At 38.5% G+C, this 72,089-nt stretch overlaps 1 long non-coding RNA gene across 1 annotated transcript; it reads left to right on the top strand.

The window, feature by feature from the left end:
- The first annotated feature begins 232 nt into the window (after positions 1-232).
- Positions 233-29,625, top strand: LOC144333563 (uncharacterized). Its single transcript, XR_013402317.1, has 2 exons — positions 233-380; positions 27,532-29,625. It is a non-coding gene; the product is annotated as an uncharacterized LOC144333563 (long non-coding RNA).
- The last annotated feature ends 42,464 nt before the right edge of the window (positions 29,626-72,089 follow it).

A 72,089-nucleotide genomic window follows, 5' to 3' on the forward strand; every position in this document is an offset into this window, starting at 1 on the left:
TACACCCGAACAGCCCCAAGTCTGTTTCCAGGCAGCTGGAGAGCAGGGCTTGAGAACTTGCCACAGGCCACCCACCTCCCAGCTGTGAAAGGAAAGTCTTGGTTCTTCCCCTGCCTATGGAGTCTGCACACCAGATTTACACCCTCCCTGGAGTTCTGGCCAAGAAGCCTCTTGCCCAGCTAGAACTGTTTCAAAGTTCAGCTAGAGACTTCCTTCTTCCTGTGGCATTTTCCCCTGCTCCTCTGGCCACCCTCCCAAAAGATCCCTGTGGTGCCAAGCAGGAATGGACTGCCTGGGAACCTAGCGAGCTCCCAGGGCCTTTCCTGCTGCTTCATTTCCCCCCGTACTTCACTGAACTCTCTAGATGGACTCAGCTCCAGGTAAGGTCAGAAACTTCTCCAGCAAGCAAACCTTCAGTTTCCCCAGTGGGAGGGCGTGTATTGGGGAGAGGATGATGTCATTTCCCCACTTCTGCAGTTGGGACACTCACAGTATTTGAGATGTCTCCTGGGTGCTGCAAAAGCAGTTTGCTTCCTTCAGAGGGTCTGTAGGTCCTCTCTGGATTTCTAGTTCATTCTTGCAATCAATCTGGAGCTAAAAGTCATGATGTGGGCCTCCGCCCATGTCTCCGTCCATCCGAGTTGGAGCTACAATCTATCCTGCCTCCCATCTGCCATGATCTCTTGTTATTTTTGAATGTTGTAAATACGTTATTTTGTTTGGGTAATAACTAGCATCTATTGGTAGTAGGTTCTTACATAATCCGGCTTTAGTCTCCTTCTCCTACCTCATTTTACGCTACTCGTCTTTCACTCATTTTAATCCTATCTTCATCGGCCTCTTCGTTATCAGCCATGATCTCTTGTTATTTTTGAATGCTGAAAATACCTTTACTTTGCTTGGGCAATGACTGGCATCTATTGGTAGCAGGTTCTTACATAATCTGGCTTTAGTCTCCTTCTCCTACCTCATTTTACACTACTCATCTTTCACTCATTTTAATTATATCTGTATCCGCCTCCTTGTTATCCTTATGAAGGTTGAGCTTATTACAGCTTTGGGCTTTTACAGAGGTACTGGAAGCGATTTCTGGTTTGCTCCTTCACCTCTTTAAGGTTTAGGCTCTGATATTATTTCCTCAGAGAGGCCTTCTACCAATAGCTCATCTAAAATACTTCCCACTATATTATCATTTTCTGTACCCAGGTTTCCCTTCATAGCACTTATCATTGAGTGTGTGTGTGTGTGTGTGTATATATATATATATACACTCAATTGTGTATAAGTACTCAATTATATATACACATATATATAATTGAGATAAATTTGTAAGTAACTTTAAAACATGTACTCTTTTAGACTCTATATTCCTATACTCCTCTTATTCACTAAAGACTAACCTCTGAATTTCTTGAATGTTATCACCTTGTTCAGCACCGTGTCTTTCATGAATAGAATCATGCTCATCAAATATAATGTGGACAACAAACATTTGGTGAATGATAGGGTAAAAGAAAGTCCTCCAAAATCTTTCTGTATAGTTCACCTATAGTTTCAATTTGGGGAAATTTCAGAAGCAGTGCTGACTTCTACTCTAATGGGAACCCACCTTTGACTCAGAAGGTGTGCTAGCAAAATTCTAAGAAAGACCCCATAATTCCTGGCACCTGCTCTACACACACCTTCTCCCAGTTCTTCAGTCAAACACTAATCTAGGTGGTGTTGTGAAGGGATTTTGAAGATATAATTAGACCACAAATGAGTTATTCTTTTTTAAAAACTTTTATTTTAGGTTCAGGGGTACATGTGAAGGTTTGTTATGGAGGTAAACTCATGTTACAGGCGTTTGTTTTACAGATTATTTAATCATCCAGGTATTAAGCCCAGTACCCAGTACTTATCTTTGCCGCTCCTCTCCATGCTCCTAGCCTCCACCCTCAAGTAGACCCTAGTATCTGTTGTTTCATTTTTGGATTCATAGGATCTTATAATTTAGCTCCCACTTGTAAGCGATAACGTGGTATTTGGTTTTCTGTTCTTGCATTAGATTGCTAAGAATAGGTCTTCAGCTCCATCCATGTTCCTGCAAGACATGATCTTGTTTTTTATGGCTGCCTACTTATTCTGTTGTGTATATGTACCACATTTTCTTTATCCAATCTGTCATTGATGGGCATAGGTTGATTTCATATCTTTTCTATCCTGAATAGTGCTGCAATGAACATTTGCATGCATATGTCTTTACAATAGAATAATTTATATTCTTCTGAGTATATATCCAGTAATGGGATTGCTGGGTCAAATGGTAGTTCTGCCTTTTAGCTTTTAGGAATCCATACTGCTTTCCACAATCATTGAACTAATTTATACTTCCATCAACAATGTAAAATGCATAATCTTATTGTTTTATATGTCTGCATAGTGTTCCATCATGTATATGTGTCGCATTTTTAAAATTCAGTCTACCATTGATGGGCATTTATGTTGATTCCGTGTCCTTGTTATTGTGAGTAGTACTGCAATAAACATATGTGTGCATGTGTTTTTATGATAGAAAAATGTATGTTCCTTTGGGTATGTACCCAGTAATGGGATTGCTGGGTCGAAAAGTATTTCTGTTTTTAGGTATTTGAGGAATTACCACACTGTTTTTCACAATGGTTGAACTAATTTATACTTCCACCAACAGTGTAAAAGTGTTCCTTTTTCTCTGCAACCTCGCCAGCATCTGTTGTTTTTGACTTTTTAATAATCACCATTCTGAATAGTGTGAGATGGCATCTCATTGTGGTTTTGATTTGCATTTCTCTAACAATCAGTAATACTGAACTTTTGTTCATATGTTTGCTGGCTGTGTGTATGTCTTCTTTTGAAGTGTCTGTTCATGTCCCTTGCCCACTTTTTAATGTTTTTTTCTTTCATAAATTTGTTTATGAACATTATAGATGCTGGATATTAGACCTTTGTCAGATGCATAGTTTGCAAATATTTTCTCTCATTCTGTAAATTATCTGTTTATATTGTTGATAGTTTCTTTTGCTGTGCAGAAGTTCTTAAGCTTAATTCGATCCCACTTGTCAATTTTTGCTTTTGTTGCAATTGCTTTTGGTGTCCTTGACATGAAATCTTTGCCCATTTCTATGTCCATGATGGTGTTGGCTAGGTTGTCTTTTAGGATTTTTACAGTTTGGAGTTTTACGTTTAAGTCTTTAATCCACCTTGAGTCGATTTTTGCATATGGTTTAAGGAAGGGGTTCAGCTTCAATCTTCTCTATATGTCTAGCCAGTTATCCCAGCACCATGTATTAAATAGGGAGTCTTTTCCCCATTCCTTATTTTTGTTAGCTGTGTCAAAGATCAGATCGCCATAGGTATGTGGCCTTAATTTTGAGGCTCTCTATTCTGTTCCCTTAGTCTATGTGCCTGTTTTTGTAACAGTATCATGCTGTTTTGGTTGTTGTACCCTTATAGCATAGATTGAATTTGGGTAACATTATGCCTCCAGCTTTTTTCTTTTTGCTCAGGATTGCTTGACTGTTTGAGCTGTTTTTAAGATCTGTGGATTTCAAAATAGTTTCTTCTAAGTCTGTGAAGAATGTCATTGGTAGTCTGATAGGAATACCATTTAATCTGTAAATTGCTTTGGGCAGTATGGGCATTTCAATGATATTATTACTTCCTATCCATGAGCATGGGATGTGCTTCTATTTGTTCATGTCTTCTGATTTATTTGGGCAGTGTTTGATAATTTTTATTGTAGAGATCTTTTATCTTCTTGGTTACCTGTATTCCTAGGTATTTTATTCTTTCAGTGGCATTTGTAAATGAGATTGCCTTTCTAATTTGGTTCTTGGCTTGGCTGTTGTTGGTGTATAGGAATGATAGTGATTTTTCGTCCATTGATTTTGCATCTTGAAAGTTTGCTGAGATTGTTTATCAGCTGAAGAAGATTTTGGGCCAAGACCATGTGGTTTTCTAGATATAGAATTATGTCATCTGCAGCCAGCTAGTTTGACTTCCTCTCTTCCTATTTGAATGTTCTTTATTTCTTTCTCTTGCCTGATTGCTCTGACTAGAATTTCCAGTAATATGTTGAATAGGAATAGTGAGAGAAGGTATGCTTGTCTTGTGCTGCTTTTCAATGGAATGCTTCCAGGATTTGCCAATTTATTAGAATGTTGGGTTTGTCATATATGGCTCTTATCATTTTGAGGTATATCATTCTGTAATGGTTAATATTGAATGTCAACTTGATTGGATTGAAGGGTGCAACGTATTGTTCCTGGGTGTGGCTGTGAAGATGTTGTCAAAGGAGATTAACATTTTGAGTCAGTGTACTGGTAGAGGAAGACCTACCCTCAATCTGGGTGGGTATCATCTAATCAGATGCTAGCATGGCTAGAATAAAAAGCAGGTGAAAGAACGTGAAAGGACTAGACTTGCTGAGTCTCCTGGTTTTCATCTTCGTCCTGCACTGGATGCTTCCTGCCTTCGAACATCAAACTCCAAGTTCTTCAGCTTTCGGACCCATGAACTTACACCAGTGATTTGCCAGGGGCTCTCAGGCCTTAAGCCACAGACTGAAGGCAGCACTGTTGGCTTCCCTACCTTTTACATTTTGGGACTCAGATTGGCTTCCTTGCTTGCAGTTTGCAGACGGCCTATTGTAAGCCTTCACCTTGTGATAATGTGAGTCAATGCTCTTTAATAAACTCCCCTTCATATGTACACCTCTCTTATTAGTTCTGTACCTCTAGAGAACCCTGACTAATGCACCTTCATTTCCTAGTTTATTGAGAGTTTTTAATATGAAAAGGTTTTGAATTTTATCCAAAGCCTTTTTTGCATCTATTGACATATCATGCGGTTTTTGTCTTTAGTTCTGTTTATATGATGAATCAAATTAATTGATTTTTGTACGTTGAACCAACTATGCATTCTGGGGATGAAGCCTACTTGATCGTAGTGGATTAGCTTTTTGATGTGCTGCTGGATTTGGTTTGCAGGTCTTTTGTCGAGAATTTTTGCATCAATGTTCATTGAACATATTGGCCTGAAGTTTTCTTTTTTTGTTGTGTCTCTGCCAGGTTTTGGTATCAGAATGATGCAGCTTCGTATAATTAGTTGGGGAGGAATCCCTCCTCCTCAAATTTTTAGAATAGTTTCTGTAGAAATGATATAGCTCTTCTTTGTATATCTGGTAGAATTTTGCTATGAATATGAGTCCATCAGATTTGGACGTTTTGTTTGTTTGTTTGTTTGTTTGTTTGGTAGGCTATTTATTACTGATTCAATTTTGGAGTTCATTATTGGTCTGTTCTCTGAATCAATTTCTTCCTGGTTCAGTCTTGTGAAGGTGTACGCCTCCAGAAATTCTTCCATCTCCTCTAGGTTTTCTAGTTTGTGTGCATAGAAGTGCATGCAGTAGTTTCTAAAGGTTATTTTTATTTCTGTGAGATCAGTGGTAATATTCCCTTCATTATTTCTAATTGTGTTTATTTGCATCCTCTCCCTTTTCTTCTTTTTTTCGTCTAGCTAGCAGTCTATCTATCTTATTAATTTTTTCCCAAAAACTAACTCCTGGATTTGTTTATCTTTTGAGTGGTTTTTCATGTCTCAATTTTCTTCAGTTCAGTTCTGATTTTCGTTATTTCTTGTCTTCTGCTAGCTTTGGGGTTGATTTGCTCTTGCTTCTGTAATTCTTTCAGTTGTGGTGTTAGGTTGCTAATTTGAGATTTTTCTAACTTTTTGATGTGGGAACTTAGTGCTATAAATTTTGCTCTTAACACCGCCTTCACTGTGCCCCCAAAATTCTAGTATATTGTACACTTGTTCTATTAGTTTCAAATAATTTCTTGATTTCTGCCTTAATTTCATTATTTACCCAAAGTCATTCAGGAGAATGTTGTTTAATTTGCATGTAATTGCATGGTTTTGAGAGATTTCTTAGTCTTGACTTCTATTTTTATTTTGTTGTGGTCCAGGAATGTGTTTGGTATGATTTTGATTATTTTTCTTTTGCTGAGGATTGTTTTGTTTTCATTTTTGTGGTCAATTTTAGAGTATGTACCATGTGGCAATGAGAAGAATGTACATTCTGTTGGTTTTGGGTGGAGTTCTGTAGATGTCAATCAGGTCCATTTGATCCAGTGCTATGTTTAGGTCCTGAATATCTTGTTAATTTTCTGTGTTGATGATTTAGTACTGTTAGTGGAGTGTTAAAGCATCCCACTATTATTGTATGGAGGTTTATGTCTCTTTGTATGTCTCTAAGAACTTGTTTCATTATGAATTTGGGTGTTCCTGTGTTGGGTGTATGTATATTTAGGATAGTTAGGTCTTCTCCTTGAGTTGAACCCTTTACCATTATGTAATGCCCTTCTTTTTTGTTTGTTTGTTTGTTTTTTGGTTTGAAATCTGTTCTGTCTGAAATTCGGAGTGCCACTGCTGCTTTTTTTCTGTTTTCCAGTTGCTTAGTAGATTTTTCTCCATTCCTTTCTTTTGAGCCGATGGGTGTCACTGCATGTGAGATGGGTCTCTTGAAGACAGTGTACCATTGGGTCTTGCTTTTTTATACAGCTTGTCACTCTGTGCCTTTTAAGTGAGGGCGTTAACTTGTTTAAATTTAAGGTTACTACTGATATGTGTGGGTTTAATTGTGTAATTATGTTGTTAGCTGGTTATTGTATTGGTTTGTTTGTGTCATTGCTTTATAGTGACACTGATCTGTATGTTTAAGTGTGTTTTTGTGTTAGTTGCTAGTGGTCTTTCCTTTCTATAGTTAGTGCTCCTTTCAAGATAAGGCAGGTCTGGGGGTAATGAACTTCCTCAACATTTGCTTATCTGAAAAAGATCTTATTTCTTTTTCACATAGAAAGCTTAGTTTAGCTGTTTATAAAATTTCTGGTTGAACTGTTTTTTTGATTTTGATTTTTTGGGGGATTTTTTTTGGCCTTTTTTTTTTTTTTTTTTTTTTTTTTTTTTAAGAACGTTTAACATAGGTTCCCAATCTCTTTTGGCTTACAAAGTTTCAGCTTATAGGTCTACGGTTAGGCTGATGGGTTTCTCTTTGTAGGTAAACTGACCTTTCTCTCTAGCTGCCTTTAACATTCTTTCTTTCATTTGACCTTGGAAAATCTGACAATTATGTATCTTGGGATGACCTTATGTAGAATCTTGCAGGCATTCTCCGTATTTCCTGAATTTGACTGTTGGACTCTCTAGCAATATTGGGGAAGTTTTCATGGATGATATCCTGAAATATGTTTTCCAAGTTGTTTACTTTCTCCCCATCCCTTTTAGGGATGCCAATGACTCATAGACTTGACCTCTTCACATAATGTCATACCTCTGAAAGGTTTTGTTTATCACATTTTATTAATTTTTTCTTTATTTTTGTCTGTTTTATTTCAGAGAGCGACTCTTCAAGTTCTGAGATTCTTTCCTCAGCTTGGTTTTTTCTGCCGTTAATACTTGATTGCATTGTAAAATTATCGTATTGTGTTATTTTCAGCTCTCACAGACCCGTTGGGTGTTGTGTTTGTTTGCTTGTTTGTTTTTCACCAGCTATTTCATCCTTTAGCTCCTGCATCACTTTATTGTGATGCTTAGTTTCCTTACATTGGCTTTTGCCATCCTTCTGAATCTCAATGAGCTTTGTTCCTATCCACATTCTGAATTCTATTTCTGTCATTTCAACCAGTTCAGCCTAGTTAAGGACTCTTGTTGGAGGAATGGTGTGGTCATTTGGAGGACATAGAACACTGGCCATTTGGGTGACCGGAGTTCTTGCATTGGTTCTTTCTCCTCTCTGCATGTGTGCATTCCTTTAACTGCAGTATAGATTGAGTACAGTCAGTAGACTTTGCCAGATACTCACCAGATAAAGGCTTTGTGTGAGGTCTTTATTTGAAGCTGACTCCTTCTCTCTGGTTTCAGAGGGGGGCATGTTAGCAAGGTATTTTTGGTGTTGAAGCTTTGGGGTGTGACTCAGTAGGTGTCATTCAGGCATACTTGTCAGTTGGTAGACTCTTACTCTGTTTTCTTCAGTTGTAGCCATGTTCCCTCTCAATGCCCTGAAAGTATGGGTTCCTCTCCCCCTTGGGTGCTGCCATAGATAAAAGCTTGGCACGCCCGGGCTGTCTACTGTCGTTCTGTGGCAATCTCAGTGTTTATGCTCCTTCCCAACTTAGAGGCAGTAGAGGAAGGGAACTTAGTACTGGTTGTGGCCACGAGTCTTTTGCTTTTCTCCTGGGAACTCCACCCCAGAGAGATTGCAGGTCAGCAATCACTCAGTGCAATCAGCCCAGGATGGAACGTCTGTGCTGTGGGTCCAAGCTGGGTGTTCCCAGTCTGGTAACGAGCAGTGGGATATGTGGGGGACCCATGGGTGACGAGCTGGAGGCTCAAGCCTGGAGGATCCACCTGGTGAGAAGGTATGGTAATGGGCACCCACGTAAGAGTCTGGCCACTTTCCTATAGGGCTGCTGCAGTATGCTACAGGACAGCTCCAATCCCTAGTTGCCTTGGATTTTCCATTACCTGGAGATTACCACCAGTGAAGGCTGCAAAATGGCAAAGATGATGGCCTGCCCCTCACTCTGGAAGCTCCTTCCCAGGAAGTTACAAGCCTGTTGCCAGCCCAAATGAACCTGTAGAAGGTGGCTGGAGACTACATTTGCAAGGTCGCACCCCGTGAGGAGTAACCGGATCTTGGACGTGCTTAAACAAGCAATGTGGCCACACTTTTAAGAGCCGTTGTGCTGTGTTGGGGTACCACTTCTGCCCCCTGTTGGCTTGGACTCTCCAAAGCCGAAAGGCTGGAACAGCTAAGTCTCCCAAACAGTAAAGATGGCAGCCCACTCCTGCCTCTGGGAGCTCTGTTCTAGGGAGGTATCAAATCTCTGTTGGACAGAGAACACTGGCAGAGGTTGCTGGAGGCCTCAGTTGAAAGGTCCTGCTCAGTGAGGAGGAACAAATTCAGGAACCCACTTAAAAAAGCCATCTGCTCATGTTTTGATAGAGCACCTGTGCTGTGCTGTGTGATCCCTTCCACCCCTAGTTGACTTGAACTCTCGAAAGCTTAAAGCCTGAAATGGCTAAGTCACCCAAATAGCAAACATGGTGGCCTGCCCCTCCTCCTGGAAGCTCTGTCTCAGGGAGGTGTAATGCTGTTACTGGTGGCTGGTTGGAATTCCAATTTAGTGGGTCTTATCCTGTGAGGTCCCGTGGAAGTGGAGCCTGCAGACTGTCCATGCTCAGCCTTCTGGATTCAGCCCCTTTCTTAAGGATATGTACAGGGGTCTACCCTCCTGCTTTGCAGCTACTTTTGCCCAGAAGCCCAGAAAGCCTGAGCATCTAAGGCTCCCTGATCTTTGCATGTGCCTGAATGGCTGCTTTGCCGAGACTCCACGGCAGCTCTGTGTGTCACACTGAAGGCCCTGGTGGAGTGGGTTCACAAGGGGATCTCCTGACTGGAGGGCTGCAAAGATTCACGGAAAAAGCATGCTTCCCAGGGTCACACATCCGCTCACTGCTTCTCTGGGCAGGGAGGGTTCTTCTTGCTCCATGTCACTCCCAGGTGGTCCATTGTCCTGCCTTGCTTTTCTCCCTTCTTTGTGGGTTGAGTTGTTCCCTTGATTACTCCCAATGCGAGAGACTGATGTTTCAGTTGAACTGCTGTATTTACTCGCCCCTTCCTGTCCTCTCTGTAAGAGCCACACACACTAACTGCTTTTAGTCAGCCATCTTGGCCTGACTTATTCTTTTTTTGTTTTTCCTTGAGACAGAGTCTCCCTCTGTCTCCCAGGCTAACATGCAGTGGCCCGATCTCAGTTCACTGCAATCTCCACCTCCCAGGTTCAAGCGATTCTCCTGCCTCAGCCTCCTCAGCCTTCCAAGTAATTCTTAAGATAGTGAAATCCTCCTCCAGCGACCCTGACCCAATCAGGTGAGTCCTCAATATGGACAAGTTTGTCCTGTTGAGAGAGACTTTAAGCATAAGAGGAAACTAAAGTAAGGAGCATTCTCTGTTGCTGGACTTGAAGAGGGAGAAGGTCATGTGACAAAAAGTAGTTCAAGGCCAGGTGCAGTGGCTCATGCCTGTAATCCAAGAAGTTTGGGAGGCTGAGGTGGGCAGATCACCTGAGATCAGGAGTTGGAGACCAACCTGGCTAACATGGTGAAACCCATCTCTATTGAAAAAACAAAAATCAGTCAGGCATGGTGGCATGTGCCTGTAATCCCAGCTACTCGGAAGGTTGAGGCAGGAGAATAACTTGAACCCAGGTGACAGAGGTTGCAGTGAGCCAAAATCGTATCACTGCACTCCAGCCTGGGTGACACAGTTAGATTAAAAAAAAAAAAAAAAGTAGTTCATATGCACATTAAATATTGAGAAACATTGATGTATTGAATGTATATGGGGTTAGAATTAAAGGATAAACGATGTCCTGGAAGGCTGGCCTTTCTCTGGTGATAAAAATGAGGGGGGAATGCTTGGTTGGTTGCAGGGCAGATAGTGGAGAAAACACAATCCTTTCAGGGCAGAAGAATTGGGAGGACAGAGCCCTGACAAGAACTGGAAGTTAGGGAGACCTGCCAAGAGTACAGAGATGAGGGTAGTTACTGAACTCCTCTTACGGCCTACAGGCGGACAGTCTGTCTCTGCACATGATGGCCCGTTCAACAGGTAAGAAGATTTGAATAGAGTCACATGTTCAACATGGATTTCTCTCAGAACATAAAGCTAATTTTTTAAGATGAGTAAGTTGGAAAATAATATATTGATGTAATTGCATATATATAACTTATTAAATGGAAATACAAAAAATTATGGTTATATATATATTTTTTAAAAATTAAATGTGTATAAGAAAGCAGTAGAATGCTGTGAGATCCGTTATGCATGAGGAAAGAGAGAATTAGTTGTAAGATATGAGGGAGATTTGCTCTAACTATACCTGGAATTATTTTCTTTTAAAAAAACTTATATATAAAATTATATATATATATATTTTTTAATGAAGCCCTTTATTCATATACATATAAATATATATAACCATAATTTTTTGTATTTCTATTTAATAAGTTATATACATGCAATTACATCAAATATATTATTTTCCAACTTGCTTATCTTTAAAAAATTAGCTTTATGTTCTGAGAGAAACAACAGCAAATTCATATATATATGAATAAAGGGCTTCATTAAAAAATTTGGGAAAAAATATAGCATTCATTAATTGTGGGTGGCAGGTGCATGTCTATATGTCATACATATATCATTATTTAAAAATAGAAGTACTGGATTAATTTTAAACAAAAGTTGACATGTACAAAAATATCTATGAAACTTGTATACCTAGCTTCACCCATTAGCATATAAAGAACCTCTCTGACTTCCCAATTTGAGATTACAACTCCAAATCCCATCTGTGCTGATCAGATATCTGTCCATCTGTCTACTGGTATGTCATATTCCAGTAGAATCAAAATTTAGAAGAACCTCCTTGAGATCAACAGAAGTCACAACCACTCTTAGGTCCTGCTGTTGTTCCCGCTGCTGCCCTCATATTCTAGTCAGTGTGGACATATTGTCTTTCCACTAAGCCTGATTTACCAATATAACCAGTTTCTAGCCATGTTCTGAGTCTGTATTCTTTACTGTGGACTCAAGATGGTATATACAATTCTGTAAGTCATTAGGAAGTTAGGTCTTCATTCTTAAGACTCCCACGTATACACGTTCAATGAATGTTTATGTCTCTTCTCCTATTAATCAATCTGCCTCATGCCAGTGATTTTTCAGTGAACCTTTCAGGGCCTATGTAGTCACGTAAGACCTCATGAAGATGTATTATTTGAGTTGAAAATAAAAATGTGAAGTGCAAGTCCTCCTTCAGTGTGCTGGGAAACGCACTCTTAGCAGAGGGAAAGGCAAGTGCAAATGCCCTGAGGTGAAAGGTGCTGTGTTTAAGAGGCAAACTATCCTATGACTGGAGACTTGTGCTAGAGGTAGATGATTGTGTATTATAAGGCCAAAAATCTAGTCAAGGTCAAAAATCATAAGAATTGTTAGCTTTAAATCAGAGATTCTGATTTTATTGGAAGGGCAATTGAAAGCCATTGAGAGATTTCTAGCAGAGGAATTAAATAATCTCATTTGTGTTTTAAAAAGCTCATATTGGCTGAGGAATAGATAATGGATTGGAAAAAAAAATAAACAGAAAAGTAAATCTATTACCAATCCTTGCATAATGGAATACAGAGATACTTTATCTAGATAGTATTTCTAAAAGAATATTGCGTTGGGCAGGTAGTAACTGTCAGGGGATGGATGTCAGAAAGTATTAATAGAAGCACCTTCAGGATCTAAAGGATATAAGCTGGTGGTCCCAACAAACACCATGATTTACCAGTTTGATTCCTGCAGAAACCAAACACATCCCAAAGGAAGATATTAAACTGCCACTACAAACTACAAAGTAATAGTAGCCACAATTGTAGCCACCATGCTAAATATGGAATCCTTGCAAAAGCACATTAGCACGGTCTAAGATACATATACTTGGCCATTGATTTATTGAATACACTCTTTTCTATTCTTAGCAGAAAAAGCAGTTCTGAAACAACTCACATTCACAAGGCACGAACAACAGCAAATGTTTCAAGTTTTGTCCCACAATTATGTTAACTGTCCCCAACCTCTGTTAAAATACAGTCCAAGGAAATCTAGATTATCTATGCAACTCACTCAACATCACATGATCCACTCCATCAGTGATCTCATGCTAACTGACGAATGAGTAAGAAGTAGCTAGTGTAATTGTGGCAGGCCAGGACTCCTTTAGCAACCAGGGCAGTCATCCTTCACCACCACCTTAGTGTAAATCTGATGAATGTATAACTTAAGCCTTAAAGAACTGGGGAAACTGGTGCCTTAGTACAAGAGCTAGAATGTGAAACAAGTCCATTAAGGCCCCACCTTGGCTTTCTCAGACATTAGAGTTTAATTAATACAGTGGAGGCATTCTTGCACACCTTGTATTAAGACCCACTTTAGATTAAGTAATTGTTCCTAGGCTCTGAAGTAATTTCCAGATCTGGACCCTAGTTAAAGATAAGACAGAGAGAAACATTTCAGTTTGTAGGTGCTTTCCCACACATAGACATATGGTTTGAATGTATTATAAGCACTGGAGAAAAACTTGTAACTTTGAGTTGGTCTGGTGAGTTATTCTGGCTTTCTCCCTGTAACTGGTTGCAGAAACTCCCTTCTTCCCCAGTCTGTTTGCATCTTATTATTGAACAATGAGAATAAGCAACTGGACCCCAGTTCTGTCTGGGAACATAACAGCCTGACAGGTTCTTCTTGCCCACTGTTCCAAAACAGCCAATGCATTGAGCATAGCAGGTGTTGCAGCCCAGAGTTCCATAATCACAGGGCCAGGCAAGTGAGGAGAATGGGAGATAATTCTCAAATCTGCCTCCCCAAGAACTTGGAGGTGAGGTTTTTTTAAGGACAGTTTGGTGGGCAAGGGGCTAGAGAATTTGATTTGCTGCTTGGTTAGGACAAAAATCATAGGGGCATCAAAATTGCCTTCATGCACTGAGTCAGTTTTTGGTTTGTCACAGGAGCAGTTGAGTCAGTTTTTTGATATGGATCATGAGTCTGGTTGGCCCAAAGAATGCAAACTCTAGAAAATATTTCAAACACCAGTCAGGTTTTTCAATAGCAATGCTGTCTCTAAGGGCAATTAGGGCAGTTACAAACCTTGTGACCTCTGGCTACATGACTCCTGAGCAGTAAATCTATTAGGAGACAATGACTAGTTATTATTTAACTATGCTTAGCATTAGCGGAATTCAGGATCTTACCATAATGCTAAAATTATTGCCTTTCATTAGCTTTACAGGGAGTGACTTCAGTACCTGAATAAGGAAGAGGTTAGTTTTGGGAAGAGACTACTATCATTCTTGCTTTAAAGTTAAACTATAAACTAAATTCTTCACATAGTTAGCTTGTCCTACAGGTAGGGATGGGCAAAGGCAGCTCACTTGCAAGGTTAGAAACAAGATAGAGTCAGCTATGTTAGATTTCTCTAACTGTTACAATTTTTGAAAGGCAGTTTCAATAACATGTCAGAAACCTTAGTGAACATGTGCATTTCTGAGTGAAGGAGATGAATTCTACTAAGATTCAATGGCCTCTCGTATCATTATAATGTTTAGGGTACATAGGTTAGGTACATGCTGAGACATCTTAGCCACCGTAAAAAGCAAATTATTGCATCTCTCACCTACCGCCACAGAAAAGGAATCATTCTACCTGGTAGACTTCTTCAGGATCTGGAAACAGCATTTTCCACACTTCAGAATATTGCTATGGCCTATAATTTAATCACACAGAAGGCTGACAGATTTGAGGGTGACCCAGAACAGAAAAGGGCTTTTCAGAGATCTAGACTATGATGTCAGCAGCCCTGCCATGAGTGGGTTCTGTCCAGATTGAGTCCTACGGTTAAGCATGGCTTATACGGCACATGGTGTCAGATGAATGTAGTACATCAATGGCTAAGCATGAGCAAGACAAGAAGGCACAAGCAAGCTGCATGAGCAAGCATCTCAGAGCCCTTTGAACTCCTCACTGCTGCACCAGTGCCAACTCTTCTGGGCTCACACCAACGGCCCTATGAGAGAGCCACAACCAAATGAAGGAGGAGAAAATACCCCTAGCTTAGCTCATGGATAATTTACTTAGATATGTGGATGCAAGGTAAAAATAGTCTGTAACTACATTACCTCCTCTCTCAGGAGTGACCTTAAAATAGAGTGGTAAAGAATTGCTCCCAATGGGCAGAGCTTCAAGCAGTATAACTGGTCATCTATTGTGTGTAGGAAACAAAACAGCCCAGGATTAGAATTATGTGTGAATTCGTGAGCCATGACCAATGGACTGGACAAAGGGCCAGGTGCCTGCATGGAGAAAGATTAGAGACTAGGGACAAGGAGATCTGAATGGAGACATAAATACGGGAGTGAGCGTAACGTTTGAAGATCTTTGAATCCCACATTATTTCCCAATAGCAATCACTCACCATGGAAGAAACAATAAACCATCAACCAACAAATGGTTTCATCCAGTTGATGTCAGCCAACCTCTGATATTGGGCATCCCATGCTGGCATGATGGCAACAGGAATAAAACAGCCAAGTTGGCAGAGATGGAGATTATGCATGGATCCCTCTGAATTAACTCCTAATCACAAATAATCCAGCTTCATTCTATCTTGCTCCCAGATATAATTTCCTCTTATAATCATTGACACTGAGAATATTCATTTCCTACTGATTGATTTTCCCCTCACCCAGAGGAAAGTAACCCAGCCCTGTGAACCATTACAAAATAAATCAGCATACGGGTTCACACCGGTATCTAAATAAACATCTTACAAGTGGACTAGGCAAATCCCATTGGGATTCAGGAATGAGAATCCTTTATTGTTAGAGAAGGCAGAATGAGAAATTAGCAATTTAATTAGGTGTTCAATAACTTGAAGGCATATTTTTTAAGTTCATGTGGATTTTATTGTTTAAAATTTGTGCCCTGATTCAGAGTAAGAGCATGATTGATGAATGTGTTTTAAAGTATTTCTGAGACCATAATTGTGTCTATTTTCAAAACATTCAAATCTTGACTAGGTCTCTTCCGAACTCTTTGACTTTCGGCAAAAGAAATAATCAATTTCTCAATATGAATAAGTAACCAACAAAAGCTCAGTGAGACCTTCCGACTGTCTCAAAATGGAAGAAATTGATTACTTTATACCTAATTTCCAATCTGGTTTGTTCCTAACTTAAGCCAATAACTCCTTCAGCTACTTAAAATCATGCTTCCAGTTGCCAAAGTAGTTATGGTTTTCTTTTTCATTTTTTAAAAATGATGGGTGTTCAAATGATTGCTACCTGAATGATAACAAACACTCTAAGAGTAGAGAAGGTGATTAATTCTGAGATGTTCTCTATATATGAGTTCATTTGAATCAGACCATTCAGTAAATCAATCAATATCCTTCCCCAGTGTCTTCATATGTTAATATCCCTCCAGGTCCACATGGCAATTTTTATTTCACAGCATGCTGTCAAAAAAAAAAAAAAAAAACAACTCCTGAGATGTGTATCAACAGTGAGTATACTTTAGAAGAATAACTTATGTTTCAGTAGGCAAACTTCCCCTTCACAGGCCAGGGCCATGACATGAAGTGAGTAGTGGTTATGAAGCTTATTAACTCAAATGGGATCCCTAAGTAAAAGAGGAACTAGCTTGAATGCAGACTTCCTAAAATGTATGAGCAGAAGACCCATAATTGGTTTTCCTATTTCCATCTGCCAACTGAACATCCCTGGATGACTCACAAGTGCCTTTCCAAAACTAAAAAATTTAGTCCTTATCGCTTATTTCTTCTACCTGCCTCCTCATAACCAAATAGCCATCAAATCTCACCATACTATACTACTTTTGTTCATAAATTCTCTCCTCCTATCCATCCACTTACCTTTACCTTTCCAGTCTCTTTTTTAAGGCCAAAATGTATTAGTCAGACTTGTCTTTGTATATTTAGTCTCTGTTCTTTTGAGAACTTCCTTTGCACAGCTGATTGGATTCTCTTTCCGAAACAGTAATTCCTTGTGTCATTTCCTGTTTGGAAACGCACCAGTGACCTCCTATCACCCCTAAAACTTGGAACAGTATGAAGGGTTCTTGGCAATAAGACCTCACCTGATTGTCAGCCTCAATTCTGTTGGTTCTTGGTTCTCACAAGGACTGTCTATGTTCCAGCAGGACAACATGGTTTCACTGAACAAATGTCCCTGGCCTTTAATACCTATGTGTCTTTGTATGCCGGCGGGGAGGGGGGGTATCTGCAGTTCTTTTCCACTCTTTCCATCTACGTCTTTCAACAACCCTCTGGAATGTGAGGGCTTCCTCAATACCCACAAATAGACTCTTTCTTCTATGGTTTGGTAGCACTTTGCATTTACTGTTATTAGAAGAATCATCACAATTCCTTGAGAGAGAATAAAGCTTTCATGAGAAAATTGATAACAGTTGGGACAGAGTATCTAACACTTTCTCAATAAGTATTTTTGAAGAGTAAATATATGAATAAAATAATTATTGCCACAGGCCTCCCCTCTTTTTCTTCTCCCTCTCCCAACTCAATGATGATATAAGATTAAGCTGAAATCTTAGTTGGTTTGTATCTGGGCTGTCTGTACTTTTGTTTCAGCAAGACATGTTATCTTTCCTTACCCAAGCCAGTAGTTGATTTTTTCATATGTTCTCTCCAAATAATCTCCTCAATGCTCACAGCTACCTAAATTTCCCTATTTATTTCAGAAAAAAAAATCCCTCCGATAATTATTAAATTAAATTATAATTAAAAACTACATTATCAAATGTTAAAATATGCCTTCAAGAACTATAGACATTTAAAATTCTTAAATATTTGCTTCATATTTTCAAATTAGAAAAAAATAAAACTAATTTAAGTTTTTATGTAGCATCATACTCTGTGTCATTCCTGTTTTATTCTTCTCCCTTGTTCCTTCCCACTGCTCAGCCCTGTCAGAAGCAACCTGCATCATGACTGCATTTCATAGCTTTACACACACAGACACACACACACACACACACACACACACAGAGTCATTACTGAGAAATATATATATATATATGTGTGTGTGCGTGCATGTGTGTGTGTATATATACACAGTTGGCCTTCTGTATCAATAGGTTCCACATTCCCAAAGTCAACCAATAGCAGATTGAAAATGTTTGGAAAAAATAATAAAAATAGCTTTACAACAATTAAAAGTACAAATTTTAAAAATACAGTATAGCAACACCACAATCACATTGTATAGGTATTACAAATAATCTAGAGATGATTTAAAGTATACAAGGCAGAGAATGGTGGCTCATGCCTGTAATCTCAGCACTTTGGGAAACCAAAGCAGGAGGGTCACTTGAGGCCAGGAGTTCAAGACCAACTTGGGCGACATAGCAAGACCTTGTCTTCACAAAAAATAAAGTATGCAGGAGGAGGATGTGCATAGGTTATATATAAACACTACACCATTTTATATAAGGAACTTGAGCATCCATAGATTTTGGTATAGGGTAGGGGTGTTCTGAAACCAACAGCTGACAGATTCCCAGGGATGGCTGTATAGCATTGGTTTAAATTTAGTACAACCTAGTTACAAATACAGATCCTCCTCTTCATAAAGTTGAAAAATTATAAGTGGAACCGTTTTAAGTCAGGAACCATCTATATAACTTTTTGAGTGTGATTATTTTTAATTTATGTAAATAAGATCACTATAGCCATATTACACCACATTCAAAAGGTACTCTAATGTCTATTACTATGCAACATTCTTCTTTTTACCTGATATGTAGGATAGTAAATTGTATTCAACATTGTATTAATTAGTAGTTTTTTTTTTTTTTTTTTTTTTTTGAGACGGAGTCTCGCTCTGTCGCCCAGGCTGGAGTGCAGTGGCGCGATCTCGGCTCACTGCAAGCTCCGCCTCCCGGATTCACGCCATTCTCCTGCCTCAGCCTCCCGAGTAGCTGGGACTACAGGCGCCCACAACCGCGCCCGGCTAATTTTTTGTATTTTTAGTAGAGACGGGGTTTCACCTTGGTCTCGATCTCCTGACCTTGTGATCCGCCCGCCTCGGCCTCCCAAAGCGCTGGGATTACAGGCGTGAGCCACCGCGCCCGGCCTGTATTAATTAGTAGTTTTGAAGACCATTTAGGCCATATGTATTTCTATGTTGAGAAGTATTGCTCCAATAAATATTCCATTGTACCTGTGTAGAGTATATTTAAAGATTATAAATATATATGCACATGAACACAAACACACACCCACAGATACATATGTATATATGTTATGTATATGCATATATATTACATATATGCACACATACATGCACATGCATATGCATAATGTATATTTTTGCTGGTCATTTTCTATTTTAATGGATATTTAAAATTTGTTCTTCAAATGTTATACTAATTTACATTTCTATCCAAAATTCTAATGTTATTATATACACTGTAAATATATTTTCCTAATTGATCCTGTTTGCTTTAAGTATGTTTATAGTATCTTGTTATTTAAAAAACCTGTGATTTTAATGAAGTTAGATTGCACGCTGTTTCTTCTATGGTTAGCAATTTTTTTTTTTTTGCTGCCTTCTTAAATAATATATTCTCTACTTTGATGCCGTATATATATATTCTTCTTTATTTCTTCTAATACTTTTGATGTTACCTCTTCTGTATTTTCCTTTTAAGTTCATCTTTTATTTTTTTGCTTATAATGTGGGGAGAATGTTATTTTTATTTGAAATTTTAATACATCCAACACATGTTAGAGGGGTTTCTTCAGTCCTTGGATTATTTATCTCATTAAGACACATTTACTTTATGAAAATGTTGAACATTTTATTGACATATATATTATGTATGTTTCAAAAGGTGCATAATATTAAACGTGTATCTTGATAAATTTTATTACCACTCCAATCAAGAAATATTATGTCAACGTAGAAGTTCTGCTCGAATTCTAAGTAATTGTCACAAAAGATAAATACTTTCTAACTTTTGATACAAAATATACCTATAATTATAATTGATATAAAAATGAGTTAAACTCGATGAGTTAAAAAATTATCAGATTGTATAAAATAAAACCAAACAAAAAATAATTAGTTTTATGCTGCCTAAATTAAATAGATCAATTTTAAATAAGATTATTTTAAAAAAGATAAGGTAGGCTTGTTCTAATAAAAATACAGGGTATTATAAATGTCAATATAAGAAAGAGAAAGAAACACATAAGTTATTAGAACTATAGATTAGTTATAATTTCATCTAAAATTGACATAAATGAGGCCAAGTGTGGTGGGTCACACCTGTAATCCCAGCACTTTGGGAGGCCAAGGTGGGCGGATTACCTGAAGTCAAAAGTTCGAGACCAGCCTGGCCAACATGGTGAAACCCCATCTCTACTAAAAGTACAAAAATTAACCGGGCATGGTGTCATGTGCCTGTAATCCCAGCTAGTCAGGAGTTTGAGGCCTGAGAATTGCTTGTACTGGAATGGCGGAGGTTGCAGTGAGCTGAGATTGCACTGCTGCACTCCGGCCTGGGCGGCAAAGTGAGACTGCATCTCAAAAATAAAAAATAAAAATAAAATTAAGTAAAAATAAATAAAGAAAATAGACATAAATGGGATCATGTTGTCTGTATTCATCTCTGCTTATGCTGCTGGATATGGCAATTCTTTGTCTATTTTTGTTGCTTTATAGTATTGCATTGTATGAATATACTAAAAAATTTTTATCTGTTCTAGTGTTTATAAACATTTGGATTGTTTACACTTTAGAGGCCCATGAACATTGCACCTATGAAGATTACTGTGTATATATTTTTGTGAACATATGCCTAACATTCTGTTGGGCATATACCTGACAGTGGAACTGCTGGGTTATACAGTATGTAAGTGTTTAGCTTTAGTGGATCTGTAAAAGAGATTTTTGAGGGACTGTACCAATTTCACTCCCACCAGTAAGATGTGAGAAATTTTGATAGTAAAAAGGATTTTTTTCTTTTATTTTTAATTGTATTCACTCTAATATGCAGGCATTAGCATCAGGTCATAGTTCTAGAATAATTAATGATGCCAAGCACATTGTCACATTTACCAGCAGTTTTGATAGACTTATTGTAAAGTGCCTTTTGCCCAGTTTTAAAATTGTTTTGTCTGCCTTTGCCTTGGCATCGCTAGAAATTCAGAAATCTTCTCTCTCCTATGCTTTGACTCTCACAGTCTTAATTGTATATTTTTATGAGCAGAATGTCATTTTAGCACAATTCAATATATCAATAATTTTCTTTATGGTTCGAACTTTTTATGTCCAGTTTAGTAACAAAATAACTTTGCTTACCCCAAGATTACAAAAATATGATCATATATTATCTTTTATAACTTTATTGCTCTGCTATTCATATTAGATTTACAATTCACCTAAAATTGATTTCTACATATGGTGCAAAATAGAAGATTCATTTTTCTATATGAATATTTAATTGATACAGCATAATTTGTCAAAAAGCCTATTTTTTCCTTTTATTGTTCTGTGTATTTTTACACTAATTCTACCCTGTCTTCCTTACCAGAGTATCATAATAAACACAACACCTTCACAAGTATAAGTTGTCCAGTTCTTCTTCAAGACTGTTTTGCTTGTCCTGGGGTCACTTGCATTTCCCTGTATAGTACAGATTCAGTTTGAAACTTTTCAGCCAAAAATGCAGCTTAGATTTTCATTATGATTGTAGTAAATCAATAGATCAATTTAGGGAAAACCGCAACTTCATTTCACTGAGTTGTTTATTGCTTAACATAGAATATGACTTTATATATTTAAGTCTTTTGTATATTCTGTCAGTAATATTTTGTAGTTCTTGTTAATACCTTTTAAATGTTTTTTAGATTTTTTTTCTAGAGTTATATTATGGTATTATAAATTGCATCCGATTTTGAAATTTTATCTTATAGTTATTTGTGGCATTATACATACAAAAATTATTTCCTTTCTCGATCTTGAGTACAATGATCTTACTAAATTCACTCAGTACTTCTCAAAATTTATCTATACATTTGTTTATACTTTCTAAGCACACATTCAAGTCATGAGTGGGTACTAAATTACAACAAGTGAACTTTTAGCAAATGTTGAAATGATCAGATGTATTCTCTCATTTATTTTGCTACTATGATAAGTTAAATTATTCGATTTTTTAATGTTGAGCCAACCTTGTGTTCCTGGAATAAAACCAATTTGCTTTTGGTGTATCATCCTATTAATATATCCCTGGAAATAAATTGCTAGTATGTCCAGGATTGTTTGCATCTACACTTATGAAAAAGACAGGTCAGCAATTCTCATTTCTTATAATGTCTTAATTGGTTTGGGCTTCAGGTTTGTTCTTATCTCACAAAAAGTGATTGAGTAATTTTTCTTCACTAATCAGGTATTCATTTTTTAACTAGATATAGGACTATTTAGAACTTCTATTTCTTCTGGTGTATTTTTTAGTAACTTGCACTTTTGGGAGATTTTATCCATCTCATCTAAGTTTCCAAATTGATTCATATACAATGATTCATAATCTCTTATTAACTTTTTATGTATGTGTATTGTGATATGGATGATTTGTGCATTATACATGCTTTGTCTGGTTATTCTTTCTAGCAGTTTATCAAATGTATTTGTTTTCTCAAAAGACCAACTCTTTGCTCTGCTGATTTTCTTAGTAGTGTATTTACTTTGTCTATGAATAATTTTAACATTTTTTCTTTACAGTTAGTTTGATGTTTATTTACTAACATTACTAATATAGTTCCTCTCTCCTGCTCTTTTTTAAAAGAAATATGATCATTGTTCTTTTATTTTTTTCTCTGTGTACTACGTTTTTTAGCTCTATCGATATGTGTGGTAGGCAGAATAAGTAGTCCCCGAAAGTTGGCCATGTCCTAATCTGTGGAAACTGTAAACATATTACCTTACATGGCAAAAAGACTTTGAAAATGTGATTAAATTGAGGATATTGGGATGGAGAGACCATCCTGAATTATATGCATGGACCCAAAGGCTCTTATAAGGAAAAGAAGGAGGCAAAAGAGTGAGACAAGGAGATGTGGCCATGAAAGCAGAAGTCACAGAGGTTAAAAGATGCACTGCTGGCTTTGAAGATGGAGATAGGAGCAAAAACCTAAGAAGTCCAAGTAGAATTGAGAGGCTGAAATGGGCAAGAAAAGGAATTCTACCCAAGCGTGTTCCCAAAATACCAGTCCTGCCAACACCTAGACTTTGGCCCAGTGAGAATGATTTTGGACTTCTGACCTCCAGAACTATAAGATAACAAATCTGGGTTATTTTTAAATTACTAAATTTGTGGTAATTTGTAACAGCAGTATGGAAAAACTAATAAAGCATGTTTCAACACTTTGCTGCTGTTAAGATTTTATTTTGAACCTTACTTTTTTAAACTACACTATTGTTTTCCTCAGCTACAACCTTAGTGGTCTTTCCAGATGGGTGGATAATACGTTTTTACAGTCTTTATATTTCTTAGATGCCTTCACTCTGACACCCACCATATAGTATAATGGTATAACTATCATAAAGGATTCTAAACTGAATACTTTAAAGGTAATAGTTTATTGACCTTATTTATTTTTAGTGATAAAAGTCTATTGTCAATGTAATTGCTATTACTTTGTGGAAAATATGCCTTCTTCCCCCTCTGGTAGACATTAAATTTATTTACTCTTTGTCTTTGGTATTAGCAGATATTTCCTCTCTCCTTTTTAAAGGCAATTGTATTTTTAACATAAAATATATTTTAATCTGTCTGCCATTTGTGTTTGGAACAGATAAAAAAAGTTTTGTTTGGTTGCTTTTTAAAATGTCCTCCCAGTTATATGTACCTAGAAGTGCCTTAGAGATACTTAAATAAGAAATGGAATAGCTGTATTAGCATGTCTTAAAATATGACAGTTATTTAAACACATCGCCTGTTAGTTTAATGCATTTGTGCATTCTTAGGTAACTGGCAAATTGCCTCATTTGCATTGTTTCAAACTTTTGTTAGTATATCTTATTTTGTACTAATGTTTTACCTCTCTTTATCATTTTTTCTAAAGACTAAATACTTCAATATCTAGGTAAAATACATGTCAATGTTTAAGTTTACAATTCTAATAAGTTTATTTAAGTTGTAGTGACAGAGACAGGACTCTTAAGATATATTATACCACAGTTGGTTATAAAGAAGATTATATCCTTTAAGAAGAAAAGTGGGGAAGGTGAAAGAAAGCAAACAAAATGTTGTATTTTCAACCCCAGTCATGGTAATCACATTTTCTAAATTTTTCTATAAAACGTAGATAATACCGACTTTGCAAAATTGTTTCAATATTTAAATAAAATAACTAAGTGAAGTAATTAAGGAAAAATAATTCTCTGCCATTAGCAAATATTCCACATATATGTTTGTATGCATACACACACATACACACACACACACACTTTAGCTCTCCTCTCCCTGTGAAAGTTTTAAAAATAAGATTAATATTCTTTAAGTTTCATAATATTAAAAGAACAATTCTGTTTTAAAATTATAAGTTTTTCACTTAACATAATGACCTCCAGTTTCATTTATCTTGTTTCAAATGGCAGGATCTCATTCTTTTTTTAATGACTGAATAGTACTCCATTGTGTGTAGCGGTTACACAGCATCAATTTATGTAAATAACATATAAGACTAATTCAAAAGTATCTTCAGTCAAAATGACCAGGACCGTTTACTGGGGCACATGCACAGACACATTGGTCAAGGAGAAGGGCTTGATCATTAGAACCTCCCTGAGTGAGGCTGCCCCCTTAAGCCCTAGAGGGTATCATTCAGCTGGACACAGCTTTGAAATGCTCCCCTTCCTCCTTGCTAGCCCTGCCAACAAAATCCTCATTCTGGCAATTGTCTGATGTTAGTAGTTGTAGAAAAATACTCTATACTAATCTACAGAAAAATCAATACTGATATCATGGACATCATGGACTGTAAAGTCATAAATGTGCAGTTAAAATCCTGTGTCACCTACAAACACTAAACTCCAGCTTCTAGGTCTGTTCCACCTTCAAAAAAAAAAAAAAAAAAAAGAAGAAGAAGAAGCAGTAGAAGAAGAAGATAAAAACAACAGCCTTTTGCAAACACTACGAGGACTAAATCAGCTGGTGTGTGTGAGAATGGACCGTATGTGAGATGTGACTCACAGATTCACCTTGCAGACCCTATCTTAAAAGAGATAAAACACTTAGAAAACTGAGCACTGAATCTGAAACTTAGTTTGAATTCAGTGCATGCACTGATCATTATTTTTAAGTTATAGAGCTCCATATTATGGTTGACTGTTATAACAATATCCTCAATAAGCGTAACTATCTAACATGTTTCATAAGATTTTTGACACTTTATACAATTCAGTTTTGATAGGATATATTGGCCACACACAATACATGGATACAGGCAACCTGTGGAAGCTAAAACTCAGACACGAAATATAGCATGGGGAGTCTGTGTGTGTGTGACTAAGACTTTAGAGAGTCGCTCAAATCATGTAGAGGACGAATCTTCTATTTTTTTTCCATCACGCTAATCCTTGTACTAACGCTAGCCATAACCTCCTTAACAAATTTGTTGTAATTCACATCTTAATGACATTCAGTGCAACATTCTACAGAAATTAACAGCTCTCTCGACAAGTGGCAGCCTGCAGTTTATGTGGCACTAATATGCAGTTAAGTAGTTTGGGCTACTCAGACACCTGGCCCACATGAAACAGCTGGAAAAGCACAGCTATTAACCTTTTGCTTACAAAGAGAAGCTTTCCTACAGATGCTAAAACATTATGGGAGACTTGAAAATGCCTTGTAATTGCTCAGACAACTTTTCTAATTGCAGGTGATGGCATTATGCCTCCCTTTCCTCAACGGTGGAGAGGAGAATCCTGTCTAGTTTCTCCTGTTTGATCTATGTCACTTTGTGAGCATGCTATTAAATTTAAGTGTATCAGAATCAGGGAGAGAAGGGCTTTACAGACAAAAACGTTATGCTGTATGTGAAGCCAAAGAAGCACTGCCTTAACCGGTAAGAATACTTGAGAATGAGAAATTATATCAACATATGGTAAGTGCAGGAAAACAGAACTAATGTTTTTTAAGGGCTAGTCAGGTACTTTTTAAGATTCATTGAAACTTTGTAGAAGGAGAAAGTGGAGCATTGAGATTTTTGTCCAGAATCACAATTAGAACTTGGTAATTCTAGCTGGGAGTGATGGCTCATGGCTGTAATCCCAGCATTTTGGGAGGCTGCAGTGAGTAGATCACAAGGTCAGGAGTTCGAGACCAGCCTGACCAACATGATGAAACCCCATCTCTACTACAAATACAAATATTAGCTGGGTGTGATGGCACACTCCCATAATCCCAGCTACACAGGAGGCTGAGGCAGGAGAATCGCTTGAACCTGGGAGTAGAGGTTGCAGTGAGCTGAGATCACACCACTACACTCCAGCCTGGGTGACAGAGCAAGACTCCTTCTCAAAAAAAGAAAAAAATAAATAGAACTTGACAGTTCTGAGATTAGAGTCCAAGCAACACCTACGTAACCTTCTAAACAAGTTCCTAGGCAGGTTATATTTTCATTTGTCTCCATAATATTTTTAAATCTAATTAAAATATTAGATATCCCAAATAAATTCTGTAAGTAATATTTTTTGCCTAAAATTTTAAGGTCCAGATAGTCATTGGTACTTGATGTAGTTCGGTGATTATTTGCTTCAGAAAAAGATGTAAATAAATGATGGTATCATCTGATATCCTGGTTAAATAGGAACATGGCACCACATGCTAAAAAATCCTGTTGCCTTATATTCAACAATTGGTTTTGAAGACCTGCACTGCGCTTGGCAGCAGGCTAGGTCTCAATGAAAAGTTCTCTGCAGGACAGGTATATGTACTATGAGAGCTTATAAAGGGTAATTTATTTCACCTGGGAATTTAAGGAGGAGTTAGAAGAAGATGTAATAACTATGCTAAAATCTAGAATAAAGTAAAAGCTAATATGTTTGCATGAGAAATAGAAGAAAGAAGACCACGTCTTTGGTAGAGTGACTCATGCGTGTAGCAGCCCTATTCAAAAACATTTTAAAAGGCTGGTAGCAGTTTGAATGTAAAGTGGAAAGAGGAAGGAAGCGTAAGAGAAAGGTGAGCTTAGGGAAGTAGGCAATGGTTAAGACATTTGGAGACTGAAAGACTATGATCATTTCTCTCTAACATAAAAGGAAATCCAATAAAGTATTTTAAACAGGTGGGCGATTGGTGACCTAACTCAATTAACAGTTTGAAAAATCTCTGTGGCTGTAGTGTGGAGAAAAAAACTCCTGGAGGAAGAAAGGGCAGGAGATGATGGTCACGTGGGCTATGGTGATGGCTTGAGGAAACATATCAATAGATTGGATAATGAATAATGAATTGGATTTGGAGGGTAGACAAGTGAGGGGCATCCAGAAGGATACTTAAGTTTCTGGCTCGCATAGCAGGATGGGTGGTAGTGTTATCCATTAAGCCAGAGAACACTGGAGAAGAACCCTGTACAAAAGGAAGCCCTTGAGTTTACCTTGGGACATTATAAACTAGAGGTGTATTTGAGACATTTAACCAGAGATATCAAGCAGTCATTATACTGTAAAGCATCCTGGATGGAAACCTAAACTTGCGATTAAGACCTATTTGAAGCCTCATGCATGGTTAAGATTGTTTATGTAAAGAAAGTCAAAACAATGAGACAAAAAATAAGACAGAAATTCATTATTTCATTACAGGTACCTCAAGACAGCAATATACAACTTCAAAAAACCACTGGCCGAATGAACCCTTTGGAGTTGTTAATGTGGCTGCTGTGGACAGAAATTGTAAGACCCAATGAAAGTGAGCCTGAAAAGTGAGTGTCCTCCCAGAGAAACAAGAGAAAAATATGGACAAGGTAGAGCCATGGACAACAATGGAAGAAAGTATTTCAAGAAGAAGAGCCATATAAAATGTTACAATTGCTGCAGAAAAGTCAAGTAAGATGAGGCGAGAGGAAGGATATGGAGCTTGGCAACCTAAAAGTCATCAGAATCCTTTCCAGAATTGTATCACTGTAGTTACAGGGCGAGAAGCCAAATTGGAATAGGCCGAGGAGTGAGCAGGAGTCTTACCTGTTACTATCAACCCGCTGTACTCTAATAGCACTTATCTCACTAAACTGAACCTATATCCTTTTCAACTTTTCAAATGAAGTGTGAGTTCATTAGGACCAAAAATTATTTATTTTTGCATTCTAGTCTCATCACAATAGTCAGAGTGGTCCTCCCAAATCAGACCAGCTCTCTACTCTGCCTAAAATCCTCCAGTGACTCTCAAGAATCCTCATATGACCTTCCATATCAGCAGCCATTCCCTTGATCTCTCCGGCTTACTCTTCTACCTCTCACCCCCTCATGGCATCCAGTAAAGGCCCCTGGCCTCCTTACTCTTCCACAAAATGCTAAGCTCGTTACCCTTCTTTCCATCTACTTGTGTGCCCTTTCCATACACACCCTCGTGGATAATTTCCTGGCTTCTTCTCAATCTTTATTCAAACGTCACTTCTTTTCATGAGAGGCCTACCCTGCAGACGGTCTAACGTGTCACCACCACCAACTCATTAAAATGGTCTCTGTCCTTCTTGCCTATTTGTATTTTTCCTCTTCAATGCTTAACACTTTGAGATATACTCTAATTTATTTATCATGTATTTTGCCTATTCTCCATCAGAATATGTTTCATGAAGGGATGCCTTTTTCACGTATGACTTTTTACTGTTACATCCCCAGGTCTGCCGTAATATTCTATGCAGAGACGTACTCAGTAATTATTCGTTGAACGAATAAAAATTTCCAGTGCATTACACAGTGCTCTATACATAATAGGCATATGGTAAGTTCGCAAATGAGTAGACTTCTTTTATTATGACCAAATTATATCAATTACTAAGATTGTATTGAATACAATAATGCAAGTGGTATTTTGTATTCTGTCTGTTTCCTTATTATTAATTTTTGGTGTTTATCTGTAACCCATCAACATTGCAGTCTAGTCATTACGGTGAAATACTCTGAAGCAATTTGCAGTTGTAGGATTTCATTGGCTGTCCATGTCAACCTTGAAATTAGACTGATGGAATGTTATGCTCTCATTTGGATCTAATGCCTTTCCTGGAGCATCAGGGTAAAGAATACTGTTTTCACTAACTTTCTTAATAACAATACTAAAAGATGAACATTCTGTAAGTCTGAAATTCATTTGTTTTTAAACTCATTTCAAACATGAGCCTGGCTTCACAATGCAGAAAAGAAAGATAATGTTATACTCTGGACTTGACTAAGAGGGTGGATTAAACAACTGGGTGGAAATGTTTCATGACATCTTTATGTCCTCTACGGATATTTATTTCAAATTGAGTGATTTATTGCTCCAAAATTTTTCTTATATGATTTCATATCATTTTTCTCCCCAAAGAAAATAAAGACTACATTGTTGAGTCATAACTCAGTCGACTTCATAAATTTGTGACCTGTCATCAAGTGTAAGTATGGGAGAATTGTCATAATGATGGAGATTAGTTTGTCTGGAGTAGAGGAAAAAGCTTGAGGCATAACTTCTAGCAGCATAAACCATGTTCTCTGAGGAGCTTGGTGAATGTGTTTAAGAAATATGGTTAATTGACATTTTTTTGAAAAAGAAAAATTAATGATAACAGGTAGGAGGCATAGTAGCCACTGTTCCCCTAAGGCACAAACACTATTAAAATGTGTGTCGAGAATATAGTCAGGGCCAAAGATCATGGTGTAGATCTCATGTCGAAAACAGGAAAGAATAAATAGTAAATCTACTCCCCTGGGGCATACTTGTATTTCTTTTGTCTTTTGTCTTATCTGAACTACCTCTCATTTGTTTGCTTTCATGATAAATTCCTTTCCAGAGCCCAAACATGAAGGAAGCAAGAATTGTACTCTGATCCCCAACCCTGTAGAAATAGAACACTGTAGAAATAGAAACCGTGTAGAATAGATTTCCTCACTGTCTATTGCGAGAGAGATAATGCCATAAAAATCACCTTCTATAGATGGTTTTTATAAGGGAAGAGCTGTAGGGCCAACCTAAAATCTCTATAGTGCAGCAACTGCTCTTGCCCTTGCAGCACAAATCCCCAATGTTATCAGCTCCTTCAGACTGAGGCCAGCTCTCAAAGCTCCAGTGTTTCTAAAAGTTCCCTTTCCAGTGAAATAGTTTAAGAGAGTCGTAATGATGCTATATCATTAAGGATTTCCTTGCGTGTGGGCCAATTTAGTTGTATACTGATACGACTTAGGGTTTATTCATTCACAAGAAGTCTTTTCCCCGATAAAAAGTGTGTACCAAAGGCCTCTGTCTCTTGCTAATTCGCCTAGCTCAGTGGTAGGAATGCAGGCCTCACGGTCTGAGGAACTTTTCAAAACAAATTTGACCAATTACCATCTATATCACTGAGAAAATTATTTAAGCTCCCTGAGCTTCAATATACTCTATAGAAAATGGGCATAAATAATAATTTTTACTTTATAAGGTGGCTGTGACATGTATTTCAGTGAGTAAAAATTAAGTGCCTGGAAAAGAGTTGGAACTCAGTCAACGGGTGCATTCTCATTGTCAACTCCAAACAACAATATTACAGAACTATCCCATGTAGGTTATCATGTATTTGTCATTCTAGTCCAGCAATGAAGTAGACTCCATAGTCGAATTTATGAAAATTTAAATCCTACAACCTGATGTTAGAAATAGCATTTGGTTATTTGAAAAGTTATAGATGCTTGACAGTAACAACTCTAAATTAGCTTCCACTTGACTAAAGGTTTTTGATCTTCATTTATGAGACCAATTTTGAGAAAATGTTACATACATAAAGTTCCTTTCTTGCATCAGTAGAGATATATTTTTAATCATTTAAAAATTCATGTGGAGCCTCTCTTCTTACAATATGTTATGATACTGCACTGTGAAATGTCAGTTCAGAGCATCAGGTAATTTTTAATTCATCTCCAGGCTCCTATGGAGTGAAAGGAAGTTTGGAAATGGATTCTCTATAATCAGACCATCCAGAATCATAAGGTTAAAAGTAGCTTGTCAGCATTTGGACTTTTACTCTGAAATGCATTATATTCCTAATACTCACTACAGAAAGGAACAAAAGATTAAGAGAGATGTCTATCTTTACATACATATAGACTCTCCTGACCTCACAATGGGACTTCAACACTGTATTAAAATTTTCAGAATAACCGAAGACTAAATTCCCAAAAACATATGAAACAAATAAAACTACTCATGCTTCTATTTATTAGAGACCTACTGTATACAAGAAACTAAAAACTAGAAATGTAACAGTAAATGTGAGACACAGTTCACCTGAAAAGGGGCTTTAGGCCTGATGAGGATTTACAGTCAATTTCAAATACATTGAGTTATGTACATGTCGTAATGTTCCGCTCCCCAATTTGTTTACTCAAATTATGCCTAGATGCTTCCTTTAGTGAATGGAAATGTAGATGACTCAATTTTTACTTTGATGCACAAACTATACTAAATTAACTGTGCCATATGTGTGTATATAATATTCAAATATCTGCATCTTCGACTACAATTGATTAGGAAGACCAAAAAAATACCATGTGTTATTCCATTTAGTGATCAAATTGTAAATCTTAAGTACAATTTGACCACCTGTCTTTTCTACTGTAGCACTAATTGCTACTGTAATGGAGGAGAGATTTATATCATATTTAGGAACTACATGTCCCTTTTTCCACTTAAAAGTTACAAGCTGATTTCCCAAAGCCTCATCACCAGTGGCTCTTGAAGGACAGCACTGTCATCACCTGGAAAAGTATTAGAAAAGGAAATTTGGGAGCCCCACTTCAGAACTATTGAATCAGTCTCTGGGTGTGGAGTCCAGCGATTTACGTTTTAAGCTCTGCACATGATACTGAAGCATACTTAAGTTTGAGAGCTTGAGTCATTATTTCCATTTGAAGTCATTCCACTTAGATTGGCTCAGAGCCCATCATTCTTTTCCTCCTACATTCACTTTTCCTCGGTTGTTCTTTGTGCCTGTGGAGCTCTTGAAATGAGGTTATCCAATTGGAGACTTGCTGTCAGGGTAAAAGCATGACAAATTTTTAAAAAACATATGTGGCTTATATTTACTGTTCATATTACATATATTTGGGGGAATTATTTTTAAAATTGTTCAGCTTTATTGAGGTATAATTGACATATAGGAATCTTATAAAGTATATAATTTAAAGTTTATATATATATGTGTGTGTGTGTGTATATATATATAGTGAAATAATTGCCACAATCAAAGTAATTAACATTTTTGTTACTTCACATAATTACCTTTTTTTTTTTTTTTGGAATAGTGAGAATACCTTCAATCTCCCGTCTCAGCAAATTTCAAGCATACAATACATTATTGTAAACTGTAGTCACCGTGCTGTACATTAGATCACCAGAATGTCATCCTGCATAGCTAAAACTCTGTATTCTTTGACAAACATTTCCCAGTTTTTCCCTCCCCACTCTGACCCTGGCAATCACCAGGTTGCCACTCTGTACTTCTGTGAGTTTGACTATTTCAGTTTTACATATAATCATGCAGTATTTGTTTTTCTGTGTCTGGCGTATTCCACTTAGCATGAGTTCCTTCAGGTTTGTACAGATTATTTCAAATCATAGAGTTTCTTTCTTTTTTTAAGGCTAAAAATAAGCTGAAAAATATCCCATCATATCTATATATCTCTGTGTGTGTGTGTGTGTATGTGTGTGTATGCTGCAATGAATATAGGAGTGCAGATTCTACTTAAAGATCCAAGTTTTATTTTCTTGAGTATCGATATGGTTTCATTCTGTGACCCCACTCTAATCTCCTCTTGAACTGTACTCTCATAATTCCCACACGTTGTAGGAGGGACCTGGTGGGAGATAATTTGAATCCTGGGAGAAGTTTCCTCCATACTGTTCTCATGGTAGTGAATAAGTCTCACAAGACCTGGTGGGTTTATCGGGGGTTTCTGCTTTTGCATCTTTCTCATCTTCTCTAGCCACCACCATATAAGAAGTGCCTTTCACCACCCGCCATGATTCTGAGGCCTCCCCAGCCATGGGGAACTGTAAGTTCAGTTAAATCTCTTTTTATTCCCAGTCTCTGGTATGTCTTTATCAGCAGCATGAAAATGAACTAATACAGTAAGGCCTGGGCATTAGTATGAAGGTGACATCACTGAAAGTAGAGTTGGAAAGAATTATACAACATCACACCATTATGATTTTTCCACAATATAGACAAAATAGATGTAAATAGCTTCAAGAGCATATATTGTTGTACATTGTAAAATAAATACCAGTAGAGTGTGGTGATGCAGAAAAGATACCCTAAAATATGGGAATGACTTTGAAGTTGGGTATCAGGCAGAGGTTGCAACAGTTTGGAGGGCCCAGAAGAAGACAGGGAAATGTGGGAAAGTTTGAAACTTCCTAGAGACTGGTTGAACGGCTTTGATCAAAAGCTGGATAGCAAAATGGACAATACGGTCCAGGCTGAGGTGAGGAATTTGTTGGGAACTGGAGTAAAGGTGACTTGTTATGTTTTAGCAAAGAGACGGGTGGCATTTTGCCCCTGCTCTAGAGATCTGTGAAACTTTGAACTTGAGAGAGATGATTTAGGGTACCTGGCGGAAGAAATTTCTAAGCAGCAAAGCATTCAAAATATAACTTGGGTGCTGTTAAAAGCATTCCATTTTAAAAGGGAAACAACATAAAAGTTCAGAAAATGTGCAGCCTGATGATGCAGTAGAAAAGAAAAATTCATTTTTTGAGCTAAAATTCAAGTTGGTTGCAGAAATTTGCATAAGAAACAAGAAGCCAAATGTTAATCCCCAAGACAATGGGGGAATATGCCTCCACGGCCACTTCATGGCAGCCCCTCTCATCACAGACCCAGAAGCCTATGAGGGAAAAATGGTTTCGTGGTCTGGGCCCAGGGTCCCCGGACTGTGTGCAGTCTAGGGACTTGGTACCCTGCATCCCAGCCACTTCAGCCATTGCTAAAAGGGGCCAAGGTACAGCTCGGTCTATGGTTTCAGAGAGTGCAAGCCCCAAACCTTCCACGTGGTATTCAGCCAGCGGGTGCACAGAAGTCAAAAATTGAGGTTTGGGAACCTCTGCCTAGCTTTTAGATGTATGGAAGCACTTGGATGCCCAGGCAAAAGTTTGCTACAGGGATGGGGCTCTCATGGAGAACCTCTGCTAAGGTAATGCAGAAGGGAAACGCGGAGTCGGAGCCCCCACACAGAGGAGTCCCTGTTGGAGCACAGCCTAGTGAAACTGCGAGAAGAGGGCCGCCATCTTCCAGACTGCAGAATGATTGATCCACTGACAGGTTGCACCGGGCACCTGGAAAAGCCGCAGAAACTCAACGCCCGCCTATGAAAGCAGCCAGGGAGGTTATCCCCTGCAAGCCACAGGGGCACAGCTGTCCACGACTACGGAAACCTACCTCCTGCCGCAGCCTGACCTGGATGTGAGACATGGAGTCAATGAAGAACATTTTGGAGTTTTAGAATTTGACTGCCCTGATGGATTTCGGACCTGCATGGGCCCTGTAACCCCTTTGTTTTGGCCAGTTTCTCCCATTTGGAATGGCTGTATTTACCAATACCTGTACCGCCATTGTATCTAAGAAGTAACTAACTTGCTTTTGATTTTATAGGCTCATAGACAGAAAGGACTTGCCTCAGATGAGACTTTGGATGGTGGACTTTTGGGTTAATGCTGAAATGAGTTAAAACTTTGGGGAAATGTTGGGAATGCATGATTGGTTTTGAAATGTGAAGAAAGACTTGGGATTTGGAGGGGTCGGGGGCAGAGCGATATGGTTTCACTGTGTTCCCACCCAAATCTCATCTTTAATTGTGCTCCCATAATTGCCACATGTTGTGGGAGGGACCCAGTGGGAGATAATTGAATCCTAGGGGCAGTTTCCCCCATACTGTTCTCGTGGTAGTGACTAAGTCTCATGAGATCTGATGGTTTTATCAGGGGTTTCTGCTTTTGCATCTTCCTCATTTTTCCCTTGCTGCTGCCATGTAAGAAGTGCTTTTCGCCTCCTGCCATGATTTGGAGGCCTCCCCAGCCATGTGGAACTGTAATTCCAATTAAACCTCTTTTTCTTCCCAGTCTCAGGTATGTCTTTTTCAGCAGCATGAAAACGGACTAATACAGATGTATACCCAGAAATGAGATTTCTAAATCATATTGTACTTCCATTTTTAAATTTTTTAAGGAAGCTCCATATTGTTTTGCATAAGGCACAGATAGATATTCTCCACTCATGGATTAAAAGAATTAGTGTTGTTATAATGCCCATACTACTCAAAGTGATCTATAGATTCAATTCAATCTCTATCAAAATCCCAGTGATATTCATTACAGAAATAGAAAAAAAAAAAAGGAAAATTCCCATGGAACCACAAAAGACCACAAATACCCATAGCAATATTGAGCAAGAAGAATAAAGCTGAAGGCATCACACATTCAAAAGGTATTATAAAGCTGCAGTAATAAAAACACTATGTTACTAACATAGAACCAGTCATATGGACCAATGGAACAGAATAGAGAGCTTAGAAATAGATTCACACACTGACAGTCAACTGATTTTTGACAAAAATACCAAGAACACAAAGCAGTGAAAAGATAATCTCTTCAATAAATGATGTAGGAAAAACTGGCTATCCAATGCAAAAAAATAAAATTTGACTTTTCTCTCACATCATATTAAAAACAAATTTAAGACATGAAACTGTACAACTACTAGAAGAAAACATATCTAAAAGGCTTCTTGATATTGGTCTTGGCAAAAAATATTTTGTTTATGACACCAAAAGCACAGGCAACACAAGCAAAAATAAACTGAGATTGCATCAAACTAAAAAGCTTCTGCACAGCAAAAGAAACAATCAACAGACTGTAAAGCAATCTACATAAAGAGCAAAAATATTTCCAAACCATATATCTGATAAGGCATTAAGGGATTAATACCCAAAATATATAAGAAACTGATGCAACTCAATAGCACAATAAAACAAAATAAAATACTGAAATGGATAAAGGACCTGATTAGGCATTTCTTAAAAAGAAGACATATGTCTTAATCTGTTGTGTACTTCTATAACAGAATACTTGAGACTGGGTAGTCAATAAAGAACAGAAAGGTATTTCTCAGAGGGATTAGTAGTTCTGCTAGAGGCCTGTGGCAGCCCAAAAGTGTTAACTCCTGTGTCACTTGTACACTTCAATGAAAATACATACTGCAGTGTATGGGATGTGATTTCCCTTGCAGTCGTCAGTGTAGCCAAGTGGCATAGTCCATAAATACAAAGAAGGAGAGATGGTATGCTCTTTGGATAGATTTCGATCAATGGGAAACAGGATATGACAAATGTACACAGAGGCATTCCTTCACCCCATCTACTCACCTCCAGCACAGCCATCTGGGGAGGTTCTGCATGCCAAAGCAAGTGTACCTGTTGTGTGAGGACACACGTCCTTTGGTGGTTTGTCATAAAACAGAGGCCAATGCACTGATCACTCCCTCTTACTAAGTCCCTGAATCACATGTCTGATCCTGTGAATGTCTGATTCAAAGCAGAGAATGTGAACCCTAGTTGGAACAAGGAGAGAAGGGAAGCAGCAAGAGGTTAGTGGGCAGTGACGAGGTGGTTGAGATGGCAGATCAGAGGCCTTGATACATGGGGTTAATATGTGGACTGAGGACAGCACAGAGGAATTTCTTCAGTAAAAAATTCACTTATTTCAAATTAAGAAAATGCTTTTATTTCCATGCATGATAAAGGAGATTAACTTTTCCAGGGGTTCTTTATTTCTAAAATAGTTAAGTTTCTCCAGTTGTGAACTAAAATAGCTTCTGTCAGTACCAATTGACCCACTTTTTTACTGTATATTTAGAGGCAAAATAAAGTTCCTCTAACAGAAAGCTTCTCTGACTTATTCTTAGGTCATCTGCTGCTAGTTGTGAATGTGACAAGAAAGCTAGCTCATTAGTGCACTGGAGATGCTTGTGTGGGAAGATGTAGAGTCCCATTTTACTTTGCTGTTTGACACTTTTCTCTCTAATGTGTAATCTACTGAGAGAAGCTAATCCTCAACTCATCCTGCTCATTGGGAAGTGAAGAAATTGCTAATGATCTCATCGTGAATCCACAAGTACTGCAAATTTTGGTTTGGGTGTTTGTGTACGGCATTAATGAACTAACACTCATTCCTCAATATGGTGATCTAACAGCGAAATATCTGTGACTACTTGCCTTCTATTTGCACTGAGTATAAAACTAGGAATACAGAAGAAAAGTTTCTTCAAATGTTTATAAGTAGCTGAGGAACGGTACAGTCACCTTTCATGGGAGCAAACTAAAGGAAACTTCTGAGAAAAAAACCCCAGAAAAGCTGGAGAAAATGTGACACATCAACATGAAAGACTTTTCTTTCCAAGAGAAAAGTCATAAACTGGCATTCCCTTTGGCTGAATCCAGCTCACAGGCAGGTTTTCTTGAGCTTATTCGGTATTTTTTAATAACGTGAATTAGTTGCTAAAATACAAAAATCATCAGGCTGCAAATAAAAATGCATCCATACTTCTGACTTTCTTTGAAAACAGGTTTCTCTAGCACATTGGTCCGAGGTTCCAGGTGGTTTCTGTTGGAGGGATCCCAGGGGCCATGCTTTCCCCGGCCCCCCACACTCCCCACCTGACCTTCTTCTCGCATTTACTTTACGTACTTTCCACCTGAAGTCATTTACTGTGCGTCCTATGTTAAGAATTTCTGTATATTTAGATTGTATCTGAACTGACAGTCACATCTTTATCACTGGGATGTTCTAGGACAGTGGTTCTCCAACTTGGCCACACACTAGAGCCATTTATGAAGCTTCAGACGTTGTTATGCTCAGGCCATAACCCATATGAGCTAAACATAATTGTTAGCAGAGAAGGGTATAGAACTCAGGCATAAGTGGGTTCTTTTCTTAATTCTCTAGGTTATTTCAGTATGTAGCTATGTTTGAGAACAACAGTTCCTAAAAATTTCCCAAATTCCTGAAGTGCCCTTGCACAGAACTCAGATAACGAGGTGATATGGTTTGCCTCTGTGTACCCACCCGAATCTCACCTTGAATTGTACTCCCATAATTCCCACATGTTGTGGGAGGGACACAGTGGGAGATAATTGAATAACGGGGGCAGTTTCCCCCATACTGTTCTCATGGTAGTGAATAAGTCTCATAAGATCTGATGGTTTTATCAAGGGTTTCCGCTCTTGCATCTTCCTCATTTTTCTCTTGCCGCCGCCATATAAGAAGTGCCTTTCACCTCCTGCCGTGATTCTGAGGCCTCCCCAGCCATGTGAAACTGTAAGTCCAAATAAGCCTCATTTTCTTGCTAGTCTCCAGTATGTCTTTATCAGCAGCATGAAAATGATCTAACACACCAGGTAACACCTTACCAGGAGCTATCTGGTGGGAGATGGGATAGCAAGCACACAAGGGGAAAGAGAAAACACAAGTTGGTTAGGTCTAGAGTTTGCAGTGCTGGTTGCACATTAGAAATAACAGGAAGCTTTGACAAAAATCCATTCTGGCCATACCAATAGCTATTCCGATTTGAGTGATTTGGTTTGCTACCCATTGGTCAGTATCACTTTTAAGCTGCCTAGTTTTTCTAAGAAACAGCTAGGTTTGAAGGACCACTGGTTTAAGGAGTTCGAGACTGCAGTGAGCTGTGATCATGCCACTGCACTATATAGCCTTGGTGACAAGCAAGACGCTATTTCAAAAGAAGAAAATGAAAATGAAAAAACCCCACTGGTTTACAGCATTTTCTGCAGCTTAGAATGCTTAACTGAATTACAGATACTTAATCATCTAATAGCTATGAGCAAACAGGCAACCTGGATATTGTTCAACAAGTGAGCATTTTTAATTGTATTTCACCTTTGGACTGTGTCTAGACCTGACCTTCAGCTTTCTGTGGCCTTTTAATTCCCATAAAAAGCTGTCACATCTCCAAAATTAGAGGATGAGCCTCTAATTGGCAGGCTCTACTGCATCATGTAATTTTCAACGTATATTTTAAGTGCCTACCAGCTGCTCGTTTCTATCTTACTTCTCGCTTTGTCTCCAGAACCTAGCATGGAACCTGGTACCTGGCAGACTCCCAACAATTTTTCTAGAATTTAGAGAATAGCTAAAGAATTTTTTATAGATTCTAACCTCTGCCTCTAAGCTTTTCTGTTAGTCCATCTTCAATATAAAATAAATACCATAACACGTTATTTCTTAAAACAATTTTCTAAAATTTCCAAAATGTGGTCTTGTCTCAAAAAATATATATATATTAGTTTATTCAAACTCTGCTTAGAATTTTCCCTTTATTTGTTCAACAACGCAGTACCCATTTTGCCCACGCAGAAGTTCTTCTTTGTATCTTTATTTCTGGAATTTTTGAAGTCCAGAAATACATTTTTGGACTTTTGGATTTAATAGAGGGGTCAGAATTTAGGTCACAGAGGCATTTTCTTCTTCACCCTATCACCAGAAAACCTGAGGCAGCAGGAGCAGGGAGAAATAAATATACTGTCCATAGAAACTAATGTTATCAGGAAAACAGAAAAAGAAAAAAAAACACAAGCAAATGAACAAACTACACACACACACGTATACACACAGACGGTCGCCAACTTAGGAGGGTTTGCCATATGATTTTTTGTTTTTACGATGGTGCAAGCAATACACATTCAGTAGAAACTGTACTTTGAATTTTGAATTTTGATCTTTTCCCAAGTTAGGATAAGCTCTTATGATTCTGGACGAGCCACAGCTTTTCTTTAGCCCATATGCACAAGTCTAAATAACCATAAATTTTCAATTTATAATGTTTTCAACTTTTGGTGACTTTATCAGGACGTCACCCCATTGCAAGTAGAGAAGAATCTATCTATCTATCTATCTATCTATCTATCTATCTATCTATCTATCTACCTACCTATCTATCTCTATACACACATATATATATCTATATACATATGGATGTATATCCCCAAATCATAAATATCCATATACATGTATCCATACACATATGGATATATATCCCCAAATTAAAGCATTAAAGATAAAAGTAGGAGAATGTAAACAACTATGATGGTCAAAATGAGGACAAAATCTCATGCAGGGAATGAATTGAGAAGAAATGTTCAAAACAAAAATAAAAAGTAGTGAGTTCCTTGTTACAGACATGAAACTTTCCTAAGCCGGAAAGATACAGACGATATTTATTGTTAATTATCATCTAAGTTTGGTTTTCTCTACTCCATAAAATTCCCCCAAATCCTACCGATCTGTCATTTGGAAATGATATTCTAGCTCATGTGTGTGAATTTTGTCTCAGATTTATGAAAGCAATAATTCTCAAGCATCCTCTAGAGTAGTCCTCCTAGTGGTGGCTACATACAGTTGTCTCCCTCTTTTGTGATTTGGGATCTGCGGCAGATTGTATTTTGAAAGATGGCCCCCAAATATCTCCAGTCCCATATGTTCTTGTTAAACCTTGCCACTCCATTTTTGAGAATTGGGGTCTCCTTTCTCTCTTTTTAGTCTGGGCAGTCCTGTGACTTTAACCAATAAAAGGTGGTGGAAATGATTCTGTGATTTCTGAGGCAAGAAAATGAAAGGCACTGTAGCTTCTACCTTCTTCTTTAAGACACTTGCATTTGGAGCCCTGGGATGCCATGTAAGAAGGACAACTACCATGAGGCCGTTGTGTTATAAAAAGTCCAAAGCAGCTCATGCCAAGAGACCATGTGGAGAAGGCTACATGAAGACAGAGATGCTTGATCAGCCCTGACCCTCCAGCTCTAATCCTACAATTGCATGAGACCCCAATCCAGGACTATCCAGTCACATCTTTCCAGAATTGACCAGCAGAAGCTGAGCTTTAATATGAAATAATTATTATTTTAAGCTACTAATAAATTACGGAGTGAATTTCTAACTCAGCAATAGTAAGTGGAACACATTTTTATTCTACTATTCCTTCCTTGGATATGGATGGCTCTACTTAACTAGTGTTGTGCTGGTAGATGATTCACAGGTAGCTCCCTGGGATGGGAAGCTCTGATTTGTAGTGCTTACTGATGACTTTATTGTGATTTCAAGTTATCAAGGTGATGCCACTGAAAGCAGAGTTGGAAAGAATTACACAGCATCACACCATTATGGTTTTTCCACAATATAGACAAAATAGATGTATAGATTGCTTCACGAGCATAGATATTTGTAAATTATAAATTAAAATAAAATAAGAAATGGTAAATTTTAACTTTGTATTATCTTTATGTTTAATATACATTTACGTATTCTAAATTTATACAATTTAATATCGAATAATAGTTGTTTCTAACACCCAGCTTACAAAATTGCCAAGAAGTTATCTATTGGCCTCAACACACCATGGTAATTAGACTTCTCCATTGCTCTGTGTATTTTTCAGCTTCACCATAAACATCAGAACTTTAGTGTATCCATTCAAAATGACAGATAAGTTCTCTTTTGTGCATACTGTGTCTCACATCCTGCATCCAGTTTATTTAGTCCTCTAGCCTGTCTCATTGACTTCCATTGTTTCAGTGACCTTGGACAATCTGAATCTCTGTAACTATCAAAAGCATTGCTAAGAGTGATTATTAGTGCGTCCCACAAATATCTTACACTGAACTTATGCAAAACTGGTCATTGTCTTCCCCATCACCCTTTCCTTTTTATATCTTTTTTTATCTTGTTGAGTAGCATCATGAAACTCCTGGTCCCTGAGTGCTCTTGAATTCCACCTTCTTCCTTCTGTGTCCTGTTATTCCACTGACTTTGGTTTCTCAGTTTTCTTGACTTCTCTCCACTTGAGTTGTCACTATCATAGTCCAGATATTGATTCTTTCTTGACAGATTATTTTAACAATTTCTCAAGCAGTGTTCTTACCTCTGGTCTTACACTTATCCTTTCTTCATCCTGACCTCAGGGCTGCCTTTCTAACCATGCTGTTTCTCTAGGATGTGCCCATTTGTGCAAGGCTGGGAGGGGTTGTTGTGTGTGTCACAAGCATTTTTTCTCTATGATTTTGTTGTCCAGTGAAGACAGAGTTTCCCTGGGACACATACAGGTTTATATATGTACCTGCATATATACAGTGTCTTATCTCAGGTCACATACTAAGTCTGAAAAATAACCTTAATTTCCCTTTTGCCCAGTACCTACCCTACTTGTGGAATTTCCTTTTTTTTTTTTTTTTTTTTTTGAGACAGAGTCTCACTCTGTCACCCAGACTGGAGTGCAATGGTGTAGTCTTAGCTTACTGCAACTTTCGCCTCCCAGGTTCGAGCAATTCTCCCACCCCAGCCTCCTGAGTAGCTAGGACTACAGATATGCGCCATCATGCCTGGCTAATTTGGATTGAGACAGGGTTTCACTATGTTGGCCAGGATGGTCTCGAACTCCTGACATCGTGATCCTCCCGCCTTGGCCTCCCAAAGTGCTAGGACTACAGACATGAGCCACCGTGCCCGGCCCCTACCTGTGGAATATCATTAGAGTTCAGGTATAAAGTTAAGGTGCTTATTACTCATTTCATAGCTTTTCTCTTTTGTACTTATATTCTCTAGCTCAGGGGCATCCAATCTTTGGGTTTCCCTGGGCCATACTGGAAGAAGAATGGTCTTGGGCCACACATAAAATAGATTAACACTAACAATAGCTGATGAGCTAAGAAAAAAAAAATCACACAAAAAGACTCATAATATTTTCAGAAAGTTTACAAATTTGTACTGGGCCGCATTCAAAGCTGTCCTGAGCCACATGCAAGCTGTGGGTTGGACAAGCTTCCTACAGCTCATCCAACCAATTGAAATTGAAATCTGTCTGAAAGATATTTTCTATTGTCCAGAGACTTGTTTTAATTTTTCACCCTGATTACACCATGGAATAAAACTATAGAAATACAATTACAGGCACTTGATTTAATGTATAGAGAAAATATTCCCTCGGGAGTTGAGTCAGTTTGATCAGCCTTAACTCATAACAATGAGACTATCTGTGTCTTATTTCTGTGGACATCAATTTTTTTTCCAAAAAATCAGTTAATTTATCTTCACTCTACTTCTGAGCTGCACCATTTCCTTTAAGTGACAGTAGCTACATTTCCAAAAATATATTGGATTTTTTTATTAACCCTAATTTATATACTCAGTATTTTAATCTTAATCCTAAAGTGTTTAGGTTCAGCACGACTTGCTAGCGTGAATAAAATTCATTGGATCATAAAATAAGATAGAAAAGTTAAACGATCTGAAATACATTTTATGTGAGACTTTCATTTTTCAATAAAGCTTCAGAAAACATGCCCATATTCCACAGGAAGGAATATATTAAAGCTGCATTGGAGATTTCAATAATTTCTGATGTTCACAACAGATTATTTGGATATTTATAACTGAAGGGAAATGATTTCCATCAAAATATGCTGAATTATATTTTCTAGGAATATTTTTCCAATACAATCCCATATGGCCAAAAAAAAAAGAGCTTTAGAAAACAATTTATCTTAAAAATAATAACAGATTTTGCTGCAATATCTTCATGTTCTTAATTCCCATATAGAGAGTTTTTCGGTTCTTTAAAATCTGGCTCAATACAGATAGCAATACATAAGAGTTGGTTTTCCCTCCCTGGCACCTGCCTACCGAATGCTATTTTGTACTTGTCAACCACGTCCAAGTGTTGTCAGCCTACCATTTGTCAAAGGCACTAATGCCACTTGCAAAGCTTTACTGCTTCACCTTAAAAAGAAAGGATGGCATTTCCACACAACTGTCATGGACTGCTTGCTATGCCACTTCATTTTGATTGTTTCCCATATGGAGTGGGATGGATCCTGAGCTTCGGGTAGAAAGTAGATTGTGATGAATATTACTTAAATTCTGATGGCGTGCTGCTTTACCAAGAACATTTATTTACTCATTCATTCAGCCATCCCTGTCTTCATAAAATGTTGACGTTAGCAGTGGTTGAAAGTAACTGAACACGTGCTCCCTTTCAAGGCCTGTGCTCAGTACTTCAAGCGTTATTTCACGCATATCCCCTTACAACTGCAGGGGGCATTGGTAGATTACGCCAGTTTCGCAGAGAAAAAAAGCTGAAGTTCAAATAACTTTTATGTGTCCAAGTGTTCTTTTTTTTTCTTAATCGATATGTTTATTAAAAACATAGACTAATGCTTCTGTGCTTAAATGTCATTGTGGTTGTGTGCCGATTTTCATAAAACATAAATGATTATAAGTGACTCTTCACAAATACACTCCAGACAGAAGAAAAAGGTAAACAGAAATCACTGACAAAATTGCCATTTCAAACAAAGCTCCCTTAATACTTGCTAGCAAACGGAGTTTAACATTATTACAATTACACCGGTATTGTCAGAGTATGTGGCCAAGTTTTCTTTCTCTCTACCCTCACTATTAGCATTTAGACAGTAATATCCAGTCCTATAATCAGTAAAGAGGGTGACTATCTATAGATAGGGTTGGACATTTAGCAAATAAATTATAGCATGTCCAATTAGATTTAAATTTCAGATACAATTTTTTTTTTACTATAGTATATCTCATGCAATATTTAAGGCCTATTTGTATTAAAAGTATTCATCGTTAATTTCAAATTCAGCATTAAATGGGCATTTTGTGTCTTTTCTGGAAACACTGTTTGTAAAGCTAGTTTAGGCTATTAAAATTAAATCCTATTAATGTCTTATCAACCCAAACTCCTATGGATACAAAGGCATTTGTCATGCTCTAATCTTTCCTTTGACCCCAGCTGGCCTGTGTAACATGTAGGACGATTCATGTATCTCCACTGAGTGCCACGTGCAATCTCCCACAGGTCCCCAGCTAAAGAGAGCTCACCTGTCTTCCGCTTCTAGGTCTCTCTTTCGACAGTGCCATGTATCTGCTGCATTATCTGCAGTTTTGGTTTCTGACCCAACTGGAACCTGCCGTTGACTTCTGAGGCCTTATGCTCTCTCTGCCCTGATTACTGATGGACGTTGTTTGCAACATGCCTGTCCCGGGCTCTGCAAGTCCCCTTGGGCTCTCTGAGATACCATTTTTATCATTTTCTTAACAGACTTAGAAAAAGTGTACGTTATCCACGACACATATAAAGTCTGGACACTAACGAGGTAAAAGCGAAGACATCATGCGAGTTGGGTGGAGAGAACATAACAGATTCTATAGCATCAACATAAGAGCACAAAGCACAGTGGAGACTAGAAAGGAGAGACGTGGGCACAGGTGTGTAAATGGAAGTTCCTTTTTTTTTTTTTTTTTTTTTTTTTTGAGACGGAGTCTCACGCTGTCGCCCAGGCTGGAGTGCAGTGGCGCGATCTCGGTTCACTGCAAGCTCCGCCTCCCGGGTTCCCGCCATTCTCCTGCCTCAGCCTCCTGAGTAGCTGGGACTACAGGCGCCCGCCACCGCGCCCGGCTAATTTTTTGTATTTTTAGTAGAGACGGGGTTTCACTGTGGTCTCGATCTCCTGACCTTGTGATCCGCCCGCCTCGGCCTCCCAAAGTGCTGGGATTACAGGCTTGAGCCACCGTGCCCGGCCTAAATGGAAGTTTCAAGCACGTGTTTTTGACAGTGGTAGATGAAAACACACATCAATGGGAACTGAACAATGAGATCACTTGGACTCGGGAAGGGGAACGTCACACACCGGGGCCTATCATGGGGAGGGGGGATGGGGGAGGGATTGCATTGGGAGTTATACCTGATGTAAATGACGAGTTGATGGGTGCTGACGAGTTGATGGGTGCAGCACACCAACATGGCACAAGTATACATATGTAACAAACCTGCACGTTATGCACATGTACCCTAGAACTTAAAGTATAATAATAATAATAATAATAATAATAATAATAATAAATTAATTAATTAAAAAAAAACACACACATCAAGTACTGACTTCCAGTTTGTCCCTCTTTGGATACAAATCTTGGATAAGTTCTTGTTTCTGGTAGGGCCATGGGAGTGGTGAAGCAAGCAAGGCACTTAGGACACAACATCTAAGATTAAATAATGACTTAAAATTGTCTGAGACCTAGTGAGCTCTTAAAAAACGTTGGTTCTCTTAACGCTTCGGTCTTGGAAATAACTGCTTATTACAATTGAGGTTAATTCAATTGAAATTACTATATGAATAAAATAGAACACGAAGACCTTTGTCCAAAACCATGTGTAATTGCACAGGACAATGAGCACTGCATTTGGAGCCATGAATGTTGGGTTCAAGTCTTAAATTGATTTTACCCTGCATCAGTTATGCACTTTAAATCAGCTTCATTTTCTATACAATTAAGCAAGTAGAAAGTCTTTTCCTCAGAATTATTTCATTAATGATCTTGTAGTCAAGGCTGCTGATAAAAAACTGTTTTCATTTATTTATTTATTTATTTATTTATTTATTTATTTACTTGAGACAGAGTTAGCCTCTGTTACCCAGGCTGGAGTGCAGTGGTGCAATCTTGGCTCACTGCAACCTTCACCTCCCAGACACAAGCAATTTTCATACCTCAGCTTCTCAAGTAGCTGGACGCATGTCACCACGCCCGGCTAACTTTTGTATTTTTAGTAGAGACGAGGGGTTCACCACATTGGCCAGGCTGGTCTTGAACTCCTGGCCTCAAGTGATTTCCCCGCCTCGGCCTCCCAAAGTGTTGGAATTATAGGCGTGAGCCACTGTGCCTGACCCAAGGAAAAAATGTTTAGATCTCTTTGTAGTAAGATTTGTAAGATGACTTTGGGTCACAATTGTCACAGAAATTTGTGAGCATCTTTCTGAAATAGATTGTTCATCACAAAAATTTATGATCATTAGCAGCTCAACCCAAGCTGAGACCAACCTTGAAGAGTTAAACTACCAAGGTGGCTGCAAACTCTTTAAAGCATGTTTGTTTAGAAAGTCTTTAAGACTAAGATGATTTGCTATGTACCAATAGTTTACTGATACATCGTCCTTTAAATTCTGCTTCATCTCCTATTGACTCTGAGATTTCCCTAGTTCTCCTGAGTCCAAAGTCATTTCTCCTTCTAAATGTCTCTGGTATATAACATTTGCACCACCAACAGACAATTAATGCATATATTTTTATATTCCTAATCTGCTAGTAATTGCCCTGTTTAAGAGAATCCAGTACCACTTTAATCCTCATGCAGCTGAGGGGATATATAAATATTTATTCCTTTGATTAGGATACTTTTTGTTCAAATCCCACTTGATTTTTATTTTTAAAAATAAAAAGTTGGCTGGACACAGTGGCTCACGCCTGTAATCCCAGCACTTTGGGAGGCCGAAGCGGGCAGATCACGAGTTCAAGAGATCGAGACCATTCTGGCTAACACGGTGAAAACCCATCTCTACTAAAAAATACAAAAAATTAGCTGGGCATGGTGGTGGGCGCCTATAGTCCCAGCTATTCGGGAGGCTGAGGCAGCAGAATGATGTGAACCCAGGAGGCGGAGCTTGCAGTGAGCCGAGATTGCGCCACTGCACTCCAGCCTGGGCCACAGTGAGACTCCATCTCAGAAAATAAATAGATAAATAAATAAATAAAGTTGGCATTATATATGCTCTGCAGTACTAGTTCTTAACAATTCTGATTTAATTGCATTAGGGTAAGACCTAGGCATTAGTATCTCTTAAAAGTTTCCCAAGAGCTTATGATGTGTATCAAGGATTAAGAATCACTGTTTTCAGGTTGGCTCAGAATGGATTAAGTCTTTAGAAGACTTATTGCTTAAGGAGTTGATTTTGCTGTGGTCACATACTCCAGGTAGAAATCGTCTCCTGCCCCTTCGTAATCTGCTCAGTTTGTTGTTGGTTCTGTTGTTGTTTTTTGTTGATGACCTTCTGCTCTAGCTGTTTTCCTTGTCTCATTCCTGTTCCCAAGAAGAGCTGTGTAAACCTCTTGGTTCCCCTTACTTTAAATACAAACAAATCCTTCAAAACCAAATTGATTCATCAGAGGAAAAAAGATAGCACCAAATGGAATGTTGGTATTTTTGTAACTTCTAAGTGAACAATCCATTTTAAATGATTAATTCCATTATACTGTAATTTACATCTAGTACCAGCTAATGAAATAAATTAGTTTCAACATCGATTCAACCCTCTTCCCTTTCTCAATGATCTCATTAGCCTCATTGTGAATGTTTTGCTGCAATAATTTTTCTGCCATACCAGCTGCACCGTTAGAGACCTGTTATTATTGATGACTGAAAATCCAGATGTAGGAAAGAGGAATGGGCAGGGAGTTGATTATTATGGTCAGTTTGAAGTTTAAGTGGGAGAGAAGTCATCCACAAGGTATCTATTCTCTTTATATATCTTCTAGAGGAAAGGGTGTATTTCTGACCCCACATACATTAAAAAGCCCTTAGATAGATGTAGGTTCTAAAGTAGTTTTCAGGGCTGTGGCTTAGAGAATGTCTTAGTCTGTGTGTGTTGCTATAACATAATACCTGAGGCTGGGTAATTTTTAATGAAAAGAGATTGATTTGGCTCATAAGTCTGGTGACTTAAAAGTCTAAGATTGGGCAGCTGCATCTGGCAAGGGCCTCAGACTGCTTCCACTGATGGGAAAAGCAAAAGTAGGGGGTTGTGTGAAAAGAGATCATATGTCAAGAGAGAGAAACTGAGGAAGGCAGACTCATTTTAGTAACTGCTCACAGGAGAACTAATCCATTCTCATGAGAGCAAGAATGCACTCACCCCCTTGAGAGGGCATTAAGCTATTCATGAGGGATGCAAGCCCAAGACCAGGCCCCACCTCTTATCACTACCACACTGGGGATCAAGTTTCAAGAAAAATTTTGGCAGGAGCAAACCACGATCAAACCATAGCAGAGGCCTTGATTTATTACATAAAATAATGATGTTACATAGGATAAGTACATTTCTGCATTTATAGCACTTTTTCATCTATAATCCTGGATGATCTTCATGAGAAACCTAAGATATCAGAAATATAAACACTTAGCCGTACTCTATTAATGGAGAAACTATAAATCAGAGGGCTTATGTAATTGACATTTGACTCCTTGGTGGTAGAGAGGTGACGAGACTTCTCCTGTCCCCAGTATCTCTAAAAGCAAGAATGAGAAACAAGGATGGGAGCTTTGGGGAAACCTAACTGGTATGTTAAGTCATGCATCAGGGACAGATAATTCTATGTGAGAAACAGCTATGTCACTAATATACTCTCTAATATTAAAATGGAAAATATGGCCAGGAGCTGTGGCTCACGCCTGTAATCCCAGCACTTTGGGAGGCCTAGGTGGGCAGATCACGAGGTCAGAACATCAAGAGACAGTGAAACCCCATCTCTACTAAAAATACAAAAAAATTAGCTGGACATGGTGGCACATGCCTGTACTCTCAGCCACTCGAGAGACTGAGGCAAGAGAATCACTTGAACCTGGGAGGCAGAGGTTGCAGTGAGCCGCGATCACACCACTGCACTCCAGCCTGGGTGACAGAGCAAGACTCCATCTCAAAAAACAAAAACAAAAACAAAACAAACAAAAACAAAAACAAACTAAAATGGAAAATATGACCCTAGATGCCACACTAAATATGCCACGGTGTCAGACATGCTAACATGTAAGATACACAGTGCCTGGTCCAGAGAGACACTTCAACCAATAGTGTTGAATAAATAAATCATTTCCTCTCATAAAGACACAATTTAAAACCAATTCCCTCTGATGGAGCACATTATATTAAACCATACTATACACATATTAAATGTGTCTGTAACATCAGGCAATAAGTCCCCTAGTAAAGGTCTGAGGGACTATGGCATGACACAGATATGTTTTGACCATCAGGTGAGGAGCAGATTCGAAGGCTTTTATTTTAAGAGGGCAGAGCTACAGAAATGTTGAAACACAGTGCCTTTCAGTATTCAAAAACGCAGAATGGAAAAAGTGAGTGCACCAGACAGTGCCCCTAAAGGAGGGATGTGAGGTCAGTATTTTCTATGTCATTATTTCTCAGAGAGTCGTATCTCCACAGCATGTAATAACGGAGAGAATACTGACTTTGCAATCACAGACACAAAATTCCTTTCTTTTTTTTAATATATATTTTATTTTATTTTATTTTTATTTATTTATTTATTTTTATTATACTTTAAGTTCTAGGGTACATGTGCATAACGTGCAGGTTTGTTACATATGTATACTTGTGCCATGTTGCTGTGCTGCACCCATCAACTCGTCAGCACCCATCAACTCGTCATGTACATCAGGTATAACTCCCAGTGCAATCCCTCCCCCCTCCCCCCCCTCCCCGTGATAGGCCCCGATGTGTGATGTTCTCCTTCCCGAGTCCAAGTGATCTCATTGTTCAGTTCCCACCTATGAGTGAGAACATGCGGTGTTTGGTTTTCTGTTCTTGTGATAGTTTGCTAAGAATGATGGTTTCCAGCTGCATCCATGTCCCTACAAAGGACAAAAACTTATCCTTTTTATATGGCTGCATAGTATTCCATGGTGTATATGTGCCACATTTTCTTAATCCAGTCTGTCACTGATGGACATTTGGGTTGGTTCCAAGTCTTTGCTATTGTGAATGTGCTGCAATAAACATACGTGTGCATGTGTCTTTATAGCAGCATGATTTATAATCCTTTGGGTATATACCCAGTAATGGGATGGCTGGGTCATATGGTACTTTTAGTTCTAGATCCTTGATATATTCCTTCTTCATCATTGTTTTAGCTGAGTGATATTGAAATCTTGTTTAATGTTTCTGAGTCTCTGTGTTTTCATTAGAAAAGAGTCAGGAAATTTTTTAACAAATGATCAATTCCACTAATAGATTCTTTTAATCAGCCTAGAATATAACACTAAAAAATGTCTGCCCCATTTCCTCTTCTTCATCTCTTTCCTCTAGTAACTATTAGAATCCTCAAATCCTCTAGGTTTTAAAGCACTTATTTTTGTGAGTGGTTAAAAATTTAGAAAGGGAAATTCTACTCCCGAGGGTCAAATCTTCTCTTCATCACTTATAACTGTCATCTTGGGCAAGCAATCTAATCACTCTTTATTCCAAGAATTCCAGGAACTCATCTTTTATAAAAGGGTATCTACTAAATAGGGTTACAGTAAAACATATATGAAAAAATATAGGAAAGGCCTCTGTGCATAACTCATTGCAAGTGCTCAGTGAGGCCTGCTGGTCCCTGCCTTGTCTTAGAGGGACTGAAGCACCCATCCACCTTCACTGATGCTTGTTGACGAGGCTCTCCTTGATAGTGTACTAGGGATCTGTGGGATACCCGTTTGGCTAGTGCGCTTTTCCTGCAGCAGAGTGCCTTCATCTCTGTCTACTAGCATCAGTAACCTCCTCATTGCCTCTGGATGGAGCCGGATCCTCCCACCGGGCATCTTTGCTTCAGGCGAGCAAGCCCAGCCAGGTGCTTTCAGGGTTTCTGGGAGCTCCCAGGTGATGGTCACCCTTCAGTAGTTGGCAAGATGAAGCTGCATACTTAACCTTTCTCTGGTTTGCCTATGTAGGATAAAGTAAGCGCCTTTGAGCTTTAAAAGTATTGTGATGATTATATTTTAAAACATGTATAATTTGATTTGAAATCTATCATTCACACTTCTCTTTTCCAGATATTCTCAAGGGAAATATCAGTTCATTTCAATATTGATGATCTATATCAAATCATCACATAAGACCTGTCTGAAGTCAGATAACATATTAAATCTATTTTATTTTAGAGTGTTTTTTAACAAATACATGTTTAGCTACTCAATGCTTTTAAGCTAAACCGATTTTGATGAGACTGGCAAAATTGTAGATGGCAGGCGTTATTACTAACGTTATATTAGTCAGTCAACCTGTTGGTTACAATGGTTTTTAAAAATTCTCTTACACCTGCATTTTGTTTTGTTTTCAGGCACACTTCAGCATATATGCACACTATCCTAAAATCCCAGAAAATTTGTCTTTTGTACCAATTTGGAAAGTACTTAATCTCCTATCTTATTTCCAGATTCCTACCAAAGGTAGGGTTACTGACCAGATTAGAGGAGAGCGTAGAGGATTTGTCACCTGTTTCAGTCTTTGCTCCTTTCCTTGTTAGCTGTTTGACCTTAGGTACTCTGCTGAGCCTTGCTGAGCCTCTGATCCCTGGCAACTGGCTCTGAAGCTTAGCTAGCACAGCACGTGGAAGGGCCCAGCCCTCACTGGGGCCCTTAGAAAATTCAAGAAGAAAGAAGACAGTAATATATTTTGGGGGAGTAGCTGCAGGATCCTGGATATTCATTGTCTTTTATCAGTACTTAGCAATAGCCCCAAAGAAAGAATAATTTGTCACCAAATAATACAATATGAGTTAATCAGTTCTCTTTCCATTCAGCTGGAATTCTATGTACGAAAAGTGTTTACACTGAATTTTCATTTGGACTAAAAGTTTGAGATTGGTAGTCATCCGTGATTTTGATGAATAAAGTTAATTTTTATGTTTTAAAGCAGCCATGTTGCCTAAATCTTGACAGTCCTATAGGAAAAATAATAGCAGGGAAACTTGGTGCTAAAATGTAAACTCCTAACCCAAAACTAAGGCTTTAACATTTAGAATGTGTGGCCACATGGTGCTACGAAATAAATGGAATTTTTGTCTCAGTTATTCTTCTTTCTCCTGGTCAATAGGGGAAAAACAAGTAATCTATAAGAGAATTAGCTTTACCCTCTTCATCATAACAATGCTACCAAATGACTATTTTCACCTTCCTATTTCAAACCTTTCGTTATCCTACATTATCTTACCTTATTCTCTTAACACTCTTGAGGGTTTACAGACAAGAATTGCAACAAATAAGGAAACTGAGACCCGAGAAGGCTAAGAGAATTACACAGGATGAGAGAATTATTAAATGACTAGTCTTGAGCCAAATTAAGGTCCTGATTTGCCAAGGATAGTTCTAGTTCACACATATTACCTCAACATAATTATTAAATGATTCGCCTTAACTCTCAAAAAAGAATTTGACTAATTCGTTCGTCACTCTAAGTAGAACACACATCTCCTTAGCCCCAGTCCTGTGCCCTTTCCACTGCACGAAGCTGGGCTTAAATATATCTGCTCCTTCAGAAATTAACATCCTGTTTCAGTCCGTGTCTCACTGCTTTTGCTGCTTCAGAGCAGAGTGGAGATAAACCGTAGGTGCAGTCAATGCCACCTCTGTACTAATAACACTTGTTCCCCAGTCAGCTTCCTGCAGGGCAAGAGCTCCTTTTCAAATTACTATCAAGAGCATTAGTTTATCAGACATCATGCTGAATATGCCCTGAAGTTTGCTTTGTTTTTTCTATCATTACATCTCCCCAGAGTTGCAGTCTAGAAAAGTCTAAATTATTACTGTAATTATATAAAAAGATCAAAGAACTGGCATTAATTTCTACTTAGTGGACAGTTTAATAGTTCAACCGAATTCCATTAAATCTGATACCATTATTAATAAATATCAACGTTTTTATCTAACATTCAAAGAGTTTTACTTTGCCTTTGTGTTTCCTTCAAATTTCGAATTTAAATTTAAACCATCTGTTCCTTTTGAACGCATCACACTTATCCGTCCAGCCTGAATGTTGGAAGTTGCCTATGAGATCACTCTAGGTCTCATTAGTATCAGGCTCATGAACGCACACAGTGAAGAGCTGGCAGTGTGAAACAGAACCCAGCAAGATAGTCTTCAGTTTGGTTAGCAAAATAAAGTACAATTAAATATAAAACCTCTTGCATGTAGATAGCTCTTCATGGCTTTTTGTTGTTTTTGTTTTGAATTTGTTTTGTAAAGCACAGCAGCTTTGTGATATAAACAGTCCAGGTGTTACCAAAAGTCTATAGATCTAGAAATGAGGTTCATTCACTTTGGTTCATTCACTCTTCTCTTTCTTTTTGCTTTTTTCTGTCCATCACCATTCTTCCTGAAGTTCCAGTTTGTCCATTGAGGTTTTTCAGTATTTCTTCTAATTGGACTATTTGTCCACCCTCGTCACCCCAAAACTGTAGTCAGTTGGCTCTCAAGGACTCCCCATCAGTGCAGGCTTCCCTGCAGATGACCTCCAAGTATGGCCAGGAATCCAGGAGAAGACCTAGTCGCCTACAAGTCAGGGGCCTGCCTGCAGATACACAAATACCAGCCTTGTCGAGCACATGTGCAGAGGGCCTGCCCAGAGCCAGCCTTCTCTTGGCACTAAGAATATCAGGTAATTACAAAAGGTTGTCTCTTAGCCTCACAAAGCTTTCAGCCTACTTGGGAAAGCAAGCATTAAGAAAATAAGTTCAAGGCCAGGCACAGTAGTTCTTGCCTGTAATCCCAGCATTTTGGGAAGCTGAGGCAGGAGGATCACTTGAGCTGAGGAGTTCTAGACTAGCCCTGGTAATATAGCAGGATTCTGCCTCCATAAATAAATAAATAAGCCAGGCATTGTGTCACATACCCTCAGTCCCAGCTACTTGTGGGACTGAGGTGGGAAGATAACTTGAGCCTGAGAGGTCGAGGCTGCAGTGAGGCCTGGTCATGCCACTGCACTTTAACCTGGGTGACAGACCCAGAACCTGTCTCAAAAAAGAGAAAGGAAGGAAGGAAGGAAGGAGGGAAGGAAGGAAGGAAGGAAAGAAGGAAGGAAGGAAGGAAGGAAGGAAGGAAGGAAGGAAGGAAGGAAGGAAGGAAGGGAGGGAGGGAGGGAGGGAGGGAGGGAGGGAGGGAGGGAGGGAGGGAGGGAGGGAGGGAAGAAAGGAAGAAAGAAAGAAAGAAAGAAAGAAAGAAAGAAAGAAAGAAAGAAAGAAAGAAAGAAAGAAAGAAAGAAAGAAAGAAAGAAAGAAAGAAAGAAAAGAAAAGAAAGAAGAAAGAGAAAGAAAGAATGAAAGAAAGAGAAAGAAAGAAAGAGAGAGAGAAAGAAAGAGAAAGAAAGAAGGAAGGAAGGAGGAAGGATGAAGGAAGGAGGAAGGAAGGAAGGAAGAAAAAAGAAAGAAAGAAAGAAAGAAAGAAAGAAAGAAAGAAAGAAAGAAAGAAAGAAAGAAAGAAAGAAAGAAAGAAAATAAGTAAATAAGTTCAAGCGTGAAGTGATTATAAGAAATGCCTGTTCTTATAAAATGACAGAAGCCGGTGGCCTACAGTTCGTAGAGTTGGGAAGGTCTGCCTCTTTGAATAAATGACAGTTAAGCTGAGATATGAATAGGAATAAGAGTTGGCTGAGAAATACAAGTCGAGCTTATGACGACTCTTACAGAAGTAATTTTAATAGTAAGATACACTGACTCTTTCTCAGTTGAATCTTTTGAATATCAGCATTGTCACTCTCAACACCTTAATATTTTTCACCCAGCTTCATTTCAGGGTCCTAACATGGCCCCCATGTCATAGATTCTACTAAGTGTCAGCTCATTCCCTGAGAGATGAGCCACAGTTCCGGTGGTTGCGGTTTTTTTTTGTTGTTGTTGTTGTTGTTTTGTTGTTTTTGTTTTTGTTTTTGTTTTTTTCCGATTCCAGTTTTGTTCAGAGTAATAAACGGTAAGTGACTTAAAAGGCAAATACCACTGAGGTATGAGCTGTGAAAATATCCCAAAGAAACACAGGGCAGGCTGGGGTGATACAGCACATCAGAAAGGCACAGACCTGAGTTCTCCAAGACTGGCTCTGTTTGCGGCAAGATTCTGTGGCCTCAGGAAGCCTGGTTGGGGACCCCAAACTGACCTGCAAAGGTAACACTGATGACTGCCCAGGGCTGCCAGCCGGAACAGAGTCTGTGTTATCACATCTCGGGGAGCTCGGGGATAAAAGACCAAAGGAAGGTTTCAGCAGGAGTCTTGCAGACGACCAGGAAGGCTCATGGGAGGGGAAAAGAGAGATGCATAAAGGGCCCCGACTTTGGGGATGCAACAACCTGAGATTCAGTTCCACGTGTCACTCCCTTGCTGGGAAATGTAAACTAGTCTCTAAGTCATGCAGAGCCTTAATATATGAACTAAGACTGCAAACTGTAACACTTAGAGACAGTGCACATATGGCAATGAACATCCATTTTGGCACTTGGTAGTGTGCAGTAAGAAATAGATATTTTTATTATCGACAGTTGTTAGCAACCAGACTGGGTTTAAGATGCATTCAGACAGGGACGCGGCGGGGCAGCAGGCTGGGAAGACAGAAAAGCAACCTCCATCAGAGATCTTCTCTCCCTGAAAAGGTACAAGAGGAGCCGAAGACAGAATGCATGCATGGCAGGGCCCCGGGAGCTCGAACTCAGGCCAGAGCAGCACCAAGGACAAGTCAGGCTTAGCAGCAGCAGCAGCAGCAGCAGCAGCAGCAGCAGCAGCAGCAGCAGCAAAGCTTTTTGATGTGGTGACAGCGAATCCTACAGATCCAGTGCCCGGGATTCTGCAGCCGCCGCCGCCGCAGTACTCATGACTGCTGACTTTCCCTCTGCTTTAGGCACCAGCTGGTCTGAGGAGACAAGGCAGTAATTAGAATAATTAGGACAAATCATCACAGTGAATTAATGAATCACCAGCCTCCCCCGGCACCATGATGGAGTTCAACAAAGAGTGTAGCTCCTGGAAATGCCGTGGACAATAAGCATTCCTGAACTTCTGTGGCACTGCCTGTGTCCAGGGGACGGTTCATTAGGAGGAAAACAACTTCCCCTGTTCCGGATTTGGCAGATCTGGCCAATTTGAACACGTGTTTAACTGAATTTTTATTAAGATAAGATCCTGGGGGTTAGACCATGTGACAGCATGAAAGCATTTGCAAATGCAGTTATTACGGTGGAACCACATGCAAATCATCTTTCTCTGAAAAGAGAGAAAAAATAAAAACACTACAGTGCTCATTTTCCTTTACTCTGGTTCCTGAACTACAGGCAGGATTTTGGCATTTCAGCAGACGGTCATTGTGATGTGTGACCATATTTCATTCACCAGGAATCAGAGGGTACAAAGCACTGAGTATACGAAGCATATACTTGTGATATAGACACTATGTTAAACATGTGGCATAAAGGGGTTTTGGTATTTAATAAATACAACAATTATATAAAATACATGCTATTATCTCCAGATTACATAAGAGAAAACTAAGAGTGAGGTCGATTATGTACCCTGCCTGAGGTTGCACAGAGAGGACATGATGGATGAGACTCCAGTCAAGAATCCACTTCACTGCCTATTCTCTTCTTAACTTGACTCCACAAGTCTCTATTATACTAACTTTGTCTTGTTGAGAATTGCTTCTCTGCTCTGCAGCACTTTCCTGAAAAATAAAGCCTGATTAGCTATGATTGACATGTAGGGTAAAATGTAAAAGACTTTGCATTCAGATGATTGTGCAAAACCTCCACTGTACCAGAGCGTCCCTCAAATTTGCTCTTCTGTTCTTTGAATTCTGAAACTGGATGCGTTTTGAGTTGCTGGGGTTCATTCAGAAAATTAATTTGAAAGGAACAAGCAAGAAACTGTATGTTCCAGGTGTGTAGCTGTCATCAATAATGTTCTGGACGAACATCTGTAATATCACCAATGGTGGAAGACCAGTGTGGAAGAAATAACCTTCAGAAAGCATCAGATTGTGCAATCATTGCTCTGAGTCTTCTAGAGCTAGCAAGTAATAGACATTTGCAAGGTGGTGATAAAGTCATTCAGGAGGCATCGAGGAAGGTTGACACAGATAATATTTCCTCAAGAGGATGAGCCCAAGCTCTGTGATCTGGCCAACACAGGTGCATGAAAAACAAGTTTAAAAAAATTACTTCAAGTTCCTAATGGCTTTGGAGAAATGGGATAATTACCCATCATACTATTTCTGTCAACACCCAATGACTTTGAGATTGGATGATGGCACCCATGTGTTCTTATCTTTCAGACAAGAAGAACGACCATTAAACACATTTCCTCATTTAAATATCGTAACACAGTTAGAAGACAGATAATATTTACTCCCATTATGAAGAAAAAGAAGCAAAAATGAGTCTTGCAGATAGTAGGCAAAGCTAAGAGGGTCACAGTCAAATGCTAATAGAACTGGGATCCACACCTGTCTTTAAGGACAGAATTTCAGGCACCTGAAAATGACTGTATGTATATGTTTGTTTATGTACACGTGTGTGTACATGTATATATAAATAAATGCATATACTTTGAAGAGGGAAATAATTTCAGTGCTTTTCAAATCACCCCACATTTTTATGTTTAGGTATATAATGTCACCTCCTTACGACCATCTTGAAATGTAACTTTTTTTAATGCTGTCTCAAAACTGTAAAGGGGAGGTGGGCTAGAAATCCTATTAGCCAAGTCTCTTATTTTATATTAAAAAAAAAAAAAAAAAAAAAAAAAAAAGGATTCCAAGCCCCAAGGGCTGTGCTGAATTGCACAGGACTCACAGAAAGCTAGTGCCTGAGCCAGAACTTTCACCAGGGGGCTTCTGTGCCAAGCACAGCCTTTATCCTGCTTTTAGTCCTCGGCCTCATCGGTGGCAAAGCATTCAGACAGTACACACACACCCCAAGGGGAAGAAAAGCTATTTTTCATCCCAGATTGCATTTCATTTTCTGAAACCTCCACTGACTCTTCTCCTGGAACGCCCAGGTAGGTATTCACTCTATTAGCATCCTCACTATTCGCTCTATTAGCATGCTCACTAGAGAAACAGAAAAGATGATTAGAAACAAAGGAGGAAACGCTAGGGAAACTACCACTCCCGCCTGACGCTGTGAATGCCACTCCGATGTCCTCCGCTTTCTTTACATATTCCCCTGTGCAGCGTGCCTATTGTGAGCACTGATGAATCCTGCAGCCCGCCTCCCAGAGAGCGCGGCACACGCAGTTGGCGCCCAGGAAGGCGGACAAGGCTCCCCCAAAGGGAGCAACCAGGTGCAGCGGGAGGAGGCTTCCCAGAGGAGACTTCCACCGCCGGCTTCTTTTCTTTTGTCTTCCGAAGGAAATAAAAAGAAGTCAGGGAGGAATTCGGTAACAATTCAGCCAAACACCAAGACAGCCACAAAAGAATAGCCTCTTCAAGAAGATAGGACGAATAGCGAAGCATCTAAGGGAGGTACCGGCGCGCATCGGGCGCTCCGAGCGGCCTCTTACACACAGGGCGATCATAACTCCGAAGAATCAGAAGATTCTAATGCGGCCCACAGGCTCCGTGCCCATTCCCCTCTGACACTTGCTTTGTTGTGCTTTAGGAATTCGTGAAGTCTGGGCTTCTGTTCCTGCTGAAGGCACCTGAATTACAGCCGGGTGGCGGGGGATGAGCTGAGTGCTGAGCCCCCAAGAGGGAAGCGCTGTTCAAGCTGCTGGTTGACTTTGGCTGGGGCTGGAGGATCAACCTTCGCCAGTCAGCAGAAGTTAGACCACCGCACAGGCACACTGTGTTGCTCTCAGTGCTGGAGGCCAAGACCTGAGGGCCGAGGACAGAGCCTGGACAGAGAGGACCGCAGCCTGGGTTTCCCTTGGCCCCTGGGAGCACAGGCATCCTAGGCCAAGTTACTGCTGCCCTTTGACGCTCAGCTTCCTTCTGTGTTAATATTTATTTGGTCTAAGGCAGTGTTTTCAGATATGAAACCCATCTCCAAAGAAAATTTTACAAGGAAGCCCTATTTGTAGAACAAATACAAACTACTCTAATTAAAACAGCTGAAAGATGAGTAGGGTGGGAGACTGAGGAATTATAATATTTCATTTTAGATTATACTTAACATTTGGAAACCAATCGTTTCAAGTATAACTCTTGAGTACTTACTTTGGCTGAAACTGCTCACAAAACCAAGACGTTCTGTGACCACCTAATGAAAACACTCTGCCCCAACTCTGTGCACTTACACTGACGTATTTTTCCTTCTACTATTTATTGCCGTCTGATGCTATGTTATGAATTTATTTGCTTATGTCCTTATTGTATATTTTTCTCATTAGATGCACATTTCATCAGGATCAGGGTTTTGTTCGTTTTACTTGCCACTATATTTCTAGCACTCAAAATAACGCCATAATAAATACTTGTTGAATATATGTCTGGATTTCCCAGAATTTAATTGGAATTATTTTCTCCCAAACTTGTATATATGTGGGGCCACCTCCGAGTCTGAGCAGTGAGATGAGTGTTCCCTTGTCTCTCTCAAGAGTTATTTTCTCTGAGGAGAAAAAAGAAAGTGAGCTGTTTAGTTTCTAAGAAGTGCGAATTCTACATATCTTGCTGTACCAAAAATAATCATCCTCTTCATAAAAATTTCAAAGGCACAAGGAGAACCTCAGCACGCATTCCAGAAAAAAAGGCTGAGAATGGTAGAGCAGCAGAGGCTGGTCCCATGCAGTCAAACCACGGGCGCTGTGAGTGCATGACCAGGGAGCTTCAGGACACCTCTCAGGGACTAGAGCTCTGTAATCAGCAGCGGAGAGCAGGCAGCCTCAGGCTTCAGCCTCCTAAAAGCTTTGATTGCATCCCAGGATATGTCTGAACATTTGAACAAGGTGAATTACTGGGTTATTAACACAATTCTTCACAATGGTTCAGGTGCCCTTGGAAGACTTTCAGCCCCTCTTAGGGAGGGTGCCAGCCTTTCCCTCTGGAGGAGAATTGCGCAGCAAAAGGAGGCCATGCTTGGACTTCAGAGCTCTGTTAAAACTCAGTCCAATTCTACTACTCACTGATTCTGGGAACTTCAAATTTCTATGTCTTACCTGTAAAATAAGGTTAGACATAGTTCTCTAATGGGAGTTTGTAATGATTGCACTTACTGTTTATATAACATCCAGCATAGTGCAGAGCACCGAGTATTATTATTTTCCACCACTATGACTATAGTTGATGCAATATTAAAAGGTAAGATGCATATATTAACTTCAGTCAACATAAAGAGACATTCTGTGTCTCATTACAGCGTAAAGCAAGGATGAAACATAAACCTTCTGAAAATCCAATGCGAAGATAAATGGCCCTGCCCACAATATACGAAATAAGGGAAAATATTTAATCTCACCATTTCTTTCCTTCTTTTACTTTACTTTTCCAATTGATGGAAAAAGTTCCTTCCCCTTTTTTCTAAATAATTCAATTCACAGATACTTGTGAAGTCTCAATACATCACTATGACTTTAATACATTCCAAATTCTTTTCAAATGTATTTTAAATATAAAATATACACACAAACAAAATGTTTGCACTTATAATTTAGTTTCAAGATGGAAGCCTGAACCACAAGGTATAATTCACAGTCCTTCCATAGTATTTGGCAATATGCTTTAGAAGCCAATATGCTCAATGTTTAACATCTTGGGCTCTGGAGAAGAAAATTCCCAGAACTGTCACTTGTGAGCTGAGTGAATTTGGCCCAACTGTAAAATGGTTCTAATAGTCTCCATCTCTTGGGGATGCTATGAAGACGAAATTAAATATGCATATAAAACATTTTTCATAGAGCTTCACACATTATAAGCCTTCAAAGAATGTTGATTGTTATAATTATTTTATTATTATTTTGTTTTCATCATTAAAAGTTATAAAGTAGATGTTGAAAAATGTCACACCTTTAAAACTCCTCACAGAAAGCAATATATATATATTTTGTACTAAGGGTAACTAATGTGAACCTTTGTCTCGTGCCAGTTGAGTAAAATACTGTTTGTTCCAAACACCATCAAATTTCTCAAAATTGATCTTCAAAGATTTAAAGCAGAGGGGTGTCTACATGAAAATGAATACCTGCAAACAAAAGAAAACATTAATGACGTATACAGATGTTCCCAAACATATGAGTTGCTGTTTCTTAAAAATCATCCTATACTTCTTTAGTGTACAAAGACTTTGCTATTTTAATTTCTTAGATCTAGTAAACATAACAATCATTATGCTTAAGATGAGTCTACCCAAAATACACATTTCTCAAATAAAGTCAAAACTATACATGATATTTAAGAAACCAAAAGTTTCATAATTAATTAAAGAAAGATCCAGGGACATAGAACCAAATTTGGGTTAAAGGTGAAAAATCTTTTAGTGCTTTATCAATTCTCATTATCAGGACTGTCTCCGGATCACAGAAGTCTGGAGTTAGAATAGCTCTTACTCAGGGTGTGTCTAGCATGGCGGTTCAGCAAATGCACTGTGGAAGCCTTGTATGTGTAGACTTGGCTTTAGAATAAGCCTGGGCATTTATGAACTCTTGTTCTCTTTGCATAAGTTACCAAATGTCATCAAGTTTCACTTGCCCCAACTCTAAAATGAAGCTAGCAACAACAACCTTGCAGAGTTGTTAAGGAGACTGAATTAAAAAAAAGATAGAAAGTGCTCAACTCAGTGGCATAAGAGAATTTTTTTCTTTTCCATAAGATGATACTTGCTCAGAATGTAATTGGATGACCCTCAGAATGCAATGTTCCGTGGTATTTTTCCAGAAAAATAATACATTTATTGAAATACTAGACTATGTTGAAAGATATTTAAACAAAGCTGAGTAGAAGATAATAATATTAATACTAAATATCACAGATGCTCTAGGTATGAATATGAAAAACTGTCCATTTATCTTAGAAGATCTTGATCCTTTTAGCTGGTTTGGTTGTTTTTTTGGAGGTGATAGTGATTTTTTTATTTATTTTATAGTTGTTTTGTTTTATTTGCTATAAAATGTTTATGTATCTGAAGCAATGAGATTTAAGATTTCACTTGTTTTGCCTTGCATTTTACGCTCTGTTGAGGAATCCTTAAAGCAAATTTAACACCCATTATATACCCACAAAAATGAAAAAAATAATAAAAAATAAAATAAAATGGGGCTAATACTATATTTAATGTTATAACATACCTAGATAATACTGGGGTCACAGTAAGCCCCAATAAAAACATATTGTTTCTTAAAAAAATAATTATAACACCAGAATATATGGTCACAGTTGCAAAAGCAGAGACCTCGATGCACTGGCAGCAATGGCTCTATCCATGAGCTTGAAGCCACACAATTCCGGTACGCCTGCTCTCTGACATTTTTCCTCTGTCCTGTAGACATCCTTCTTCCAAAACCAAGAGAGAGAACCTTAGCCACAATCCTTGACTCTGAATTGAGAAATCATTCTATTCTGTTGCTTTTCGAAGTTTTGCCAAAGGCCATTTTCACATTTGGAGGAGGGATTATCCATCCCTAGGAAATTTCTAAATCCCCTCAACCTTTTCTATATTTTCCCCCATAAATGATTTGACTTTCCCTCTTGCTTATTCTCAGAAAACACTCTGAGTTAATTTTCTTGATCGCACTTTCCTCAACACAGAAGCCCCCCTTCCATCTGCAGGCAAAGTGCTTCTCTATAATGCACAGATGGCAATAGCCAATCTCTCGCCCCAGGCCCCAAGTGTGCCTCACCTTACCCTCTGACCCAGTGGAGGCACACACAGTATTCAATCACCATTTTCTTAGAGCCTAGGTTTTTCACTGAAAAGCATTCCTTCTGGGTTATGATAGAACAAACCAGGGTGGCAATGGCACTGCCAACTGGTTAGCTGGGGTGCTCTGGGATCCAAAGCAAAGATGACCTTTGCCTTCTTTCATCTTCTAAAGCGCTGACCCATAACTGCCCTGGTGGTCTTTGGATAGAGGAGTTGTAATAGTCCAACAGGTTCATCTTGCCTGCTGCCCAGAAAGTCAAATGTACTGAGAAGAAGAGGTATTACGGCAAAGAAATGAATTTAATATCACAACGCCAGCCAAGTGAGCAGAACAGGGAAAGAGAACTTCTTAAACTCACCTTTCCATGAGAATTTGAAGGTGTGGGTTTTCCAGGGTACTTTGGCAGGCAGGGGGCTGGAAAACTGAAACAACTAATGAGATCACGGACGTGTCTAAAACAGCCTTGGTGCAGCTGAGTCAGTTTTTGGGAGGGAGTCTCAGAACCTGGTGGCAGCCCTTGGTCTGCTGAAATGCCAAATCTGAAAAATATTTCAGTGGTGATGTTGTCTATAGGGGTATGTGGGAAGTGACACCCCCCACCCACCCAAGCCCAGTTACGTGACTTTGGGGCAGTAAACAACTTACAGAAAAACAAGCTAAGCCATGGCAGGTTATGATTTAACAATGCCTATTCTTTAGAGAAGTACAACCTGTACCATAATTCTAACATTGCCCTGTGAATCTGGCTTCAATCTTCCAGCAAGGAAGAGGGACAATTTCCCTTGCCTCATAGTTTAACTGAAACTAAATTTCTCTCATTGTCATCTTGGCCTCCATGCTTGAATAAGAAAATAAAAATAATCTGTGAGGTTAGAAGCAAGATGGAGTTATTCATATTAGATTTATCTTATTATTATTTATAATTCTTCAAAGGTAGTTTCAGAGACACATTTCCCAAAAGAAGCAATACTTTTTAGAGACTGCACTACAAATCCAAATGTAGAGAAAAACACAAAACCCATACTGTACACACACAAACAAACAGACACTAAATTTACCTGACTCTGCAGGGGCACCATCTTGCCAATAAACTCAATTTGCATGACTAATAAAACACTTACCCTCTCAGTTCCAAGCTGGTTTCTTATAAATAAACATTACAAAACAAAACAAAACAAAAACTCCCTAATGTGACCCTTTTCTTTTTCTTGAGACCACAAGCTGGAGTGCATTGGCATGATCTTGGCTCACTGCAACCTCCGTCTCCTGGTTCAAGGGATTCTCCTGCCTCAGACTCCTAAGTAGCTGGGACTACAAGTGTGCTCCACCACGCCCAGCTAATTTTTGCATTTTTAGTAGAGACGGGGTTTCACCATGTTGGCCAGGATGGTCTCGATCTGATCTCATGATTCACCTGCCTCAGCCTCCCAAAGTGCTGGGATTAGAGGCATGAGCCAGGACGCCAGACCGACCCTTTTCAAGACAAAGAGAACACTATTTCAAAGATAAACGCTCTCTGTGATTCCCAGCCAACTGCCAAATGATGAAACTTCAACAAATATTTGAGGAAGTGCCGTTGAAGACCTCGTCCATTTTATCTTTTCTCAAAACCAGTAGTGAAAAAATATTTTGCAGTCCTGAAACCCTTGCTGATATGAGATAAAATTGAAAATTTTTAGCAGTGCCTATCAAGCATTTACTGAGAGTCATATGGTACTGTTTTTTAATTCAGAGAGAGGAAAAAATATTTATATAGCATAGGTTCTGGCTTTGAGGGGCTCATGGTTCACAAGAGCAAATAAGACAGTCACACAGACAGTGGCAATTCAAAGTAGAAAACAATTGCTATAGCAGAGATTTAAAAGCTATGAATATTCAGAGGAAAAAGAAATTACCTTGTTAGGAAAAATCTGAAAATCTTCAAGAATAGAAGGATTTGGATTATACTTTGAAAGATTAAATAGATTTACAGACATCTTGATGGAAAAGGGGAAGAATATTTGAGACAGAAAATCTAACAAGATCTAAGTTATAAAGACTGAAAAACATATTAAGTGAACAGTGTATACTAAATTAGCTTGTCAGTTACTGGTAAAAATATTTTTAAAAAGAAAATTTAAAAAAAAACATAACATTTAATGCCTGTTTTCATCTCTTTGTTTTGCTATAAAGGAATACCTGAGGTTGGGTAATTTATGGAAAAAGGTTTATTTGGCTCACAGTTCTGCTGGCTGGAAGATTGGGTGTAAGGTGAAAGCCTCAGGCTTCCATTCATGTTGGAAGGTAAAGGGGAACTTGTGTGTGACCAGGAGATGCCAGGCTCTTTTTAACAATCAGCTCTCATGGGAACTACCAGAGTGAGAGCTCACTCAATATTGTGAGGATGGCACCAAGTCCTTCATAAAGGACCCGCTCCTGTGACCTTAATGTCTCCCAGTAGATCCCACCTCCAACATTGGGGATCACATTTCAACATGAGGCTTGGGGAGACAAACATCTAAACCATGGCGATGTTCTCTATGATTACTCAAGAGACATTCAGTTGCCTTGTACAGAAATAATTTCATCTTAACCTCACCAGCACCCGCTAAAGAAAAGCAGGTATTGGCCGGGAGCAGTGGCTCAAGCCTGTAATCCCAGTACTTTGGGAGGCTGAGGAGGGAGTCAACTCCCTTGAGCCCAGGAGTTCAACACCAGCCCGGGTGACATAGCAAAACTCCATCTCTATCAAAAATACAAAAATCAGCCAGGCATGATGGCACATGCCTGTAGTTCCAGCTACTCAGGAAGCTGAGGCAGGAGGACTGCTTAAGCCCAGGAAGTGAAGATGCAGTGAGTCAAGATCACACCACTGCACACTAACTTGAGCGACGGAGCAAAGTCTTGTCTCAAAAAAAAAAAAAGAAAAAACTAAAACTAAAACAAAAAAGAACCCAGCAAGTATTAATATAGCAGAGTGCCATATATTTAGTCAAACTCTAAAATGATAGTAACTATAATACTATTAATAGTAGCCAACCACAGAAATGGGACATTAAAACTCCTTCAGGCTGAGCTCTTCCTATAATTGCATGCTATTTCTAACCAAATAAATATACATTTGAATCCAGTGTTAAATTCTATAATCTAATTGATGTACTGCATTAAGTAATGCATCCTAGAAATGCATTACACACTGCGAAAGTAGTTAAAATTAATATTTTAAGTGGATTTTTTAACAAAGCCTCCAACTCCATGTAGATGAAGAAACAGTCAGATAAATAATGCTAGAATGAAATCAAGAGTTAAAGCAAGGATGCTTTCCAGAAAGGTCTGGGGACAGGCAGCGTGATGGTAGGCTCTGACTGCCCACATGTGGCATGCATCATATGTGACTTACTGCAGGTTGCTATGTATGTTTCATCTGCTGGGACCAGGAAAATGGCTGGATGAATTCCCTTTTAGTTTTGACATTCTCAAGTTTTAAATGTCACACATTATTGGCTTCTGAGTTTGTATCCAGAATTTGTGATTAGGGAATACATTACTGTTGATATTAGATGTATGGCAAACCGTGCTTGCAATCAATCACCATTTTGTGAATAATATTTACCCATTTTCATTTTGCAGGCAATAGGATCTGCTCCAAAGGGCTACAAACCAATCAAAATAACATCAATTACAGTATAGAATGGCAGTAAGGCTGTACATATGTATGTGTATGGCACTGTGTATACATAATGGCACTGAACAAAAAAAGAGCAAGATCCTAGTGCTAGGTGAATTTTTCCAGGCTTGAATTATCAGTGATTCAGAGAAGTATGCAATTGCTCCCTGGATTTCCCCGAACAAAGATTAAATTAGTAAATATTGTAAATAACACCTCACAGAGCAAAACCAGGCTGAACAAATAGCTACATTTGGAAATAGAGACAGGAGATGATGAAATGAAATGCAGCATGGAAAAATACTCAGAAACACAGTCGAGAAGTCCATAAAACAGCAAATCAGCGATGTTTAGAATGCATTAAGGGAAATGAAAGGAAATCATGAGACGGTTTGTGTATATTGGCCTAAAGAATAAGAACGGTTGAGTTCCTCTAGGGTGGCCCCTGTAGAGTTTAGACTCATGCAATGTAAAAAGCACAGAACCAGGATTAAAGAGACACAGACACTGGCTTATGATGCACACAGGGAGCAGTCTCCCAGCATCAGCTTCCTCACCTACAGGAGGGAAACACAACTCCTACCTTTTGAGTTTCTGGGGGAATGTGATCTGTGTAAAAACACTTTTTAATTTGTAAGTTGTGTTCTGAATTTTAGTCATTAAAATTATCATGTTAGTTTAGAGGGAAAGGTACATGATACTGTGTTACTATTATACAACATAATTCTCATTTTTCAGATAAAGAAATTAAAGCTCAGTGAGGTTAGAGTCATAAAGCAAATAATAAAAATTACAGTTTAGTGACTGCTTAATGAATGTCAGGCACTGCGTTCCCCTGTTCTTTATTTAATCTTTACAACGGTTCTACAAGGTGGATTATTTTCTCTCTAACCTACAAGTTAGGGAACCAAGGCTTGAAAAAGTGAAGTGAGTTTTCCCCAAATCAAAGAGCTTATAAAGGATGAAGATGAGATTTAAGTGCAGGTGCATCTATTCTAAGGCTCATACTATTATTCACTATGTGTCAATGTAGCAACATCATAATTAAGTGTCCTACTACATGAAGGGACCTATACCAGTCTCCAAAGGGTGTTGGAGAGAGGGATGGGGATATAGATCCGAGAGGGTTTGTTGTGCTCTATTACATGCTGCATAAAAAGAATCTCACTGACTAAGCATGAGTCCCAGGCCAGAGCTTGGGAACACCTGTCAGCCCGGGAGAGCAAACTGAGGCCAAGAGCTGGACCACAAATTAAAACCAAAGTCCTTAAAACACCAGAAGTCAAAATCAGGAAAACCAACTTCAGTCATTAAATACAAAGAATAATTGTAGAGGGAACACAGCCTGTTAAAAATCAAGACAATGAAATACTGTAACAAAAAATGCTGAAAGATCTAGTGGATGTGTAGAAAACATGGGTGAAGAAATGGCAAACTTCAGCAGAGAGATAGAAAGAAAAAGGACAGATGAAAATACTAAAAGTGAAAAATACTATAAATGAAAATGTATTAGCTGCTCTTAACGGACTGTACAAAGCAAAGGAAAGTTCAATGAACTTGAGAACACATCTATAAAAACTGTTGAAAATGAAACACAAAGACATAAAGGAATGAAATAAACAGAACATCAGATATCTGAGATAAAACATGAAATGTCTAACAGAAGTGTAATGAGAGTTTCAGAGGGTGGCAGGGAGAGAATGAGGCAGAAGTAATAGTTGAAGAGAAAGTAGTCAGGAACTTTCTGACCTAGACATGTGCGAAATGTTGGATGAGGAAGCTCCAACCTTTCATCTCCCAACAGAAACATTGGAAACAAGCAGAAATGATCAGAACTAACTTTGTCAGAATGCAGGAATACAGTAAAACATTTATAGTCATCAAAAAATACAGAATCAGGAAAATAGTGCTTTAAAATGCTTGGAAACCTTTGTACTCTCCCTTCCTCCCAACCTGCCACCCTACCCTCTTTGAACAGTCTTGGTCTTGAAGTGTCTGTAGCTTGCATTCCCAGTGTGGCACCCTTTCCCATTGGTCTGGAGTGAAAAGAGTAAGATCTTATTAGTAAATATTGTGTTTATCTGTTCTGCCCTGTCTAGGGCTACCTGTAGGAATGACACAAGTTCTTTATCTCCGTTTTGCCAAACTGGAAACCCAGACTGGAAAGGCAGCTAATATTGCCAGGAACGTTGCCAAAGTAAGGACCCTCAGATGCTTATGGCAAGAGCTGACAGTCAAAGCACACAATAGACTGTCAAAACTAAAAACTAGGGAGAGTTTCTTTAGAAAAATTATGACATCCAAAAGAAGCCAAGTATGCTGGGAAATTCAGAAAACTACATGCGTACCCAAAAGACACATGCTCAGAAAAGGCCTCAGCAGACCTTAAGTTTTCATTGTGGGCTGTTGCCCAGCCAGTGCAAACCTGGCTAAGTCTTGAGGAGGGTGCTGACACAGAACCAATCTGCAAAGACCAGGAGAAGTGGTTATTTTCCCCTCTATCCCCACCCGCCTTGCCCTCACTCTCACTCTGACTCTGGCTTTCATTTTATTTTGGTTTTTTTTTGTTTTGTTGCTTGTAATTTTTTGTAATCAATGAGATCAAAAGTTGGTTCTTTGAAAGGCACAAGAAAATTGACAAATCTCTAGCTGGACTTACAAAAGAGATAAAAAGAGAGGAGACACAAATAACTAAAATCAGAAATGAAAGAGGAAACATTACTTCCTACCCTACTGGAAGAAAAAGGATTACAAGAAAATACTATGAAAAATTATATGTCAACAAATTAGACAACCAGATGAAATAGAAAAATTCCTAGTAACACATAAATAACTAAACTGACTCAAGTAGAAACTCTCAACAAACTTATAACAACCAAAACATTGAATTAGTAATATAAAATCTCCCAACTAAGGGAAGTCCAGGACCAGATGGCTTCACTGTTAAATTCACTACTTAATGTGATAGCACAAAAAACATCGCCAGCTTTGACTGATGGAACAGAGATGAGAAGAAATGAAGGAGGGTCTGTCAGACTTCTGATATCTACAGGCAGCAAAAAGGCAGATAGAGCTAATGAGTTGTGAACGTGTGTGATCCTTGAAGAAAAGGGAAGAATAATTCCAAGTTTGCCTTGAGACCAAAAAGGCTGATGGGACCTCTAGGGGTGCAGACTCTGAAGCTGAATTGGGCTTCTGTAGACCCAGAGGGCAGAGTGACAAACCACAGTGGGTTATTTGCAGGCCTTGAAGCCTAATGGAATTTATTCTGCTTTCTTTCCAAATATCTTGAGGTTTGTGACCCTTTTATTCCTTCCAGTTTCTCTCCTTTAAAACAGAAGTGTTAATCCTATGGCTGTCCCACCCTTACATTTTGAAAGCATATAATTTGTTCTCTAATTTCACAGCTCTACACATGAAGAATTTTACCCTAGAGCAGGTCATACCCAAACTCTCATCCAGACTTGATTTAGATGATTTAGAAAATGAGAAGTGGGACTTTTAAAAATTGATGGCATTTTATGAGGTTTTGGACTTAGAGTTGATACTGAAAAGGGCTAAGATTTTGTATAGGTTGGGATGGGGGTGGATGTGTTTTGGACAGGCGAAGGATATAAATTTTGAGGAGCTAGAGGCAGACTATTATAGGTTGAATTGCCCCTTCTGCCCCCACCAAAAGATATGTTAATGTCCTTAACTCCAGGACATGTCAATGTATCCTTATTTGGAAACAGGGTCTTTGCAGATGTGATTATTTAAGATGAAGTTATACTGGATTGGGGTAGGCCCTAAATCCAATGACCAGTGTCCTTATCAAAAGGCCACATGAAGACCCAGAGACAAATACACAGTGAAATGACAGCCATATGAAGACAGAGGCAGAAATTAGAATGATGCAGCTACTAGCCAGGGAATGACAAGGACTGCCAGTGATGACCAGCAGCTAGGGAATGGCAAGAAAATGTTCTTCTCCAGAGCCTTCAGAGAGAGCACGTTCACAATGACACTTTAATCTCAGACTTCTAGCTTCCGTAATTGTGAGAGAATAAATTTTTGTTGTTCGAATCCACCCAATTTATGAATATTTGTTCTGACAGTCCTGGGAAATAAACACAGCTCCCTATCAAAACAAACAAACAAACAAACAAACAAAAGGAAACAAAAAAATCCACTTTAATTACAAATACACGTATAAATACAAAAGGTAAAGAATAGTTTAAAATAAAGATATGTAATAATAACGCTAGACCAAGAAAAAAAAAACTGGGGTGGCAATATTAATATCAGAAAAAGTAGATTTTAGAGGAAAGAGGTAAAAGTCATTTTATAAAGATGAAAGAGTGAATACATTAAGACATCATGCTAGTTTACAATGTTTATGTACCTAATAACAAAATATATGAGGTAAAACCTAATAGAATTGTATGGAAAAACAGATAATTGTTGTAGGAAATTTTAATACACCTCTTTTAGTAACTGATAGAAGAAGTAGCCAGAATTAAAAAGGCTATTAAAGATATGAAAACCATCAACCAACTTGACAAAATTAAAATGGGTGGAACTCTCTATCCAACAACAGCAGAATACACATTGTTTTCATGTGTACATGGAACATTTTTCAAGTTAGGCCGTATTCTTTTCCATAAAACAATTCTCAATAAACTTAAAGATTCAAATTGTGAAATTTTTTTTCTGAAAATAATATAACTAAATTGGAATGAAAAATAGAAAAGTCACTGGAAAAATCTCCAAGGAGCTTCAAATTAAATAACAAACCTTTAAATAAGACATCAACATGGAAAATAGGAAGTATTTTGAATGGAATAAAAATGAAACGTCAAAAGTTATGGGATGCTGCTAAACAGTGCTCAGAGAAGAATTCAGAGCACTGAGTCTCAGTATTAGAAAGGAAGAATGGTCTCAGAACAGTGTCCTCAGTGTACACCACAAGAAACCAGAAAAAGAAGAGCAAATTAAACCCAAAGTAAGTTTTTAAAAACAGCAAATGTCAAAACAAAAGCAGTGAAATACAAA

Source organism: Macaca mulatta, chromosome 12, assembly GCF_049350105.2.
Source record: "Macaca mulatta isolate MMU2019108-1 chromosome 12, T2T-MMU8v2.0, whole genome shotgun sequence".
NCBI classification, from domain to species: Eukaryota; Metazoa; Chordata; class Mammalia; order Primates; family Cercopithecidae; genus Macaca; species Macaca mulatta.